Source organism: Tenrec ecaudatus, chromosome 17, assembly GCF_050624435.1.
Source record: "Tenrec ecaudatus isolate mTenEca1 chromosome 17, mTenEca1.hap1, whole genome shotgun sequence".
NCBI classification, from domain to species: Eukaryota; Metazoa; Chordata; class Mammalia; order Afrosoricida; family Tenrecidae; genus Tenrec; species Tenrec ecaudatus.
In genome coordinates, this window is record NC_134546.1 from 8,553,933 (window position 1) to 8,625,608 (window position 71,676).

The following is a 71,676-nucleotide window of genomic DNA, read 5'->3' on the forward strand; positions in this document are numbered from 1 at the left end:
GGATTTTCATTCTTGTAGGCATCATGCCCCATACTTCTGAAGACTTGGGTCCCCGCCAAACTCAGTCCACATAGCCACCCCAGCCTGTCCGATTCTTAAGACCAGAGTGGTAGAGGGCTCTTCTGATCCCTCTGCCTGAGGAAATGGGAAGATGAGACTGCAGGGCCCAAGGGATGGTTGTGGCAAAGGCTACCTTATACTATCATTTCTGGGTGTAAATGTGGACGCCAGGTTTCTCGGAACCAAGGGATTGCCTCTGCAAACTCCATCTCCTGATAGTAGATTATCTGCCACCCAGAGAGCCCCCCTCCGAGGCTGAAGCACTCGCACCCTACCTACTGAGTCCATCACAAAAATCTCAGCTGACTCCCTGAACCCTGAGACTTGTCCTCTCTGAAGAAAGCCATCTGGCCCAAGGCCACGCCCCTTTCCACATCTAATAACTGGTTGATTCAGCCCTCTCATCCCAATATGGGCCAACTCTGAGTCATCCCAGCACCAGAGCTCCCTCCTGCAGGACCAGCCAAGGCCTTTATTATGATTGAATTGCAGTTCATCTGGGCTCGTTATCCAGTCCCAGCTACTATTCCTCCACATGTGTTAAGGCTGAGCATGCTCCCTGGGAAACGCCTGCAGGTAAAACTCTATTAGAGCCAGGAAACTCTACCCGAACCATTGCCTTTATTCCGGCAGTGGAGTCCTGTTTGGGGATCTTCTTCCCATGACTCCAGAGGAAGTCCTAATTGGTTTGTGCTAGATGGAATGGATGGAGGGCACCATTTACTTTGTGAGTTGTTGGTTTACAAAGGGGCATGGGAGTCCATCCCTACTGAGCTAGGACGGGACACCTGGTCGGGAACTTTTAGGAAGGCTTTTCTGAGGTGAGGAGGAGTCCTTGTGTTGGGTGTGGACTCTGGATGAGATGCCTGGAACAGCTATGGAAAGGAGCTGACCTGGATAGGGATGGAGACAATGGAATAGCATCAAAGCCAATCTGAAGCAGAGCCATCAGGAACCCATTCTGTCCAGGGTCTTGTTATGGGAGACACTAAAGCCCCATGGACAGCACAGAGGGGGTTTATCACACAAGTCCCTAACAGCAGAGTTGGCTTTAGAATCTGCACATGTTTATTCAGTTCCAATGGCCTTTTCATTTCCCTATCCTCTTGTGATATGCTTTGTGAAATATTTGACTGTCAGGATTCTGTCTTCTTGAAAGTGTTTTGGTGACCCAGACCTTTTTTTTTAAACTTTTGATAGCAATTAATTTGTCTCCGTTGATCAAATTAAACTCTGCTTCTCTTTTCTAGGGTAGGGGCCTGCAGTGGTCCCTGATGTTCTACGACCATGTGCAAGGGCAGCTGGGGCCGGTGGGAGGGTGGCTGCTAAAGGATGCTGCTGCTGGGAAATCTTGTCCTGGGATGACCTAGACAGAAAAGAAGGTAACAAAGATGGAAAAGGTTTAAAATGTACAGATACAGGAGTTTTGACATAAATGCTTGGCCCAGACTTGGATATTCATTTTAGGGTGGGTGGAGGATGCTCTCCTTTCTGCAGTTTATTTTAAAATATCACTTCATAGATGCCCTAGAGTTTGGCACCAGGGAAAATGCCCAAGCTGGTGGTGGGACTAATGGGGTTGGGGTCCCCTGCTTCTCCTCATTTGCTCATACTCCCCTATGCCTAACGATCCCTCCTTCCTTTTCTATTAGTTGAGGTAGCATTTACATACAGTGAAATGCACCAGTCCCAAGTATACCAGCTGGCAAGTTTTGTATACTCTTAGGTAACCATTCCAATCAAAAGAGAGAACATTTCTCTTCGCCCAGGAAATTCTCTCATCTCTGTCTGGTTGCTTCTCTCCTTATTCCAGAGGCAACTAAGTTTTCTGATTTCCATTCCAATTTGTTTTGCCTGTTGGTTTGCATATGAATTCTTTCCCTGAACATAATAGTTTGAGATTCATCCATGTCATTGAGTATATTATGCTTCCCTATAAGACTATTCAGGGGATCCATTGAGCTCCGATTTTCCCCCAGCAGACTGTCGTGTTTGACAGGGAGGCCCTGTTCTCAACGCTGATGGTTTTGATAGGAGATGAGCATACCCAGTGAGCTTCACACATCCTTGGGGCTTAACAGCCAACACCACTCATTCTAGGCACAGCCATTGATGGCTCCACTTTGCGCAATGATGATGATAGTGACTGCAACCTTTGGGCTGGAATGGCTGTGGTAGTTACATAATTTCATGTCAACTTGGAGATATATAAAAGTGTAGGGGTGAAGTTTAGCCTGTCAATCAGGTCACAGCCTGATGGTGACGCCTTGTGGATGTGACTTTCTCATATGGAGGGTCCTGGGAACCTCCCCCACCCCAACCTTCCAGTTGGCTGATCCTGATGGCAGCCAGCACCCTGGAGATGTCCATCCACCATTGGATCCACAAGACTTTGCACCCACCAACCTGTGATATCCCTGGATTCGGCATCATTGCTTGTGACTGCTCGAGTCCGAAGAGAGACTTCAAGCCTTTAAGACCCCAGTCACTATCTCTTTTGATAGCCGGGCACCATCAGCTTTCTTCACCACATTTACTTGTTCACCCACTTTGGCTCCAGCCGTTGTGTCGGGAGAGTGAGCATCAAAGAGTTCCAATTTAATAAAAGAAGGTATTCATGCACTGAGGGAGTGTTTGAGTAGAGGCCCAAGGTTCGAAGAGAGACTTAAGACTAGTAAAGGACTTATGGGCTTGAGTTGGACTGGGCTGGGATGTTTTTCTGATATACAATTACTTCTTGATATAAAGCTTTCTTACACATATAGGAGTGTCACGATTTGTTTCTCTGGTCAACCCAGCCAGACACAATGGCATTTCCTCAAATAGACCCTCCCACATTTTATGTCAAGATACTTCTCCATCATGGTGAGGACTGGGTCCCTATGCCTTCGTTTCCCAAGAAGGGAACTGAATGCTAGCCAAGCACCAGGTGTCTGTCCAGCACTTAGTCATGACTGACCGCATTTCCCCTTCCTGGGTGCTCTTTGAGACAAACCCACTGCCACCGCCTCAGTGCTGATTCACTGCAGCCCTATTGGATGGAGCGGCGGTGATCCTCAGGGGTTCCAAGACTGTACATCTTCATGGGAGCAGACGGGCTCAGCTTTCTCCGGGGGCGGGGGGCAGCTCGTGGGTGTTTGAACTGCTGACCTTGTGTTTGCAGCCTAACCACGGCACCACCGACGCTTCTCGCTGAGTGACTACATCCACGTGGACCACTCACTCAATTTGTTTGCAGAATGGGAGTTGAGGGATGTTTGTAGATTTCTGCACCACGGTTTTTCACCAGTAGCAGCCAAGACCTGGGCCCTGTGTCCCTCTGGGAAGGTGTACTCACCTCCCCAGGTAACAGCCTTGGCGGCTGGCCCCAGGGCTGGAAAGCTGCAGCCCTGGGCAGGACTTGAGCCAGCTGCATTTCCGTTCTCAGTAAGACCCAACAGGGGTTGGCAGATCAGTCTTCATTTTCTAGAACTGCTCTCTGTTCTTTTTAGCTGGGCAGCTTTGACCTTTGATAAAGGTCAGCAGATCTTTGTTAGAGTTGTCCCTTGGAAAATCACTGTTTTGTAACTTGCGCTTACCATTGAGAGGGTTTCCTGGCTTGGCAGGGGTGGGGGTGGGGGTGGGGGTGGGGGTGGGGGGGTGCAGGGAAGCTTTACAAAGGATGATGCCTGCGAAAAGGTATTAAGTTCTCTAATAGGCTTCTGCCTGGATAATCATATTAATGGCTGTGTCTCAGGCTTGCTGCTGCAATTAGGAGCCTCTGCTCTTGAATGTAATTTTACAGTTTGCTGATAATTGGGAGTATGAATTTGCATTTCTCCTCAGTGAGAGTTCCCATTTCCAAAATAATACGATGACTCGAAAGGAGACGGCTGATCCTGCCTCCTCACGGGCCACGCACCCCAGTGTCTGATACAGGCTGGACTTCCCTAACTGGGGAATGGGGAGCTCGTGTCAGACGCCCTGGGATATGGAGCATGCCCTCTGGGAATCAGAACACCGGTTTGGTTTCTGGTTTCGACATCTGATAACAAGGCTCTGTGTTTTCCCACTCTTGCAAAGTCACTGTGACCTTCTGAGCAAAGGGACTGCTAGAGAAGCAGCCAGGTGCCTTTTCTTCCCCCGCTGATTGAATTGTCAGACGTTCAGTTTTATCACTAGCATGGGGCTTGAGCTCTGGGAAAACCATCGTTCAGAACCCCGCAGGACTGGGACTCCATGCAAAGGATTCTCACTTCAATAGTCCACGCCTTCCATTGATAACGAACGTGCCAGCCATTGGGAGAGGGGGCTGTTGTTTTCCTTACCCTGCCTGGGACCGATGAACAGAACAGCAGATCACCGCTCTCCTTTTGGAGCAACCTAGATCCACCGCATAGACCGGCTGTGATGGTAGCCACGTGGGCTCCGTGCTGAGGCACCCTGGCACCTTCCCCAGGTCTGTGGTGAAAGTAGAGAGAGACAGGGCTGAGGCACCAGCCAGACCATGGGGTTAACCACTGAAGCCTTTATTCTGAACCATGACCCAGGGGGCGATGGGAAGGAGTTGGGGGCAACCTGGGCCTGTTTGTGACTGGTGGGAGGTCCTGGAGGGTGGGGTGGAAGTAGCAGAGAGCAGAGGAGGTGGGACCTCTCAGAACAGACTCAGGGCTTTGGCTCTGTGGTCAGGGAGGTGGTTACGGTTGGCTAGCTGCAGTGAGTTGACCTGCAGACCTCAAAGGCCAGGAAGGCAGGGCCCCCAGGACTTCATGGTCAAGTGCCTGCATTGGGCCTGCGTGGAAGTATCAGTGGCTGCAAACACCAAAAAGTGCACCAGAAACTTGAAAATGGACAACTGACGTGGCAGACCAAACATAAGTTGCCCTGGGCCAAGCCTGAGCTGACTCCTGAATCGTGCGGCCCAGTCTGCCAGCCACTTGGGAGGGACACATGAGTCTCAGGAAGGGGGGCGGGGCTGGGGCGGGCAGGACTACAGGAGGCCCAGAAGGCAATCTCAGGATTGAGAAACTTCCTGTGGATCCAGGCTAGACTGTCAGCTGGACAATCACGTCAGCCAGACAAAAAAGGGGTACATTTGCAAATAATCTATCCTGGAATGAGAGAGAACAGCCTGGCTGCCTTCCACCCCACCTCCTCCAGGAAGTCACCCAGACTTTCCCAAGCTGATCTTGGGGCTCCTACTGTTTCTGATCTTGGGGCTCCTACTGACTGCACCTTACAATTTAGCACTTAATCAGACACAGCTGTGCATCTGTGGATTACTCCCTAATTGCTTTGGGGAGGGGGTGTTCTGCCTCCAGGCAGGGCAAGGTTAAGTTTTCCGCTGGAGCAGGCACTCCAGTCCTTTTGGGGGGCTCCTGGGAGAGGGGTGATGGGGCTTGGGTAGGAAGGAGGGTTCTGAACAAAGGAACTCATTAGCATTCAAACAGGCCTTTACAGTCTAGCAAGTTCTTTCACTTACTTGAGCTGCCACCACCAGAGTTCAGGAGTGTCCTGAGAAATAGGTAGGTTTTTTTGTTTTTATCATTTTAATGAGTGCTCTTACAGCTCTTATATCAATCCAGGCATCATTGTGTCAGGCACATTTATACATATGTTGCCATCATCCTTTTCAAAACATTTTCTTTCTACTTGAGCCCTTGGTATCAGCTCATTTCCGCCCCCCTACATTCCCCACCCTTCCACCCTCATGAACCCTTAATAAATTATAAATTATTATTATTTTCATATCTTACACCAGTGGTTCTCAACCTTCCTAATGCCCCTACCCAGTCACCTCATGTTGTGGTGACTCCAACCATAAAATTATTTTCGTTGCTACTTCATCACTGTAATTTTGCTACTGGTATGTATGTATGTATGTGAAAGGGTTGTTCGACCCCTAAAGGGGTCGCAACCTACAGGTTGAGAACTGCTGTCTTACACCGTCCACTGTTTGCCTTAGCCCTTGTTTCTGTTGTTCATCACCCTGGGTGGGGGGTGAAGTGATATGTCGATCATTGTAATCGGTTCCCCCTCATGGTATCGCTACTCCCTTTACTGTTTGTTCCTGGATGCCGTGTGTTCGAGAGCTCGTATCTGTACCAGGGTACATGCTCCAGTCTAGCAGGATTTGTAAGGTAGAACTGGGGTCATGATAGTGGGGGGGGCATTAAGAACTAGAGTGTTGTGTGCGTCATCGGCGCTCTACTGCACCCTGGCTGGCTTGTCCCTTCCTTGTGACCCTTCTACAGATGGGCTTTGGGTCCTCACTCCACCCACCTTGTTCACATGAATATGATTGGTTTGGGTCTTTGATTGCTAGGTAGGTTTTAACATTCCCATTTTACAGTCAGTGAAATAGACGCAGGAGATGTCACCAGCATCTCCTCAGTGTAGAAGAGAAAAGACAAAGACAAACCAAACCAAACTCACTGCCTTCCATCAGTTCTGACTCCTAGTGGTCCTGCAGGACTGAGTAGGATGGCCCCTTGGGTTTCTGAGACGGAATCTTTGGGGCTGCAGAAAGCCCCATCATTCTCGCAGCAGCAGCAGCATCTGCCGCCTCCAGGAATTCTTAATTCACAGCCCCCCTTCCACAGTGTGAGAGCCAAGTGGCGAGCGTTGGGGAAAGCTTCTAAATGCCTTTCCCTGGTGGAAATGTTGCGGAGGACAATGAACGGGGCGGCTGTGGCCCTCATGCACAGAGCCTCTGGACCAGAGATGACAGGCAAAATTCATCCCACCCTCTCTGGACGGGACCAGCCCCTCTCTGCTGTCACATACCTCTCTGGGACTGCAGATTACAGTAAGCTAACAAACACAGGACTATTCCTCAATGTAGCATGCATCCTTAATATGTGCGGAGCATGAAACTCTCCTCTTTGTTTCCCCCGAAGCACCGGGAGATGCGGCTATTGATTCTCTCCTCCTGGCTTCTCCCAGAGGTGGGGCAGACCTGCTTGCTCCCAGCAGGTCCTCTCTCCTGTACTTCGGAGCAATAAATAAAACTCAGGGCTATTGAGTTGATACCCACTCACAGGGACGCTATAGGAAGGGCAGAACTGCTCCTGTGGGTTCCCGTGATCGTGACTCTTTACGGGACTCAAGTCTTTCTATTTTCTTCCTTGCAGAAAGTCTCTCCTGGGAGCTGGCTGCTGGTTTCAAAGTGCTGACCTTGCAGTTAGCAGCCCAGGGCTCTGGCAGATACTCTGGGGCCTTTGAGCAGCCTGCTGCTCAGTTACATTCCCTTCTCTTCCAGGTGGTACCCATCTACTGGCCTCCTGGCCACTCGCTCCTCTTTACTCTCTTCAAACTGTGACCCTTGGGTCCATTGCCCTCTCATCATGACCCAAGCCATGCCATGTGATCGACGCCTTCACTTCCCACACCGATGGCCCTGTCAACGCTCTGCCTCCCACTCCCTTGACGTCATATTCTCCGATTACCTTCTCCTCTAAGCCCTCCTATCCTGTGGTCCCACTTTGTCATTGTCCCCTCCTCTGCGCCACGCACTTCATTCTGCACCATGTTCAAAGGGCGGGGACACGGAAATCTCTGACCCTGTCCACCTCCTCACTGTCCAGTGTAACTGCATCTTGACCCCTGTGATCCCCTGAGCCCATCGATTTCTGGCCCTTTTCTCTGGTCAGGAATCGTGTCAACCTTATTCTTGCTAAGACTCTCCATTCCTTTGCCCCAGCAATTCCCTCACGGATTAAACAATGGCCCTAGTGTCCATTGAGCCCGAGCAGACAACAGAGTTTTGCCAGAGGACACACAGGAGGGCCAAAGGGCACCTTCAAAAGTTCAGACCCACCAGCCTCGAGGGGGTTTCCTTGCCAGGTGGCTGAGTCAGCTTTCTGCAATGCTCTGCCCCTTTCCCATCTCTCCTTGGCCACCCCCTGTCTCCTAAATGTCACAGGGTAAGAAAAAGTCATCAGGTAGGATGATTCTACTTCCCGCACTAAACCTGCCTGACTCAGCCTTCCTTCAGCCACCAGTCTTCTACCCAGACTCGGATTTCCCTCCCGAGGACACAGGAACCTTTACTGTCCTTTCTCTCCTGTACCTTCATCTTCCTATTCCGTGTAGAACCCTCACCACCTGCATTCACACAAACTCATTCTTCTACCCCCAAACCAAGGCAGCAAAACAAGTCCCCCACTGACGCCAGGCTCCTCCCCAGCCACTTCTATCACGTGGCCCTTCAGCCAGAGCTCTCAGTGCCTCTCGTGATTTCTTCTCTCCCTCATCCACTTGTCCCGCTCTCGTCCCTCTCACTCCAACAGTGTGCCATCTGCCCTAAGACCACCAAGGTCGGGGGGCGGGAAAAAAAAAAAGACCACCAAGGTCACGGAATTCAGTGGCCTTTCCTCAGGTCTCATCTCACTTGGGTCTCTCAGCCCTTGGAGTGCTGTGGGGGACTCCCTCCTCCTTACCACACTTCCTACCGGGACACTCTGGGAGCCCACCTCTTTTCAGTCTCGGGCCATATTTTCTCTGACCCCTTTGCCCGATAATTTGCTTCTGTCTGGCCTTTCGGTAAAGACACTTCTAACTTCAGTCCAGGCCTCCTGCTAGTCTAACTCAACACTTTCTTCTCTAGGAAACCTCCTCACTCCCACGGATTCATCCCAACCTCAACTGCTCCCTAGCCTCTCCTTAGACCACAGGACCCTTACAACTCCCCCCACCACCCCCAAACAAACAAACAACAACCTTCTGCTTAAATCCTAACTGCTCAATACAATACCCCTTCTTGGGTATCTCACAGGCACCTCAACCCACTTTGGCCAAATGTAAATTTGGGCGGGTTTTCTCAACCCTTCTCCCCTCAAGGGTTCCCAGAAACAAAAAACAGCATCACCACTAGCTGGCGGAAGCAGCAGAATCTTGAGAGTTCGCCTCTCCTAAGCCACCTCCAACTCTTGCCAGTATCTACCTCTCTCCATTTGTTTGACCCCTTAGACAGGAGTCCAGATGGTACACTGGGTTGAGTGTCAGGTTGCTCACTGCGAGGTGGGCAGTTCAAACCCACCAGTTGCTCTGAGGGTGAAAGAAGAGGCTCTCTGCCCCATACAGCTTTCTGGTTTCAGAAAGCGCTGGGAGCAGTTCTCCTCTGTCCCATGGGGTTGGTATGAGCCCACATAAACTCAGACAAGCAGCTCCTCTCCTGTGCAGCCACAGCCTCCTGTCTTACATTCCTGCTCTCCCTCTTTCTTCACCTTAGAGTCAGTGGTCTCTTACAGGGAAATGTAAATTCGAGCAGGTGACTCTTGCTTAAGCCCTTTAGCACTTTTCCGGTGTTCTTCTCTTTAAAAGAAACTTTAAAAAGAAAAAAGAAAAGAAACTTAAAAAAACCTGTGAAGTGGGTGACAGTTTACAGAGCAGATTATTCATTTTTAACAGTTTCATTGGCACTTCATCCACATATGATACAATTCAGTAATTCAGTCATATCAAGAAGAGTTGTACAATCATCACCACAATCAATTCTAGAACATTTTCTTTTTGTAATCATTCTTATTCATGTAATCATTAATTTTGGCAAAAATACACACAACAAAACATTCTCCAAGTCAACAACATCGACATGTATAATTCCGAGATCATCGGTTTTACATTCGCCAACAGGATCCAGACCCATCCAAAAGCAAGCGAGTTTTCCCATGATGCCTCCTTGTATTGGAAGTAGGTCACACCCTCAAGGAGAGAGCTCTCCACTGCTCAGCCACCGAGAGTCCTGGCTCAGGCAAGCTGACCCAAGACCTGAACTATCACAGCTCTTCACAGCCTCTTAAGAGCCTTGTCCTTATTTACCGTAGTAGATGTGGAACATTGTCTCTGTGAACTATATCATGCCAACTTTCCTGGATGCTTCACGAGACTATGGTCTTAAGCCCCCAGGACCAGCGACTCTTTCCTTAAGGGTGTTTGATTATGTCTAAGATGTCTTCATAATTTTATCCCTTGTATGTGCTGCACATTCATGGTTATATTTCCACCAGAGGTAAATACGTGTACAAATGTATGTAGATACATGTACAGAGATATTGAACATATATATATATTCATGAGTATACTCACATTGTCTCCTCAACACCTGTGTAGCTGGTGTGTCTATCCATGCATGCTTCTGGTTGTAGATCACAGTGATTGCAGCATTGTGTACAGTATTTACTTCTGTTGTCCCTAATGCTTGCATCTCTCCCAGTGTCTCCCCTGCCTCCATCATTCTCTCCTAATCTACCCCTTATTGTGTCTTGTCTCCCCAAGTTCATGGTCATCTACCTTCTAGCCGGCACCTTTTCCTCCCACTCCTGGTGACCCATCGGAGAATACTTGTTTTAGTATGAGAATATTTACTTGACTTTTTACCACAATGGTCTCATACCATACTTATCCTTTTGTGATTGACCAACTTCACTCAGCATAGTATCCTCTCGGTTCATTGTGTTATGAGATGTTTTACAGATTAATCATTGTTCATTCACATCGTGTGCACGTACCAAAGCTTATCCATTCTTCCATTAATAGTCATTTGGGTTTTTTCTCCCCCATCTTTTTGCTGTTATGAGTAAGTTTGTTAGACAGGATTCTCTAGAGAAACAAAACCATGACACTAATAATTATATATAGAGATAGATAATGTAAGAAATAAACATTTAATTAATCTATAAAGCAGTACAAATGGCTCAGTGCAACTCACTTCCGTAAGACAGCTAATACCCCCTCCCCTGAGAAGAATTTGTTTCAAAGGATGACATTGATTCTGCAGCTCCGGGAGATGGACATATCTGATCAGAGCACACGGGAGCAGATGAAGGGGGAGGAGGAGAGAGTGGAGCACAGCCTGGCCCACCAGGCCGTGAGGATGATGTTCCTGACTAGAGCAGCCAGTCCACAGAGAGAACAACATGGCTGGCCCCACTGTGAGACATGATGCCCCTCAGTGACTAAGGGCGATACAGGGGACAGCACCAGAGACAGTGTGGGAATTGCACCTGACTGAGCCCACCACACCGAGGCAAAGCACTGGGGGAGTGCAGCGGAACAGCAAGGGAATGGAGTGGCAAGGTCCCCAGGGAATGCTGAAAGTGGACTTTGGGGCCAGGGCGTGGTGCCCCAACAGACTGGACTGGAAAACACTCCTAAGGGCCAACAAACGATCCTTGAACTAACTACAAGCTTTTCTTTCGTGGAAAAAAAAAAAAAGACAGCTAATACACTGGCAGTCCTTCAAGTCTTCAGGGACGCTGGGTAGTCCTCTATAGAGCAATTCAGGCTATCTGGCCACAGGCAGCAAACAGCAAGGCAGGTCACCACGTCAGCCAGATGACAGGGCCCAACAGTCCCCAGCTCAAGAGATGTATACTTCAGTAGCACCGCGAAGCAGGCCTTCAAGGAATCTCAAATTACAGTGACATAGTCCACGGGTTAGGTGTCCCACAGGTAGTGTAGCTTGCAAATTGCGGAGCCATTTCTCTCTCCGCCCTTCAATTACTTCCACGTGTCTTCATTGGCCATGTGGGCACAATAAACCTACCTATCACAGTAAGCTGCAGCGAACATGGGTGTGCACACATCTGTTCTTGCTATGGCTCTTTTTCTCTAGGATACATACCAAGTAGAAGGATTTGGGGATCATATGGTCTTTCTACTTCCAACTTTTTGAGGAAGTACTTTCCACAGTGGCTGCCCTGCTCCTAGTCCCACCCGCAGTGTGAGTTCCAGTCTCCACCCATATCAGCTCTTTTGTTTTGTTCTTTGGATCTTTTCATTGACTACTTGGGTGAAATTGTGTTTTGTTATTTTGATTTGTATCTCTCTAATGGCTAATGAGCATTTCATATATGTCAGCCACCTGAATGTCAGCTTTGGTGGTGTCTTTTCACGTCCTCTGACCTTTTCAAAATTGGATTGTCTTTGTTGTTGGGGTGTTGACATTTCTATACATTTTAGATATTCATCCCTCATCCATGTCACTGCCCAAAACATTTTCCATCAGTGGTCTCTTTTGGTGAAATATTTGGACGTGTACAAGTGTCTAATTTTAAGAAGTCCCAGTCATCTGGTTTGTCTTCTCCTAGCTAGGTGATTTTAGTTAGGTTTCATAGTATATCACATACTGTTCACCTCCAACATGAGAGTTGTCTTTAGCAGCAAGGTGGAAGGATGTTTTCCAGACTACTTCCAATATAGGTAGACATTGTAGAAAAGCTGGTTTGCTTTTCATTGGATCTGGGCCCGGCATCTTGTTCACCATCTGACCTCCAGTTACTTGAGCTAAAAGACGCCTCCAGCCTGACATCTGAGCCAGAATGTGGAGCTTGTCTGCCTCTAAAACTGTATGAAGCATTGCCTTGATATCAACCTCCCTCTATACATGCATGCTTCTCTAAAGAACTCAGGCGAAGACAGCCCAAGCAATCTAAGAGGCTCTCTGCTCTCACGCCTAGCACTTGGTTATGAGAACAATACATACTTGCTCAATAAATGAATAAGGCAACCACACCTACTGACGATGATAGATCCGGGTCCCACCCCTACCCAAGAGGAGGTACTAGAGCCAAATGGGTGTGCAATCTAATATGGAGTGATTTCCCCCAAGGATACAGTGTAACTGTTGCACTAGACTCCCAGCTGCCTTAATGGCATGGTGGAAGGAATGCCTTTATTTTTTAATATCAGGGCCTGGATAGCTTTTGGCAGCTGTGGCGGACGCACGCCTCCATTTCCTTTTTGTTGCCAGCTGACGCTGCAACAGTTCCTCTAAAGACTCCTTGGCTGGCAGTGCCACAAACGCAGGCCTCTGACTGATGGAGCGCTCTGAACGATAAACCCTAGCTGCACAGAGCTAATAGGGGATAAAAGTCTGCGCTCCAATTTGATGGTGCAGCACAACCTTCTCCAGGTTGTTTCGTCCGTCACATCATTGCAGTATCAAAAGAGAGATCTTTATTTTAATCAATGGACACAGACTCAGGATTCTTTTGACTTGAAAGAAATATGCTTCATTTACCCATCAATTTGTGGTTTCCATATAGTTCTCAGAAGGAGCCCTGGTGGTGTCGTGTTTACCCATTGGGCTGTGACCTGTAAGGTCAGCAGTCCTAAACCATCAGCCCCTCTGTGGCAGAGAGACAGGCCTTTCTACTCCTGTAAAGAGTTGCAGTTTCAGAAACTCACAGGGCGGTCTACCTTGTCCTATAGGGTCACCGGGAGTTGGCATCAACTCCCTGGCAATGAGGGCTTTTTTTTGGTTTTGTTTTTTGGTAGGGTTCTTACTGGATTTCTAATTTGTGTTTCTCTCAAAGGGTTCCTGGGTGGATGGTGGCTATGCTTGGTTGCTCACCAAGAAGTTGGTAATCTGAATCTACTAGCCGCCCTGGCATAGTGGCTTATGTGGTGGGCTGGTAACCAACCACAAGGCCAGCAGTTCAAAGCCACCAGTGGTTCCAAGGGGGAGAGAGGAGGTTTTCCACGGGCTAACGTGTTACAGTCTGGGGAGCCCACTGGGACAGTTCTGTTCGGCCCTAGTTGTCGTGATGGCAGTGAGAGAGCCGCTCTGGAAGAAAGCTGTGGCTCTCTGCTTCTTTGGAAACCTGACCAGTTCTGTTCCCTCCGTGCTGAGTCAGAATTCACTAGGCAAGGAGTTTGTTTCATTAAGGAGGTTTTGTTGGCTTTCTGAATTGTGAATATAAACACAAATGAAGAAATGGACACTCAAAGACAATGGGATATACAATGCATCTCTCCCTTCGTCCACCCGATCCGCATATGGGCTGAGCATGGTTGGTGTACATCCTGCGAGACGCTTTGCTAGGGTTAAAACAGAACAAAACAAACACAACAAATCTGATTTGTCTTACTTTATGTTGCAATTTTAAGAGAATTACGTGATCATTAACTCTGTCGCTCTCTCTCAAACCAACAACCAACTCTGCAGGCTGCAAACTTTCACCTTCCCAGATCCACTGACTCAGGGTTCCTGATTCCGGAAGCCCTCGCCCACGCGGCTCCGAGGATCCAGCAGCTACTTGCTCTCCGCTGCAGATCTAGGGGAGAGCCTGGCCGGGGAGGCCAGTGGGCTGAGCGCACAGGTGCTTTAAATTCTACATTAGGCATTCTTTCCCTTGGCTAATTGCAGCGCCTCCGGAAAATGCAAATAATTGAGCCGGTGGGGGGGGGGGATGGGATGAGGCGGGGCTTGTCCTTAATCTCTCAGTCTGAGAAGTAGCAGGGATGACTTTGGGGGAGCTAGTAATAATGAATACAAGAATAAAAAAATATTCTAAAGTGGATTGTGATGTTTGCGCAATTACCTTTAATACGTTTAAATCAGCGAATGGCATGATGTGAATGACATGTCAAATTTAAAATTAGAAAAAAACACCCCCAAAACCCCAAACCAACACCAAAAAACCCCCCGACAGGATCGCTTTCTTCCCCGGGAGATGAAGCTTAAGGGAGAGGGCATTTCCAGCTGCGACTGGGGCCGCCGGGCCTTGCTCCCCAGGAACTGCGGGTGGCCGGCTGGCTGAGCAGGGCCTCTGAGGCCCGGCAGCGGCTCTGGCCGGTGGTGCCAGGCTCACATGGGCTCACCTTTGCGGGTCTGGCTCGCACCGAGTCACGGGGCTGAAGTACACGGCTCTCGGAAGGCGCTGGGCCTCCACGGCCGGTACTGGGGGGGAGCCCTGGTCCTCCTCCCGCCCAAACTTGTGCAGTGGGATCATTTTCCCCGCTGCCAGGGTCTCCCTGGCACTAGCGGAGCAGCCAGGGTCCAGCCCAGGCCAGTCGCGAACTGGCGGGAGCCGAAAAGGTCGCTGAATTTGACCTGGCAACCTTGTTGGTTCCTCGGCATCCCACCGACTGACTGGTCGAGGGGCGAGGTGCAGTCGGGGGCCTTTAGACCAGAGTTAGATGCACCAGCTGAGTTTTCAAGCCGCCCGGGTGTTCCGCAGGGAGGGAGCCCCTTCGCCCAGCTTAACCCTTCGCTTCCAGGTGTGCGCCCCGGCGCGGGAGGGTCCTAGGGAAACTGGGAGGGGCGCGCACGCGGGCGAGTCCTGGGCTCCCATTGGCCGACCGGCGGGCGCAAGGCGGGGAAGCCAAACTTGGGGCTCTGGGTGGCCGGCGGGGCGGGGCGGTGACGCGAGGGGCGGGCCCGAGCCTGATTGGGTGGGGCGGGGCTGGCCCGGGCGCCGGGAGGCGGCGGCGGCACGGAACTGGAGCCGGGAGTGGGGCGCAGCAGCGGTGGTGGCGGCAACAAGTGCCGGAGGCGAGCTGAGCGGAGCCGCCGCCGACATCGCCGGGCGCCAGTCCCGGGCGCAGCGCATGGAGCGTGGGCGGCGGCGGTCGCCGGGCTGAGCCGCGCCGAGCGGCTGGGACGTGGATGCGGCCGCGCTCTCCCGCCCCCGCCCCGCCGAACAGGAGCTGCTCCCGGACAAGGTAGGGCCGGGGCGGAGGGGCACCCAGTTCTCCCCTTCCCGCCCGGGGCCTGCTCTCCCGGTGCCCTGACCTCTCGGCTAGCTGGCCCCTCGTTCGCTGCCCGCCGGTTCCCCCGCCCGGCTCCTCCCGGTTCAGGCTTCGCCCCCGCGTCCCCGCCGAGAAGCAGTCCCTGGGTGGCTCCAGCGCATCTTCGCGGCCCCTTCCTTCCGAGGAAGAGGAGAGCGAAACCGGCGGCCGCGCGTCTTCGGAGCCTCCTGTCCCGGGCCACACCACCGTGCCGGGGGGAAGGGGGGTCCGGGACCTCCTCCCCAGTTGCATCCTAACTTCCGGGGAGTCGGCCCCGAGATACTGTTGGCGTTGGGCAGGGTCGTCTGAGTCCAGGTGCTCTCATCTGGGGCCGGAGGACGTTTTGCGGAGGGGGCCGTGCGTGATTTCTCGGTTGCACCCCTGCACCCCCCCTCTCCCCCCCCCCGCCTTCGCACTGCGCTGGTCTCCGGTGCCGCATGGGGAGATCAGGTGTTTTATGAGCCAAAGAGCCTCAGGCAGATGCTCCCCCCTCCGCCGCTGCTGCCACCTCCGGTTCCCAAAGGCTGGTTTCTACGAAACTTACGGAGAGTCTTTCGCTTTGACCTCAAAGAACATTTCACAGCGTCCAAGTTGAATGATTAACCCAGCGACTTGCCCGAGATTTGGGGAGAGGGCTTGCTTGCTGCGAGGCCGTGCAGCGCCTTGTGGGAACGGTGTGCGTGGGGGGGGGCGCTCCGTGGGGGCTGCGGGCTCAGGTCTGGCGGCTGCGTGAGGCAGGCAGACCCTTCTTCGAACTAATAAAACCGAGCCGCCGTGTTGATTTTCAGGTCAAGGTATTTTAAACTCGGGGCTCGGGAACAGTAGACCCCCCACCCCCCAGCCTTAGCAAGTGGGAAGGATCTGTCTAGAGATTCCGAGGTCACGTGTATCAAAGCATGTGAACTCATTGAAAAAAAATACATAAACTGGATTGGCGAGGATTTTCTCTTTTTTGGGGTGGTTCGTTTACACTTCCCTATTACTCCTATGGCCGCCTCAATTTCCCAGGTTCGTAGAATGAGTGTAAGAACACTTTCTCTGCTGCTCCTCCTGTGAGACCATCCAACGCACTGGCATCGAGGCATTCTTGACTCATACCGACCCTGCAGGGCAGGGTAGAACCGCCCCTGTGGGTTTCCGGGACTGTAACTCTTTCAAGGGAGTAGAAAGCCTCCTCTTTATGATGCGGAGCAGCTGGTGATTTCGAACTTGCGGTAGATTTCAGTTGGCGAAGTCTGCGTAAATGTGGTAGGTTCTTGTTAGACCGATTCTAACAGTTACCTCGTGGTGGTGGTGGGACGTTTAACTAGGTGACCGACGGAGCTGGGTGGGCCCGAGAAAGCTGGCCCCCGGCCGGCCGGAGCCCACCCCGTGCTCTTCTGCCAGCTGGTGGGAACACTTCTGCGGCTCTGACAGTTTGTTGGGCGACGCGGCCGTGGAGCCAGGCTGTGACTCTCTGTAGGAGCGTGCAAAGCGTTGGGTTCTTTTAAATAGAGGTTACTAAGGCCACTGGAAATTGTGAACGTGGTAATGCAGAGCCCTTCTGCATTGACGCTTCCTAAAAGGCCTTACGTATTCCCCCTCCCCCACTAGCTTAAAAAAACAACTTCGTCTTCTTAGATCTTTTGTTTGAGATGACTTTTTAAATTTAGAATATTGCTTTTCCCTTTGGGGATTCTCCTTGCCTGTGGGCTCACTGCTCTGGGTTTAGCTCCCCCCCTCTCCCCCGCAAATGGCCTGTGTACGACGTAAGGCTTAATTCTCCATAAAAGCTCTTGAGTTTCCCTCCTCACTGTGGGGAAGAATCTTGGTTCTGTCACACGTCTGTTGAGTGATCTTCGAAAACCAAGCACCAAACTCAATGCCATCGAGTAGATGGCCGGCTCATAAAGACCCTATAGCACTGGGTAGAACTGCTTGCCCTGTGAGTTCCTGAGACTGTAACTCTACAGAAGTAGACAGTCCTTTCTTCCGCGGAGGCCGGTGGTTTCGAACTGCCGACGATTTTGCAGATCGCAGCCCAATGCATAATAACCGCTATGCCACCAGGGATTCTTGGTGACTTGAGTGACCTTGGGCAAGTTATTTTTCATCCGAGCCCGATTTTTCACATCTCATTGTGGGCATGGAAAAACAAGAATAACTTTGAGGACAAAATAAGATACTGTTTATAAAACTCCTAGCACTGAACCATGGGAGTCTGGGAGAGTAGTGAACAATAAATATTGGTCGTTGCTGTACTCGAACTATGTAGAAGTTCCTCTTGGCGTCAAAAGCAGTAACCTTACCAAAGCTTAAAATCTTGTAGGAACCATTTAGATAGTGTCCCTCTTAGACGGAAACTCTTAAAATTTGGCAGATGCAAATTTTTTAAAATTCAAAGAATGAGGCAATCTTTCAAATAAATAAAACATAATTTCCAAGCTTCTGAGGGAATGAATATATACAGAATATATTCCGTTTTGGAGATTTCTTTGATTAAAAAAGTGGTTTACATTTTAAAAATTCTTTAAAAAATATTTTTGTGACTTTTTTTGTTTTGTTTTGGGATTCCAATATACGTATGCTCAGGTTACACGGAAATAGAAAGTGTTAACTGGTCCTTCATAGTTACATTAAAAAAAATTTTTTTTAGTTCAATTAGGAAATGAATAGAAGTCCTAAAGATACTAAGCATTGTTGCATGATGCATTGTTGGTAAAAGCCAAGATGCCTGGGGCTTTTTCAACTAACCCAGGAATAGGGCTTAGTTACAGGCGTACTCCTCTCTCTCTCATTTGGATCATTTTCAGTAATGCTGATTTTTAAAAACCATAATGTAGGGATGATGACCTAACTCACTGCCATGGAGTCAATTCTGACTCATCACGACCTTATGGGACAGGGTACACCTGTATCTGTGGGTTTGTGAGACTGTAACTCTTTCCGGGAGTAGAAAACCTCATCTTCCTGAGGAACAGCTCGTGGTTTTGAACGGCTGAGCCCACCAGGGCCCCTGTGGAAAATGTCCGAAGTGCTGTGCTTGGGGGGGGGGGTGCGGGGGGGGGCTGGGCTTAGCAGGTTGAGCTTTGGGTGAAAGTTTACAGAGTAAATCGTTTCTTATCTAGCAACGTCCACACACGATGTGTAATGGCATTGGCTTGGTGGCAGTCCCCTCTGTGTAAGAGCTCCCTTCCCATTTCTTCCCTGGGTTCCCATTGCAATCACCCAGCTTCCCTGCCCCCACTTCCCCCTGGACTTTGTTTTTGGGCAAATGTTGCCGTGTTGGTCTCTTGGTTGGTTGGTTGGAGGAGCGAGTTCCGTGTGTTTTTATTCGCTGTGTAGGAGCTTGTTTTCTTGACCCATTGAATCTGTGATTTTAATCCTTAACTGGCTTCTGAAAGACTTGAGCACATTATTTGACTCTACCTCACTTTTTGACAGTTTCATTGGCCAGTTTGTTACAGCTTAAGCATCTTTTTGTTAATAGGAATGATTACTTTTTGTGTGTGGAATGATTACTTTTTAAACATGCAGATTCTTACCATGGGGATACTGTTTGGCTGGATCATCCATTACAATAGGGGCAATTACCATTGTGTAAAAAAAAAATCTCAGAGGCATTTGTGAAGGGACAAATTCCACTACTTTTCACTTGGATTTTTCCAAGAACTTTTTGTCCACTCAGTTCCCTGGTGTCAACAGGACATTGATGCATGCTTTGAAAAAGGCTCTGATCAGTTGAGAGTGGCGGCTCCTGGCTGCTTGATTGAAAGCACCTGGTAAAGTAGACCACATACCCAACCCGTGTGGTTCCAGCTGTCTTCTCCAAAGCCCATTCGACGTGGGATAACTGATGCTTGCCAAATGCATCTCCAAATTGTAGGAGGAATAAATTCCTCTCTCTGGAGAGGCAATTACTGTTTGAATCAGAGGCGTGTGTATGTGTGGGGCAAGGCTTTGAGAGGATTGATGTAAGAGTTTCATCATCACTCCACTCTTTTGCCAGTCTGAGCAAGCCACAGTAAGCATTTGCCTGTCGATGGAGTTTGCTTGGTGGCCCCGTGACTTTCCTACTGGGGGAGAGGGGCCCCTCCTGGTACTGAGCTTTGGTTTTGCTCAGCACTCCTGGGACCATTGCATCTGCCTTACTTGGGTTTGCCTTCTTGCTTTATTTTGACCTTTGTAAGAAAGTTCCAGCTTGTTTTGAGGGTAGGCTTTGCTGGTAAAGTGAACATTGGTCTTTAAATATGTTGTATCATTTTAGCTCTAGCTTTTCTTCCCAGATAACTCTTTCTCTAAAAACTTTGCTCCAATTTCTTCTCTGTGTGCCTAGAACTGCCCCTTTGGCTTTTCAAGGCTGCCTGTCTTTCTCCTGCACTAGAGTGCTGCTGGGTGTGAACTGTTGACCTTTCAGCTAGTGCCAGGTGCTTTTGCATATGCAATTAAGCACAGGTAAAGATATTCTTCTGATGGCACTAACAATAGCTTTTGTTTTTTTTAACCTCCTCTTTTGAATCTGGCATTTAATTTGTGGAAGTTTCTTGATTATGTATTTTGCAACCATTTTTAAAATTGTCTTCAGGAAAATTTGACTTGTACTTGCTACTAATAAAAAACAAAACCAAAAAATCAAACTCACTGTCATCAAATCCATACCGACTCATAGTGACCCCATAGGACAGGATAGAACTGCCCCAGGGGGGTTCCGAGAGTGGAAAGCCTCATCTTTCTCCCTCAAAGTGGCTGGTGGTTTTGAACTGCTGACCTTGACATTAGTGATACTGTTTGACAATTTCTGCATTTGATTGGATTGCTTTTTTTTTTTTGGAGTGGAGTAGGCCCAGCTATGGGTCTCTTTCCATTGGTTGGCCATGTAGCTGCCTTCCAAATTGTTTGGCGTGGGCCAGTGATTGTTCCAGCACCGTGCGCAGTGTGGCTAGAGCGGCAACAGCCAGGAGCCGATAGTGCTTACTTTTCATTTAGAGGCATTTTCAATGCAGGTTTTGTCCACATCTCTTCACTCCAACGTGGCAGGAGATGTATTGCATTCCAAATGCTCTTTCAAATGAATTATCTAGGGTAACCTATTCTAGAGTGTGGGTATCATTCTTCCTGAGCGACCCTCGGTTGGCTTAGCAGCTTAGAAACATGGACTTGAATTCAGTTGGAGCAGGAGTTTTTATTTTACCTTGAAGTGCCATACAGTGAATTTCCCGTTTATTGTACGGCCACGCAGGTGTGCCCACTTCCCTGTTTAAGACGGCATTCCCCACACTCAAAGGGTTCTTCTATCTTTCCCATCAGCACTCATCATCTAGTGAGCACTGCTAACTCTTTGTCATCCTATATTGGCTTTTGCATATCCTTGAACTTCATATAAGTAGTCATACTGAGTCATACAATGTATATGTAAGTTATTGTGAAACATCAGAAATTCCCCCTCCTCTCCCCTTCTCACTTCCTGTGTGACTCTGGACAAGTTATTAACTTTTGGGAATCTCAGTTTTTTTATTTGTGAATTGGGTACATACAGCGCACTCCCATTAATCTAGGATGATTAATGGGACCTACTTACCTTATTTGCCTGTTTCTTTTAAAATGTGCTAACGACAGCAACTGTAGTTATCTGTGTCCTCTGTGATTGTATAGGCTGTATTGATGACAGTGTCGTGTAGGTCTGTTACTGAAAGTTAGATGCCACAGCTTTGCCGAATCAGCACTTTGTTGGCATTAACATTTAGCTGAAGTAAGATGTGCTTTTAAGAAAATCATTTTATTGGGGGCTCGTACAACTCTTATCACCATCCATCCATACATCCATTGTGTCAAGAACATATGTACATTTGTTGCCATCATCATTCTCAAAACATTTGCCTTCTACTTGAGCCCTTAATATCGGCTGCAGATGTACTTTTTTTGAACCTCTAATTTTAAGTTTGTCATTTCGTTTCTTTCTGTTTTGACTTTTCGTTGTGAGTTAAAAGTGTGGGTTTGATCGCGTTGTTTTTAATGACATTTCCTCTCTAGGTCAGGAGGTGACCGCCGCTGAAATGCCCCGCTCAGGTTGGTCACCTGGGTGATGTGAGCTGGTGTGTGCTGGCCTCGGGGGGTGAGCTGATGGCAGGGTTGGCTAAGAGGTCCTAGGAATGAGCCCAAGATGCTCAGCAGAGCATTTGCCGGCGTTTTTGTTCTGTGAAGTGAAATGTATCTTTCAGAAGTGAAGCCACAGGGCCATCTGTTAACTGCATACTTTGTAGAAGAGCCATTGAACACATTTTCAGCTTTTCGATCTTGCTCTAACGGTGGTCTCGGGCCCAGTGTGGATGTCCTTAGAGCCCGTTTCTTTCATCGCAGGACTCTCTACCTTGAGTGGCTTCTTGGTAGTCTTTCTAAAAGAGCCCTTGCTGTTTATTTTGTAAAACATAAGCATATATGAAAATGCGAAAGAATTTCACCATCTCTTTAACACTGACTATTGTTAATTGGTCTGGCTCGTTATAGGTGCTTAGAGTTTTTATATTCTTTTATTGCCTCTATAATTCTAGGATGACGTCGGGGCATAGGTCTGCCAGCAATTGTGTAGGAAAACATACCAATCGTATGTGCCTGCTCAGGGGTGCCTACCAGATCATCAGGCGACTTTAAAAGCCTAGGTTCGAATCCATCATCCGCATTCTGGCCCTCACTCCTGGCCAGACTGGTATCAGAAATGTTGGGCAGACTCACCCCAGTGGCTCCATCAGAGCAACCCCCTGGCCTCTAGGTTATAACCATGGAGAGGGGGACCCTGCTCTTGTGGACCTCCTACCCCCCAATTCAACAATTTCTATATGCATAATGTAATCAGTGACACTGATTATAATCTTCACGGTGTACAAGTATTGTAATGATTCCACCACCATTCATGTAGACTCATTGCCCTCAAGCAAAAGACATGAGTCTCTGCTGCCCGGGCCCGGTGCGGGCATGCTGGGAAGCTCACTGCCTTTGGTGGAGTCTGACTCCTCTGGGTAGGGCTTCCTCTGTGCTGGGCCCTGCATGGCTGTCGAGGTGGCTCAGGTCCCTGTCCTGCCTGGCAGGAGGTGGCAGTCTGGTGGAGACTGACCAGGAAGAGGTGTAAAGGAAGCAGGGAAAAGTCTTCCAGGACAGAGAAAGGAGGGTAAGTTGCGCCCTGAGAGGGCCCAGGAAGGTGCGAGGAGGTGTGTCTGTGAAGAGAGATGTGCTGGGAAGCGCGCGGCTAAGTGTGGGTACCTGGAGGAGTGGTAGCAGGACACAGACCCGCACTTGAGGCTGCGGGAGGCCCCTGAGAGTTTCTGTGGTGGAAAGGATGTGGGGACACGTGTCAGACTTGGCTTTGAGAAGATGATTTGAGCCAGAAAGGTGGGCGTGGTTCTTGTCCAGTCACCGTTGTCCCTGCTCCCTCCACACTGTTTTCAGCAAAGCTGCTAGAGGGATCCCTTAGAAAGCGGTGGGTGGTGGAGGAGGTGAACTGCGGGCATAGATGCAGTGGGTCTTTTTTGCAGATGAGCTCTTGGAGTGGGAACAGTCTCTGAAAGAGGCCAGGAGACGGGAGATGGGAGGTAATGGGTCACCTCGCAATATAGGCAGACTCTGGGGAGTGCCCATTTGGGGGCATTGGCTGTAAGGAAAGACTGTCGAGCTACAAGAGGAGCCGGAGGGCAGTCAGCGGTTAGAGGTGGACTTGAACTTGGGGCAGGAGTGGAGCTGGTGGCCAGCAGTGTTGAGTGCCCTGGAAGGTCAGCCAGCAGAACTGTGCAGGTTCTAGAAGGAGAGAGGGACTGGAAAGGCCAAGCCCTGTCTGGGAAGGTGGCTGAGGAGGAAAAGAGAAATGTGTGCCCATAGCCACTGGGCAGGAAGGAGATGGAAGAGAGTGGAGCTGATCGGCACTAGACCCCAGTGGAGGATCAGGGTCTGCCACGGGGACCCAGGCTTGGGAGAGTGCCACCCTGGAAATGGGAGACTGGTCATTGGGGAGGCCTTGGAGAAAGGAAGTGTGGGTCCCAGAGCTGACAATCAAGTGTCACTGTAACCTTGGCAACCCACTGGATTTGTTTACGCCACTGCAAACTAGGAGGAAAGCTGCGCCACCAACCTGAGCGTTCATTACTGCAGTCAGTTGGGCATGGAAATGCCCATACCACTCCCAGATGGCACTGCCCCGTAGAAACTTCCTGTGACCTAGAGTTGGCGCTTTCTCTTCTGTTTATTTTCTTTGAACAAGCACTTACATCCACTGCTTCTCCGAAGTGCGTTTGCTTCCCTAAGTAGGTGGAAGAAAAGACCTCTTCCGGCTTGGCTGATGGTGCTTTCCGAATCAGATCCACCTGTTCAACAGTGAAGGGATCAAAATAGGTTAGAAATGCCACCCTTTGAAGCTCTTCGACTTGGGGAACTAGTGAGATGAGGTTCCCATTTATCATTCGACAGCATTTGTTTCCCTCTCTCCCTTTACCACATAAGGAATTATTTTCTTTGAAATTAATTAGGTCTCTCTTAAGGTTTCTCTCCCGAATGCCATATTTAAAAAACACAATGTTTCTCTCAGTTGTTTCCCCCCCTCAATGGGTCCTCGTTGAAGAACGGGGGGGCATTTTCAAGCAGGCGCAAATGTGGAGGCAGGTACAGTGAGCCACCTGGCTAGTTTCAGTGAGGATGTAGTCCCTCTTCCCCCTGTAGCTCCACTCGTTCTGCCGAATCTTGTGATTTTCCTGCAAGCATTAGGCACAGACTGGGATACTTTGTGCTCTTTGTTTTATCACTGGCAGTGACTGACAAGTTGATTTCCTAATTCATGCTGACCCCAAGCAAAACAAAACACAGCGCTGCCCAGTCCTGCACTGTGGCCACGACTGGTTGAGAGTCAGATGGTTGTGAGTCACAGTGTGTCAGTCAAGTTGTCTAGAGAAACAAATCCAGGGGTACTCATCTATGTTGTGGGACTTACCTAATCTGGTGTCAATTTGGGATCTGATGATGAGTGAAGGGTGGAGTCCAGTCTGTCATAGCCAATGAGGCCTCAGTGTGGGCCTCAGTCTGGGAACTCCTGTAATTTTCTCCTTGAAGAAGGTGGAAGACACACTCTCTGCTCACTCCCCGAGAGATGCTCTACTGTTGAGACACCTGGCACTATGCCCTGGGAGCTGGAGAAGCCACATGGACCTACCCTGATGCCACCAGACCTCTAGAGCCAGACAAGCTACATAGAGCCCTCTGCCAGTGCTCAGATGCTTACAATGCCACTGGATCCAAAAGACTTCCAACCCACTGGCCTGTGATCCTCCTGCATTCGGCATCATTGCATGTATTTCGTGAGTCTGAAGAGGACTTTATAGATTGGTATCGGACATATGGGCTAATTCTGGTCTTAAGGACTTGATCTGGGCTGGGATGTTTTTGCAATATTCAATTGCTCTTGTTTATAAACCTCTTATGTATATATGAGTGTGAATTTGTTTCTCTAGTCTACCCAGACTCACACATATATACAAGAAAGAGCTTTATATCAAGAAGTAATTATATCAAGTAATTTACCAAGAAGACATCCCAGTCCAACCCAGGTCCATGGGCCTCATACTAATCCATATAATCCCCTCTTCAGGCTCACAACGCCACATGCCGATGATGCAGAGTAGTGACCAGGGCAGCCGGACTGTCATAGGCCAGTGGACGCAGTCCCGTGGATCCAAATTCTCTGGAAACGTGGCAGGGTAATGTCAGCTCCTAGAGGGTTGGCAGTAGAGTCCCAGCAAGCAGGAAGGCAAAGGGGCCGAGAAAGATGACTTCCCAGGTTCCCAGCTTATAAGATGACCTCCAAGCATCATCCGACTGTGACTCGATTGACAAGTTGGATTCTATCCCCACATTTTCATACAGCTTCAAGTTGACATACAATTGTCTACCACACAGACATTTTTCATGGACTGTTTTTCAAAGATCCCGAAGCCTGCTTTCTCTGGTCCATTTTAATGTGGAAGCTCTTGAAAACAGCTCAACATCTAGGCAACAGCCCAGGTCCCACTGACAAGTGGGTGGTAGCTGTGCCTGAGACACATTGGCCAAGAATTGAACGCCCCATACCTTGCACGTGGAATTCCACCACGGAGCCATTACTGCCTCCAGCCAAGACTTGTATGTTCGTTCTCGTTGGGAAGATCTGTCACCAGAACCCTTGCCAAACAACCAAGATATTGAGAATTCCCAAGCAGTTTTTAAAACAACTTTGAATAAATAGTGTCAATGGAATGGATTTAACGTTTTAGAAGGCTCTTCTTCCTATCCCCACCTGCTCTGTCACTTTGTCATGCTGTGTGTCACGGCAGATTTGAAACACTAGCTTGTGCTCATTGAGGTGGTTTGTGTGTGGCTGGCATGCTGGAAGCGATGCCACTGGTTGTTTCTAATACCAGCAGGGCCACCCATGGTGGACTGGTTTCATTGGAACTTCCGCTCTGGGACAAGGCAGATGTGGAGATCTACTTTTAGAAAAATTGGGTCTGAACACTTGATGAATGGTAACAGAATATTGTCTGATAATGGTATTGGGAGATGATTGATAGTTGGAAAATAGGCCTTGCTGATAAAAACACCACTTGAAATTTCATGGTAGAATTTTGGAAGACTAATTACTTGCTCATTGCAATACCACAAGCAGTCCCTATCCATGTCGACCTATGTGACCACCTGGAAGATAGAAATCAAGTGGAAGGTATCTGTGGAAAGAGATGAAGTATTATCCAGGATGGCCCGACTGCCTGCAAACCATCAATTGCTTATGTGCAAGCTCAGAGCTGGAGCCCAAGAAAATGAAGGTGACTTTGAGTATATCCTACCTGGACGAGAGGCCATCTTAAGAATACATTTGACGCATTGACCTATAATGACCACAGAGAGGCCAGTCATGAACCCAGGGATCCTAGGTGAAGAAAGGAAGAGGTCATTTAAGACAGGGAAGAAAAAAGAAACCAAGATGGATGTCGTCCCGAGGCTGAAGCTGCCCTTGAACAGAGTAGCTGAAAGCAAGTGGAAGAAAGGATGAGGTGAAGGAGCGAAACAAGAGATTTCCAAGTATTGCATGGGATTCATAGAAAACCCACAGGGAAGAACATTCTTGGCATGCCTCACGCACAAAGACCCCGAGGAAAGAAAGCAAGCTTCAGGGTGCAATGTTGAAGGAAAGAATCTACGGACACAATATTGCCCAAAGCAGGAGGCATCAAAAGAAAGGAAGGAATCATCAGTCATTGTCCCAGAAAGAATTTGTTGACATTTAAGCGTTTCAGAAATTAGCAGCTGACCAAGAACCAATGGTATTGAAGGGAAAAGTCCAGGCTTTACCCAAGACACGAAGCAGCTTCAGGAATGGGAGCAATTCCAGTTGAGCTGCCTGACGCAATGCTGCCAGGCAGCCGCCTGCTCAGGCCCGGGGGGTGGGGGGTGGGGGGGTGTCTGCATTTGTGCTCATTCCCAGAAAGGCGGACCAACAGAGTTCAGAGGTTGTCAGGCGCCCTTGGTGTCATACGCCAGTGAAAGGTTGCCGAAGAGGATTTACAATGGTTGCAAGGAACAGAGTCGGTGTTGTCAAACTGGGCATTTCTTGGAGAGGAGAGTTGCGAAATCTAATTTAATAGGAAGGGCAGTGGCAGTTTGTACTGGTGGCACAAAGGATTTTCTCTGCCAAGAACAAGGGCAATTGAATTTGTTGTCCGAGTATTGATGGTAAAATTATTCCAAAAGGGAGCTTAAAAGTTTAACTTTATATTCCTGGTTGCCCCAGGGTCTTCAACCCTCGGGACGAAGTGGTTGGAACGATGCACTTTTACAATCAAACACTTAATTTTGTTAAGTTGGTCTTTAATTTTTGATGTGCTCTTGTTGTGAACAGTGACCACTATTTCAATATTCCTATGGAAACACATTCTTTCTTAATTGATTGCACTTGTTTTTCTGTGCATGTGTCTGTGGCGTGGGTGGCTATAGACACATATACCAGAAACCACGGAACAGATACCAGATGATCTTCTGTACCAAGAGTGCCAGGGCCGTGATGGATGGCCTACTTAATTCAGTTAGCATTCCTACATGTTTAGTGTGATAATTTAGTTTATATAATGAGATTCTGAGTCTAGTTCAGTATTGCAGTTTATACGTGTATGTTTTTATCAATTTCTAATTGCCTCCTGCCCTCATCCTCGGGGCCCGTGTTTGTTTATAGATTTATTTAATTGTATGTTACCATTTCTTGAGATGGCATTGAGGTCAGCAAATGATGCACTGCTGGAGTGAGACTTTTGTCTCTGGACCTGGAAAGGGCTTGTGTTTGAAGAGAAGTAGCCAGGCCCCACAGATAGACGGCCAGGGAGGAGCCCCATGCAAAGGTTAATTCGGGAGTGGTTGGTTTGGAGCATTGGCAACAACGTTTGAGTTGGCCCTCAGCTGCTGGGATCTGCTAACAAGGTTGGCACCAGAGGCACCTTGGAAGCAAAGCCTGGCAAACCATTGTGTTTGTGTGATGGAATCTGTTCTTACCAGCTCCAAAGTCCAAATGCTGACCCCACCAAGAGAAGCTCTGGGCTCTCAGGTTAATTGCTTCACTTCTTTGTGCTTGTTGTAAAAGATCAAGTGAGTTGAGAACACCTGGCCCCCAAAACAACAACAATAAACGGGCAAAGGACATAAGAATAGGAAAGTGTCCAGGAAGCACTGGGCGGGTTGGGGCCGGGTCTGCACCAAGGCAGCCACTTGTTCCAGCTTCTCAAGAAGACAAATGACTTGGCTGAATTTCAAAGCACCTGAACTCCAAAGCACCTCCCTGTTTGCAGCATTTCACAGAGATTACCTTCGGACAGAACACAGCCCCCCTCTCCCTAGCATTGTTTCCTAGGAACAACATGATTTACTAACAAAACGTCACCTGGCCCGAAACTTGCAACCCCAGCACAAAGAACCTCCTTCCCCTTTAAGCTCATGCCCTCTATGTCCTGCCGCCCAGTACCAGGTGCCACTTCCCTGTTCCTTGAGGAGTTCTTCCCCTGCCTCACTAAAGTCTTCCTCAACTTCACATTCCTGGCTAAATGCGCTCTCTGTTGTGTGCCTCCGTCTCTAAGCTTTGAGGGAGATTGCTCCATTTTGAAAAATCAGCCACTGAAAACCCGTGAGGCACAGTGCTACTGTGACCTGTGTCTCCTTGAGTCTCCTTGACTCAAAGGCAACTTGTTTGTTTTGACCAGTGCTGAAGGGTGTTGATTAAGGAACGAGCAAAGTATGAAGATTTTCGTTCCTGAGGTCTCAGCTCCTCCACTGCCCAGCCCTGGCTCCCTCCGGTCAGACACGCTGTGATAAAGCTCATAGATGGGTGGCTAATGGCCAGGAAGAAGGAGTGAACAAAACCCCAGTTGGAAAGTGCTGGAGCCATTGGCATATTTTGATTTTTTTTTTAATGTCAATGGCAGTCCAGACTTACAGGCGCAGCCTGAGAAAAAAGGCTTTTTTACCCATAATACTTTTCACTGCCCTAGTCGCCTGTGTGTGGGGGTGGGGTGGGGGGGGGGTGCGGGGGACCTGGAGGACAGGCCGCCGCAGTCCTTCACCTCTGTGCTGACGTTTCCTCTTGGGTCAAACATTTTGGTGATGACCCGAGGCCTTTGGCAAAGAAGCTCTGGCAGCCGCGTGTTGGTGAATCAATTGAGATACATTCTGTGTGTTTGAAGCTGGGGGACAGGGTGATGGTGCAGTTTGTGGGTATCCCTGGGTCTCTGACCGAGTTTACTGACCCCTTTAGCAAAGGTGCTCCTTGGGCTGGGAGAGGCCATGGAATGGCTCGGTTCCCTCTGGGAGCACTGCTCATCCACAGAAAGAGGCGTGGTGGGGACCCACAGCTTGCTCTGCAGGAGACAGGTGTGGCAGTGCCAACACAAGGTGGCCTTCTTGAAAACCCCACGGCAGTTCTCTGCCCTGCAAGTTTGCTATTGTGACTTGGAATCAACTCTGCGGGCAGCATTTTGGGATCCGGGGTTGTGCGTTGGCCGGGTTCTCGAGAGGAAGTATGTGTAGAGGAAGAGGTTTGCATCCAGGCTGACACACGTCCAGTCTGGTTCGGCCAGACTGAAGGCTTCTCTTGGTTTTTGTGTAGCTCGCTAGCTGCAGGTGCTTAGGAAGCAGGAAGATCCAGCCGGAAGACCACAGACTGAATCAATTGGATCAATTTAAGGGTGGGAGTCTGTTGCTGGCTCCTGGAGTCAGCAGACGATGTAACAGGAAGTCTGAGAACCAGGCGGCAGGTTGACAGACTCAGCAGTGGAAGTGAGTTCTCGTCCATACTGTTTATCCGAAGAGGAGGCCATGTCGGAAATGAAGCACTTCTCAGTTGTATCAAGACTCTGACCAGATTAACTGCTGGGCTCCTTCATAGGAGATCCCGCCATAGAGTTGCCCACACTGTGTTAGAGCATGTCATGAGAGAAGCCTGACTTACTTAAGTTGACAGGAAACCACTGTCACAGGTCCTCTTCAGCCACAGGTGCGGGTGAGGAGGGGCATGACAAGGCAGCATTGTCACGGTAAACAGCTCTACTGTGTAGGCTATTTTAAAGTCCCTACCCACCTTTCAACTGGGCCAGTTGGTAACTTCATGGTAAATGGAGAAAAGGTGGGCGCTGTCAGGGCTTTTGTTGTGCTTCATCCACACTTAGTGCTCGTGGAAGCAGCAGTCAGGCGATCCACAGATGAGTTGCAGTAGGTGTATCTGTTGCACGAGACCTCTTTGCTTGTTTTTTAAACCAACCAAGGATGTTACTTGGAGGACTAAGGTGTATGTGTGTTAGGTCAGGTTGACTAGAGAAACAGATCAGTGACACTCATCTGTGTAAGAGAGAGCTTCATTTCAAGGAGTAATTATATATCAAGCAAACATCCCAGTCCAGATATAGTCCATAAGTCTGATACTAGTCCCTAAGTCCCTCTTCAGACTCATGCAGCCACTTGCAAGGTTGCAAAATACAGGAAGATCACAGGCCGGTGGGTGCAAGGTCTTGTGGATCCATTGGCGGTGGAAGTATCACAGGGCCTTGGCAGTTCTCAGAGTGGCCCACCAGCAGGAAAGTGAAGGCAGAGAGGGGGGGGGAGGTTCCCAGGCTCCTCGTTATGAGAGGGCCACCCCCACAAGGAGGAACCACCAGGCTATGACCTGATTGACAGGCTAGACTCACCCGTACATTTTTACATATCTTCAAGTTGACATGAAATTACGTAGCTGGCAAGCCGCGGTATTCTCCATTGCATCCTCTGCGTCTGAAAGTTGGACATAGAATAAGGAAGCCTGAAGAAGAATCGATGCTTTGAGATTGTGGTGCCGGAGAGGATGTTGAAAGTACCATGGACTGCTAAAAGGACCAACACATCTGTGCTGGAAGAAGTACGGCCAGAGCGCTCCTTTCGAGGGAGGGATGGCAAGACTTGAACTTAACGTACTTTGGACATGCTGTCAGGAGAGCGCAGTCCCTGGAGAAGACATCCTGCCTGGCAAAGTGGAGGGACTGCGACACAGAGGACCGCCCTCCAGGAGATGGACGGGCACAGCGGCTGCATCAGTGGGCTCAGCCGGGGGAACAATTCTGAAGGCGACGCTGGACTGTGTTGTGTTTTTTTCCATTGTGCAAGGGGTTGCTGTGGGTGGGAGCCGACTAGATGGCACCTAACAACAACCACCCACTTTTCATTCTTTGATAGGATAACTAATCAAAAAGTAACCCCAGGACCATAAACAAGATCTGCAGGGCTTCCACCTTAGCAGTCAGGGAGGTGCCGAGTGACCAAAATATTTGAAAAATTACATAATATTCTTTGATACCCTCTTTTTAAATAATTTTAATGGGATTATTTGAGTACACCAAGATCCAGTGCTATCAACTCCTTCGTTATTTAAAAAAGAACAACTTTTTGGGAGTCTTCTGTGTGACCATGTAAAGACTTGTGTCTGCTTTGTTGTTCTCTGGTGATTTTCCCAAAGGAAACGGCACAGGCATGCACACAGGCAGTTGGGCGTCACCTTTCTGTCATGGGGAAGAGCCCAAGCAGCTCCATGTGCCTGTTGGTTAAATTAAACCAAGAGCCGGCTGCCTTTGCGTCAGCTCGGACTCCTGATGGCCCTGTGTGGGTCTGAGTTAAACAGGATACTTGGAGAGTAACAGAGTGTGGCCCTTAAAAGAATACTGTCCTAAGGGGAAGGGAACAGACCCCATAGCCTCGGATTCCATTCATAGGAAATGCCCAGAAGAGGCAAATCTGTTTAGAAAGAATGGGAGCGAAGTAGGTGGGTGGGTGGTTGCCTGAGGCCATGGCGTGTTAGAAACCTTGATCCTGGTGTCCTGATCACAGGCTTGCCCGTTGATTGACAGGTATCCTAAGTGAAAGTTTAGTAGATGTGAATCATAGCTCAATGAGAGCACTGTAGAAGAATAGATGGCGACTACATAGATGCCTACAGTGTATTAACGAATCATAAACCTGTCGGTGTGGCCCGGTTTATGTAATGGCATCAGGCCTGTCCGTGGTTGTTGTTGGCTGGGTTGGGTCTGTTCTGGCTCATGGGGGGCAAAGCTCATGTCTGCAGAATCCCAGCCGCTCCGTAGGGTTGTCCAGACTGTGCCGAAGCAGGTTTCCAGGCGAGAGAGAAGAGAAATGGAAACAATGGAGTCAGACACATTTCATGGTAGCATGCTCACCTCAGCCCAGCTTGGTGGTCCACGTCAGGATGTGGAAAGTGGGAATTGCAGGAGAGAGAGATTTATATGTTTATATTTATATGTTTATATATTTATAGGTTTATATGTCTTTGCCGGGGGGTGGGGGGGAGGGTGTGCATGCCTCCTAATTACAGGTAAAGACACGTCACAGGAAGGGGTTGTACAACAGGCAATAGGAGGGGGATATACAATGGGCATAAGCGTAACAGGAAGGGGATGAGCTAGGGGGGTACACATGATAGGAAGGGGAGGGATTATAGGGGTGTACATATGACAAGATGGGTGGACCCTAGACTCATGATGGCGGCCTAACCTTGGTCACCCTTGAGTGGGCTTGACCTCCCTGGACTCTCCTTCAGGGAAACACTCTACTATCCTTATCAGAAGGGAGTGGGTCCTACTTAGGGTGGGATAGACTGTACAGTCTGATTGCTCTAGATGGCTGATACCCCTTAGGGAGAATAACCCCTGACCTACTTCTGTTGACCTCTGAGTGTAGTCATTTGCCATAGGTAGCAAGCAGCTAAGTTTGGAATATATTTGGGGAGGACAAATCTGTTTCCCACACTTAGAGCGAGGGGTTGAATGCTTAACTGTTGGTGCCGCCCGGACGACTCTGAAAGTTCCCGGAGGCGATATTTGTCAGCACTTGCTACGGCAATGGAATTATTGGTGGTTGGTTTTCCATTTTTGTTTTTCCAAAAGAGGCAGTGACCTCTTCCTGCGCCACCTGCTCTGCCCAGACCCACCACCCCACGGCTTGCCCATCTCGCTTCTCCCCACGTTTGCAAAAGGCGTCTGTTCCAAGTCTGCTCTTAACTACGGGGGTCCCCGGTATATGTTGCCTGACTCTGCCAGTGTGAGGGACCAGGGACCATGGGAAAACCTGTTTCTGCTGTCGCACCAGACGAACCGGACAGATGTCTGTGGCTGCAGACGACTTGGGAAGGATGGCACACGGACAGCTCTGCCGCCACTGTGCCGTGTGCCTGCTGTTGACCATGGCCTCTCGGCTCCAGAGTGGCCCTTTACCATCTCAGCAGGGGAAGTGGATATGGGGCCATGTGTCGCTTTCCTCTGCCAGCAGCCCATTGAATACGCGCAGACCTGGCCGAGGAAGGCGCTTTCTTCCCTGGTTCTGGCGTCTGTGCCGGTGTCGGATATCTCTCCAGCTACAGCAGCAGCAATGGAGCCAGAGCTGAGACTGTGCAGGTCTGTGCCCAGCGTGGGCCACGGTGCTCTCTTTGGGTCTCCACATGTGCAGTGAGAGGGCACCCACTGGGCACTGGTTAGCCCATACAATCGCCATCCAGTGCGGCAGCCTGGAGCCAGCCGTAAGCACACACAGGCGAGCCCAGATCCTGCAGGGAGAGGCCCCTCCAGTCCCTGGTCCCAGCAGCACCCCCAAGCCCTGTGCATTTTACGTCCTCTGCACCCAAATCCCTGCAGGTCCACGTGCCAGCCTTGGCTTGTCCGTGTCCTGCAGGTTTATTTTCTTGCTGCCCTCTTGAGGACACTGCTGCCGGAGTGTCTGTGCCCACCCGCCAGCCTCCACTCGGTTTCCCTTGGCCCAGCCATGTGTGCGTCAGGCCTCCTGCCAGACTCCCTCTGGGGCGGTCACACTGTTCTGCTTCCGGGACAACTGTGGACTTTGCACGGCCTGGCCACCAGGGACTTCCCTGCCACCCGTGGCTTCATCTACAAGTTCTGAACTCCTCGTCCATCTTGGTTTCTTGGGGGTTTTCATCAGACCTAGGGCACCCTTTAGAAGTCTTGTCCCGTTTTATAAATTACTCCTTTATCAAAGCTGCTCGGAGGCCCAGGGTGTGCTTGGCTCCTTACCAGACGGTTGAAGGTGCATCTCCTCAGAGGCACTGAGGAAGTAAGACCTGACACTCCTTGAGTTAGCCTGGGTTGACTAGAGAAACAAATCCAGAGACACCCGTGTGTATTAGACTTTATAGGAAGACTAATTGTATATTAAGAAAACAGCCCAGGCCAGATCAAGTCCATAAGTCCGATATTAGCCCCTATGTCCGATACCAGTATGTAAATTCCTCTTCCGACTCAAACATCAGACTCACGCAACACATGCAATGACAGAAAGCATCACAGGCCAGTGGGTGGAAAGTCTCGCGGCTCCAGTGGCGGTGGAAGCATCTCATCTCAGCGCTGGTGTGGGTCTCCATGTAGCTCCTCCAGCTCTAGGACTCTGGCTCCATCAGCTCTTTATCTCTGTCGTGCCTCCAAATGAGGTCATCAAGGTGCGCCTTGATTGGCTGGCTAGACTGCACCCCTTCACTCTTAATAGTCTCAAGTTTATACCAGATTATGTAACTGCCATACTACTTCAGCGTGTATGAACACCCACACTCACAGCTGCTGAAATCCCATTGGAGCACAGTTGTACTGACACAGAGTCACAGTGAGTCCCTGTTGGTGCAGTGACAGGTAATGCATTATTGTTTGCTACTTAACTACGTATCTACAACCCTGCACAATTAAATTCTATAGAAAATTTACAGATAGACTCCTGTTTCAGACACACCCTTTCTGTTTAAGTTACGGTGTAGTTTTCTACCTTCTTATAGGCATTTCTCTGAGGGCCCCGGGCGAGCTGGCCGGACTGTGCTTGTTCGCACGTAGTTCCTGCAGATGAAAAGGAAACATTTACTAAGCCATGTAAAGACTCCTAAAAATGCAGGCCGCGCACATGAAGCTCCCCGGCAGGATTCCTGCCTGTGCGGCAGTGCCGCTTCTCTGACGTGGCTGTCCTGCTTTCGGTGAGCGGATGCCTCCGGGCTGCACCTGTGTCCAGGACCAACCTTCCTTTCAGTTGCTGCTCCCTGCCCCTCCGCTGTTTGCCCTTGGTGTGATAACAGCTAGGAGTCCTCCTGGGGTGGTTGTGTGGTTACACACGGGGCAGTGAACCACAAGGTCAGGACTTCAAAACCACTAGCCACTCCACAGAACAAAAATGGGACGTTCTATTCCCGTAAAGAGGTACCGCCTTGGAATCTCCCCGTTCTCCCCTGTCTTACGGGATGGATCACTTTGAGTTGACGTCAACCTGATGGCAGTGAGCTTGTTTCCTTTGTTTGTTTTTAGGGTAACACCTGTTCCTACCTACCATCCCCTTAAGTCTCTGCCTCCCAGGAGTTAGGGCATCCACTTGGGGCACCTTGGCCCATACCTGGCCAGCACCTGGGAGAGGTGGGAGGAAGGGCGTGTCAGGGCTGCTGCAGGAGGTGGGATGGAGCACCATCTGGAAGCACCGCTGAAGCCCACACAGCTGAACCCCTGCTTCCCACCTGGCATAATGTTCCGGGAAGCACCTTCAGGTGGTGCGCGCCCTGGATGAGCCTAGGGCTGACCGGAGAAGCAAGCCTGGACTATCCATCCACCAGAGCTCACCTCCTCCCTCCCCAAGTCTGGGAAACTTTAAGTCTGTCTTTTGTGCATCTGTGCTGCAGTAGGACACTGACTACAATGAGACAGGTTTATGTGACTATGTGCGTATCAGGAGCCCTGGTGGCATAGTCGTTACGTGTTGGGCTGATAGCTACAAGGTCTTCAGCTGGAAGCCACCTGTGGCTCCTCGGGAGAAAGAGGGGGCTTTGTGCCCCCGCAAAGAGTAAAGGCCGGGGTGCTCAACCTTCCTGATGCCGCGACCCTGTCATACGGTTCCTCATGTGGTGGTGACCCGCAACCATAAAATGATTTTTGTTGCTACTTCATCTCTGTCCTTTTGCTACTGTTATGAATCGGGCGACCTCTGTGAAAGGGTCATTTAACCCCTCACCCCCAAAAGGGGTCACGACCCACAGGTTGAGAATCATTAAGTTCTAGGTAAACCGAAAGGTCACAGTGTCAGAACCTCATCGAGGCAGTTCTACCCTGTCCTATAGGGTCTCGCCGAGTCGGCATCCACCGTGGCAGTGAGCGGTGTACTTTACCAACAGACGTGCCCTTTCTCGTGTGTCATCTCTTTGGAGAAAAAGGTGTGCGCGTGTAATCTGGCGTCTGCTGAACATCACATTGTGATCAAGAAACTGGACCAGGCGACCAGAATATAAACGCTGGGAGGGAGCACTGAGTAGCTCTGGTGCCAGGCACTGGGGGAGCTGTTCAGGGTGTTTGGGGCGCATGCCTGGGTGTGGTTCAACAGGCCCTAACCGCTGAGAGGCCACACTTCACTGTGAAGTGTGACCCTGGAGCTAACCTGCAAGGAATACCAGCTCCCCAGGAGGGCAGAGCAGAGAGGCTGAGATGATCTGGCAGAGAAGCATATTTGTTGTCCCTGGCAGCTGAAGTGTGTTGAGTGTGGCGATGGAGGAAGGCTGGCAGCGGGTGGTGAAAGGACGCACAGACCTTAAAGGGCCCTGGCTAGGACAGGAAGGGCGCAGGAGGGGCTGTGAGCTGGTGAGCGAGACAGTTGGAGGACTGGGCATGGAGGAGGAAGGAGGAGTCCTACCTGCTGCGGAAGCTGGGCACTGCTTGGGGCTGGTGGAGGAGGGGGGGAGGGTGCTTACGATCGGATCGGCCTGAAGAAGGGAGCATGTTGGTGGCCTGCCCTGACAGGAAAAGTGGCAGCACTGATTGTCTTGGGGAGCAGAGTCCATTGGGAGAATTGTGGGAAATGGGGTGATGGGCGACTGCAGTAGTCTGTGGCCGAGTCCAGAGCCAATGGAGAAGCACGAGGAGGAGGGAGGAAGCTCGGCCCTTAGTTGGATGTGCAGGGCAGGGAAGAGCAATTCCTTGATCTATGCTGGCTGGTTGTGCATGGGGCCTGGGAAGTGAGTGTCGATGGCCCATGAGAGACCCAGAAAGAGAGACGTCTGCACAAGGCATTTCAGTGCAGTCATAGCTGGAGTTAGCGGGGTTGACGTTAAGAATATTTGATTCTCTAAACCAGCGGGCGTGGCTGATTGTAGTACCCCCACTTCTCAAATAAGCCAACAGACTCAGGTTTAGTAATTTGCCTAAGTTCATGCAGCCTAACTGGAACTTGCCTTTGGTCTGTCAGCCTGGTTTTCCAGACGTGCGTATGGGACAGCTCTGTTCTCAAGCGCCTGCCAGGTGGGGTTGATAAGCACGCCATCTTTCACATTTAGGCGAATAATCATTAATAATTGCGAGTCTCTAAAACTCCTTGTAGTTTCACTGAAGGCAGGGGATGTGAAGATGACGAGATTTGTCTCATGTAATCTGGGGAGACTGGTCCTTGGCGAAGGTCGTCATGGTAAAGAAGGGGGGTCCGTGAAAAGAGGGAGACCCTCGCATGGAGGCAGAATGGCTGCGACAGTGGATTTGCACATAGTGAGGACTCTGAGGATGCCGAGGATGCCACAGACCCAGGTTTTGTCATGCTTTGTACCCAAGGTTGCTCTGAATGGAACTTACTTGACAACACCTAACAACATAACAATAAACACAGGGACAACATGACTTGGAAAGTTTTCATTCCTTGTTGGCATTTGTTTACATTTTCGACCAGCCCCCCCCTCTCACTCTCCCTTTTTTAGAATTCTGCATGTGTCTCTTTGGAAAAGTAGTTCAGTGATTTAAAAATTTTTAAATTATAAATCTCATGTGAGAAAATCGGCCTCCCTGGGTCTTGGAGGAAACGTGATCAAGGGGACTGCAGCCTGCCCTGCCGGACAAAGAGACCTGTTTTGTGTGCTCCTCAGCACTTTAATTTGGAACATAGAGGGCCGTATGAATGAACTAGGAGCCATGTTCCTTGCATTTAGCAGGGAGCTGTTTTGTGACGTACGCTCAGCTAAGTGCCAGCCTGGAGATGAGTGAGAGGTTGGTGGGAGCCCCAGTGCCTCTGGCCCGACCCTGGCAAGAATCCAGCCAGGCTTCTTGCTCTGATTAAGGACCCAGCTTAGGGCCCCACTGAGCTGCAGCCTGCACTCCCGTTACCCTTCCATCTGCCCTGAGGGCTCCGAGCTGTTCTCGCCCCCAGAACCACTTAGCTGCAAACTGTCCCTGTCTGGGTTGATCTGAGCCAAACCCTGAAAAGGGCTGGCAGGGACCAGGCTGCAGATGGGAGCTGCATGGGAAGGAAGGATTTCAGCAAGCTTCTCACCGGGCTCCTGGAGCTGGGTGGGGGTGGGTGTGTGAGGTGGGGGAAGCAGCAGGGGCCGGCAGAGCCATGGACTGGCTCCCCAGAGGATGCCCCTGCCTCCACTGTATGGCAGTGGGATGTGGCTCCAGCTCCGAGGGTGTGGGTGCACTGATGACACAAGGCATCGGAGCAGAATGCAGGACCACCTCTCCCACCCCAGACAGAGAGACTGCTGGCTTCTCGGGCCGGTTTTCCAGGAGTCTGCATGTCCAGCTCTTCGTGTCCCTGCCAGCATGGGTGATGGGTGGTCCTTTTAGCTCATGATATGCACTGAGGTCCCGGTCCCATTTAGTTTTGACCTTGGCCCTTGGTGGGGAGAGCTCACGGCAGCCCCAGGCACAGATGGAGGTTGAACCTGGGGGTGGTTAGTGCCCTGCCTCTCCACCCATTGACTGGCGTCTGCTTGCCGGATCCCCTTGGGGTGGCACGTTGCTAGACCCTGTCCGTTAGAGCTAGAGCGAGAGCCCTTGTTTGGCCGTCTGGTCATAGCAGCAGGTCTCTGAGAACTGGAGGGCTGGGGAGGACTTTGCGAGTCATCCAGCTCTAGTCAATAATGCCTTAAGTCTTGCCGCCAAAGTCAAGGAATTCGACTGCTGGTTCGTGCATGTTCCCCTTCATGGGCTTGTTTGATATTTCCAGTGTTTCATAATCCCGAAGGAAACTGGAGGGTCCCCTGGGTGCTGGTTTGGCGGAAGAATTCTCATTGTTCATGGAAACAAGGCTCGGTTCCCAGCTCTTTTACCTTCTGTGCGGCAACTCCGTCAGTCAGGGAGGATTGTGTGCTGTTAGAGTGCTAGACAGCGTCCAGAGGAAGGTAGACTAGGAAGAAAGGCCTGGAGAGCGCATTCCCAAAATCAGCCTGTGAACACACACAACTGAGCACAGGGATGGCTTGCTGGGCCGGCCAGCGTGTCATCCCTGTGTGCGTGGGTTGTCACGAGTCAACGGCCAGCTGGGTCACAACGAACCAGCCGGTCACAACAGTGAAAAGGCGGCCTTTGTGGGCCGAGTAGCTATTTGAAGCCTTTGCTTTGGGTTGGAGTTAAGCCAACTGAATGATCGCATCTATCATCTCATGCAAAGGGGTGGGATGGGCATGTAGGGGTTGTTGTTAATAGAAAAGTGGGGGGTGTAATTGAAAAAGTAATAATAACGCTCAAGGGTGAGATTTTCAACAAACAAAACGCCCAGCCTATAAGTCAATAAACTAAAGTCTTAAGAAATCGATTTCTTCACTGTCCTAGAGCGGGTCTGTGAGTGTCATCATCTGGCTTCACCGCTTGGTGATCCTTGGGTCCCAGTGGAGGGTGCCGGAGCGTCTGGAACCAGGCTGTCTGGGTCCAAATCCTGTTCCACCCCAAGGAGCTTGGGCCCGGTTATGTCTGCCCTCTTGAAGCCTCCCTCTCTTCATTGTAGGAAACTGTAGCGTGGCTCACATATTGAGAAAGAAAGACCTATAAGGTCCATGCTGGTATTTTGCCCAGAGCTTGCTTGCTCTATAGAGCAGCTGTTCAGTGTTTGTGGTACTTAAGATAGCGCCCTGCCTCTCCTACATCTGATGTAAACTTTTTTTGTGGGTTACAATGTAGAAATATGTAAGGTGGGTTACAATGTAGAAATGTGTAAGGTGATGGATTTTAAAAGATTAACCAAGACTAGCCCCTGCTCCATTCCTTTCGTCAGAGCCCGGTGCTTGCATCTGGACCCTCCCTCTGCTGTTGTCCCTCAGCTGTTTCCAGTGTGAGGTGTTGGCCACGCTCCCTCGCAGATCTCTCTGCCTCAAGGTCACACATCTGTGGAATGGTGGGGATGGGGGTGGTGGTTAGAGTCTCTGGTGGATAGGCCGCCAGAACGTAAATAAGCAGTGCCTAAGTGCTTATTCAGACAAAGCTGGGGTATTTCCTTCAGGCTCACAGAAATATGGGTTTAATAGGATTTCCCCACGAGTGTGTTGCCCTCTCATATTTTACTATTTTAGGAATCTGTAGGAGCCCCGGAAGGATCCCTGGTGACATAGTAGATTCCGAGTTACACACTATCAGCGCAGCGGTTCATAACCACCATCCGCTCTGAGGAAGAAAGATTCACAGTCTCAGAAACCCACAAGGCAGTGGTTCTCAACCGGTGGGTCGCGACCCTTGGGGGGGGGGGGCGTGTCGAATGTCCCTTTCACAAGGGTCGCCCAATTCATCACAGTAACAAAATGACAGTTATGAAGTAGCAACGAAAATAGTGTTATGGTTGGGGGTCACCACTACCTGAGGAACTGTATGAAAGGGTCGTGGCACCAGGGAGGTTGAGACCCACTGCCGGAAGGGCAGTTCATTGAGCATAGGTTTGCTGTGAGTTGGAGCAGTGGGTTTTCTGATGATGGGGACAGGGACTTCAGGAAGGTTGTAGGAATGGCCTAGGGGATGGCTCTTGTAACAGCTTCTGTGTGATGGTTAGGTTTTCTGCACCAACATGGTTCCTATAGGAACATGTGGGTGGAGTTTAGACTATCAATCAGGTTGCATCTTGATTGGAGGGCCACCAAGATAAAAGGCTTTCTGAGGCCAGCCTCCCTCACTTTCTCCCTGGTAATCGGACCACAGTGTGTTTAAATAGAAGAAACACTACAGCTAATTAGTCTACACAGCAGCATAGCTGGCTCAGTTCAACTCACTCTGGCTGCTGGTCCACGGCCAAGGAAGCCTATGGGGGAATCTGCCCTCAGGCAAGACAAGCAGAGTCTGCCCACAGGCAGCAGACACCAGGGTGGGGCGGAGCAGAGGCCCTAGCAACACACTGATCCTCTGGTAGGCTTGGCCCACAGGTAACGCAGCACATGGTTGAGGCAGAGGACTAGCTCAGGCAGCAGTGTGCTTGCCCCATCACCAGGGAGAGAGAGGTCCCCTCCAATCAAGATGTGCCCTGATTGACAGCCTTAACTCCGCCACGTGTTCTTAGGGGAGCCGTGTTGGCACAGGAAACCTAGCTATCACCTTCTGCTTTACCACTGCAGGGGTTCAGCACAGCGATGGAGCTGTGAAGCTATAGAAATGCATGGGGGGGGGGGTTGTAGGCATTCCCCTGACGCCCGCCCCCGGCAGTGTCGGCAGTGCCTACTCCAAATGAAAGGTGGAATGGCAGCCCTGCAGTGGATTTAATTGTTGGGAATTAAACCATTGTGCTGTTTAAACTCAGAATTCACCCCCCATCTAATAGTTGATTCTATTAGTGACCTGATAGCAGGTAGAACTGCTTCTGTGAGTTCCAGACCGTAACTCTTTACAGAAGTAGAAAGCGGCTGGTTGCAAACTGTTGGCCTTGCAGTTAGCAGCCCAATGCCTAACCACTAGGGCTCCTTAATGTTAGAAAAGCAGCCACCTTGATGGCAGCAGGTTGGTTTTGTGTGGTATCTTACCTAGATTTTCACCTGGCTTAAAGACAGCGTTTGTTCTCTTTCTGTAGTCCATTTTCACCTAATACCCAACTAGTTATTTTGGGGTTTCTACATTGTCTTTCTGAATAACATCATTGCAAAATAAAGAAAGAAGTTGCTTTATTTATTTATTTTGGAGGTTGCTTTCTTTAAACAAACCGTTTGTAGAGGTTTCCCAACTGTCGTGTTCCTGAGCACAAGGCAGAAACGCTAAGGCCATTATTTTCTGTTGGCATGTGAGATTTCCCCTTACGTTTGTTGCTCGCTCTAAAGCACCCCTGTTTCACAGTGAGCATTTTCTAACATCTCCCCGGCGTTGAACTAACTTTTCTTCCTCAAATTCTTTTTCAGCAATGTCACTTCCTGCTCAGAAAAAGACACAATCATTTTTGCGCGTGCGATGGGAAAAGTCGCTCAGCCCGAGGGTTTTCCCACGGGTGTTTTTTATGGGGCCATTGCCTCCTTCTTGAACCTTGGCTGTGTCACTGCGTGACAAAAACATGGTCGTCGTGGGAGGATCGGAGCCCAAGTCATGAGAAGGGTGACATTAAAATTGAATGCGATGTTTAAAAAAAAAGTTGATGCAGTGTAGACTTGGGCTTCGTGGATTCTTCGTCCGAGTATAAATAAAGGAAGTACCTTTTGGCAAATGGTGGTCTGAGTCCCTGAGCACCAAGCGCTTGGACTTTGGGCTCATTATCAAGAAGGGCTGGTCTGGGCTCCCAAGTAGGACGTGAAGGTCTCCACACTTCCGTTTCCTCTTTCGGTCTGGAGACAACACGGGAAATGTCCCGGTCATCAGCACCAGGTTATGAGAAGCTTGCAGGCAGAGCCCTGGCGTGGCATCCAGAAATGCTGACTTAAATTGCTCCCACTGGGACATCGGCACCCCCCCTCAGCTCCGTTAGGGCACAGGCGTGATGAGTAACAGGAGGTACTTTGCCGAGGACAGCTTTTGAGAATGTGAGCGTGGAGTTCCTTGGAGAACCACTGGGCTCTTTGGCTGAGGGAGGCCCAGCTGTGTCTTGGCTGGATCGTGACCCAGGAAGTAACAGTCCGAAGTGGGTGGTTGTAGTTGGACGTCTCGGTCAGCAAGTCTAGTGCATTTCCCTCCAGAAGGAGGACTGGTGTTTTCCTTGATGGAGCACCAAACTGTTAAGGCTGCCCTCCAGAGGTCCCTGGCACCCTCTGATCGATCACCTGCCTGTGTTAGCTGGAGTAGCTTTGGGAAGAGTTGACCTTGTGTCATTCCCTGGGAGAATTAACTCTAGAAGTTCACCACCTGTGCCGTCAAATACTGTGTCCCTCTCCCCTTTTTTCATTCTTAAGCTGCCCCCTGTATCCTAGAAGTTTCAGAAATAGCTTATTGGTATCTAAATTCCGTTTCTGGCTTGAAAATCTTTGCCAAGTAAGCTAATTGTAGTGTGTCCTGTTTGTTTGTTAGCCTTTTGCCTGGCTAATTTCCATTTAACTTTAAAAAATCATTTTATTGGTGGCTCGTATAATTCTTATCACAATCCATGCATCTATCCATGTGTCAAGCATATTTGTACATTTGTTGCCATCATCAATCTCAAAGCATTAGCTTTCTACTTGAGCCCTTTTAAGAATAATTGTAGACATCATTCCCCGGTAGCAGCAATTCTCAACTTGTGGGTCTCCACCCCTTTGGGGGTTGAACGACCCTTTCACAAGGGTCACCTAAGACCATGGGAAAACACATTTCCGATGGTCTTAGGAACTGAGACACCTCTCCTCTATCCGTCTCCAGGCGGGTCTGCCCTCATGCAGATAAGCTGATCTGGTGAGAAGAAACTATCTCAACTTTCCCACTGATTGTAACATGTAGCAATGTAGTTTACTGTTGCTATGTTAAGGCTGTTACCCATTGTTACACCATGCTTCAAGACAGAATTTCATTTACTTGTAACTAGAAATATTTCACAATATAGAATGACATTGTTTTTGTGATTAATCACTAGGCTTTAATTATTTTCAATTTGTAACAATGAAAAAGAAAAATGTAAATATCTGCATATCAGATATTTATATGACGATTCATAATGGTAGCAAAATTACAGTTTGAAGTAGTGACAAAAATAATTTTATGGTTGGGGTAACCACACATGAGGAACTGGATTAAAGGGTCGAGGCTTTAGGAAGGTTTAGGACCACCGCCCTGTAGTTTTCTCTGTTATTTAATTGTCTGCTTATTTTTATTGAATCATTTTATTTGCATATATTTCACATATCATATAATCCAGTAGTTCAATCATGATCATAAGAATTGTACATTCATCTCCACAATCAATTTTAAGACATTCACTTCTTATTACTCATCAGCTCCCCCCACCCCCACCCCCCCATGAAACCATCAATGTAGCCCCTATCACGCCACCCATTCTGGGTTTCTTTTACAGAAAAAGATAGAAAACAAAATACAGAAAAGCAAAACAACCAGAGCACTCTGCATGATAGCAAGGTTGTTCATGTCCCTGGTCTGTGGTCGGGAGGCGGGGGGGAATGATCCACTGGAGCCTTCATCCGTGTCAGGACCCTGAACATGGATTTGGGGCTTCCACTGTCATCCATCGCCTTCAGCGAACTGATACCATTCCCTCCTTCAGATTTGGACTTTGTTGTTTACAATCCTTGGATCACACAGGCTGGTGTGCTTCTTCTGGTAGACTTTGGCTGACATCTCACTCAAATGTCTGCATGTCTGAAGACTAGCCTTCAAGACCCTAGATGCTGGGCCCATCTGGTGTCTTTATCACAATCTATACATCCATCCCTTGTATGTCAAGCACATTTATACATTTGTTGCCCTCATCATTCTCAAAACATTCGCTTTCTACTTAAGCCCTTGGTATCAGCTCCTCATCTCCTTCCTCCCTCATGAACCCTTGATAATTTATAAATTATTATTATGTCATATCTTACACTGTCCAACGTCTCCCTTCTTCACCTACTTTTCTGTTGTCTGTCTCCCAGGGAGGAAGTTATATGTAGATCCTTGTAATCAGTTCTCCCTTTCTACCCCACCTTCCTTCCACCTTCCGGCATCACCACTCTCACCACTGGTCCTGAAGGGTTCATCTGTCCTGGATTCCTGGTTCCTATGTACCAGTGTACATGCTCTGGTCTAGCTGGATTTGTAAGGTAAATTGGGATCATGATAGTGGGGGGAGGAAGCATTTAAGAAGTAGAGGACAGTTGTATGTTTCATCGTTGCTAGCCACTCCTTGTTCTTTAGGCTTACCGTTGCTTGTAGTCTGGACTGTTCACTAGGAAAGCCCCAGAACTAGAGATCAGCGGTACTGGGTCAAGTGTGCCTTTAAGAAAATTGTCCTAATCTAGAGAAAATCATATACTTAAAAAAAGTGTTTTAAATCTTGAAGCCATTCCTCCACATCCCCCAAGGGCTTAAATGTATCTTGATATATTTTCTATAAAAGTAATTGTTATAGCCTATCCAAATGGTATCAGATAACCCACATAAATATATTTTTAGTACCCTCTTGTCCCCCATGCAGGTTAGGCCCAATAGCAAAGAGCTTTAAGTTGCCATAGGTGACTTCGAACTTGAGCCCAGAAAGAAGGTTGGCAAAGATGTATGGGGCCCAGAGTTCTAGTGAACTCTTCAGACTTGCTCAGCTGACTTAGATGGAGAGGGTGGACTTTAGGCTTAAAGTATGGCCTGGGTGTGACTTGGGACCCTTTAAGACTGTAACTGGGGAGTAAGGGGTGAAAATAGTCTGTGGGTTCTAGTCATTCCTTCTTTGGAAGGAAACTTAAGAAGTTTCCACTTTCTTAGTAATTCATTCTGTGGTGAGAGGAGGAGTGGAATTGGGAAAGAGAGGTGAGAAGGTCATGGGAGAACTGCTTCTTTGGGGTCAGCTAAGGGAATGTTGCAGAACTTCTCGTTTGTCGGATTTGTCTCTTGTGGAGGGAGGGCATGGGGTGGGCGGGTTGGGTTTGGGCTTCTGAAGCCTGTCTGTGTTTTTGTCTTCGGTTGGAGCTGTTCGGCCGTGGGAGGACTCCCGCTGTCCCTGCAGTGCCCCCCAGAGGGACACTGAAAATGTTCAGAGGAGTTTCCAACTAAGATGGACATCTTGTTCCATATGTCCGCTAGCGAGAGCCTCATAGATCCTAGCTCCTGGTCCACAGTCAGTCGAGGGGGTGGCCCAGGACCTGGCAGCATTTGGTTCCAGTGTGCGTTGTGGGTGGAGTTCCCGTGAGGTCGGACTGGTTCACAGCAGCCAACAACAACAACCATAAGTACAAGCAGGTCAACTAGATGGATTTGATCTCATCCAGCCTATCCAAATGGTTCAGTCTACACAGTGCATCCAGTGTGGCAGGCGCTCCTTACGGTGGGGCCATTTCCTAGAACACAGTGATGCTGCCTACAACCTCTTTTACTTCAAAAAATTTTTTTAAAACTCAAATCTTGGTTTAAATGGTCACACAGCTTTGTTTTAGAGGCCAGAGCGGAGCGGCCACCATTGAACCTGGTGGCTTTGGGACTCCATCTCAGTCCTTAAACAGTTACTGAACATTCAGTCTGTTCCCTCCAGTCCAAAATGGAATCCAAAGTAACAGAGCCCAGGCTTGCTGTGGACGCAGGGTATTGGGGTTCTTTTCTGAGGGCTCATTCCCAGCTGGGGAAGGAACTTGAGAGGAGAGCCCTTGTGGCTCTTACAGAGCATCGCTTTCACGCATTGGGAAAGACAAGCCCCTTGAGGTGACCGTTCTGGGGTCAGATCGTTGGGAACCCAAGATTACTCCCTAGCGAAGCATTCCATCAAGCACTTGGCTCTTCTGTTACGGTCTGAAATCTGTCCTTGACTTTTGATTTCTCACTGAAAGGTCCTTTGCCTTTCTCTCTCTCCATTTGCACGCCCCTCCCCCCCCACCACCCGGCCAGCTTTGGGAAATGATTGGCCTACAGTGCCATGAGGTTTTAAGCCTAGTTTTCGTTCTGACCTGCTGTGTAGGAGGGGAGCTTGCAGGTAACACACGTCTGTTCTGTGCCCCTGGAAGGATATGTGCGCCCCCCCAGCCCCCCGCAGTCAGACCCCTCCCGAGTCCCTGCCTGGCTGTCCTGGCCTCGCTCAGCTTTGTGCCTTCAGGGAATGTCACAGAAGTGGAGGCACACAGTTGATGGTTCCGAACCAGCTGGGGCATGTGCCTTCGCTCAAAGCCAGGTGTTCTTTCTGGCAGCAATTAGTGGTTCGTCTTGCCGCCCCGTGAGTGTGCAGTCGATTGACTTTACCACGGCTGGTTCGTCTGGGTGTCAGGTGCTTCTCGTTGTGGGGTGATCCTGGGTAATGCGCTCGCGTCGCTTTCATTTGCCCCTTTTGACCGCCCCCCCCCTGTCGGCAGTGCCTCTTCCACTTCCCAGTCCCCCTACTCCCAGTCCCCCTACACGGGCCAGTGCCTGCATCTCTCCACCTCGCCTCCCTCACTTGCAAATCTGGTGACGCCTGAGATTATTGCCGGTTGGGAGCAGCATTGTTTTTTAAAAAGGTGTAGACTGAAGTGCTACATCAGGGGAATTAGGGGGCCCTCCAGCCACCACAGTGGACACTGGGTTGGCAGGTGTGCCTGTGTGCACTGGATGACACCATGAAGCGCAGTTGGTGATACGAATTGCGATCAGAGACTTGGCAAAGTGCTGATTCGTGTGTGCCCAAGGAGGCCTGGTGGAGTAGTGGTTATGTGTCAGGCTGCTACCCAGGTTAGAGGTTCAAACCCCCAGCCCAGAGGCTTTCTCCTCCTGTAGAGATACAGCCTTGGAAACCGCCAGGGGCAGTTCGACTCGGTTCTGCAGGGTCATTGAGTCAGAATCGACTGGATGGCAGGGGAGTTTTGATTTTACAGGTAAGGCATGACTGTGAGACTCGTCATTTACTCCTGTGCCTTCAGGGGTCTAAAACAGCCACAAGGCCCCGCTAACGGTCACGGGTTTCTCTGTGAACCGTGCTTCAGAATCACATACTCCTTGAACCCATCCTCCGTAGTGCGTCCACAGATGGAGAGGCTGAGACACCAGCTGTGCAATTTGCCTGTGGCCCCAACGCTAGGGGAGGTTCGGGGCCACCATTTGAACCTGTCCAAATCTCTGCTCTAAACCCTTCCAGGAGAGACGGGCAAAGAGGCAAACGAAATGAATTCCAGTGCAAACGCGTACCACACGACTAACGTGATGCTTTCCCTCTTGTGTCCTAGATATGAGACATGAGTGTTGGACGTCGAAGAATAAAGTTGCTGGGTATCCTGATGATGGTAAATGTCTTCATTTATTTGATTGTGGAAGTCTCCAAAAGCAGTAGCCAAGAGAAGAATGGAAAGGGCGAAGTCATAATACCCAAAGAAAAGTTCTGGAAGACTTCCAGCCCGCCCTCGGCATACTGGAACCGAGAACAGGAGAAGCTCAACAGGCAATACAACCCCATCCTGAGCATGTTGCCCAACCAGACGGGGGAAGCGCACGGGTCTTCCAACACGAGCCACCTGCACTATTGCGAGCCTGACCTGAGGGTCGCTTCGGTGGTCCCAGGTTTCAGCAATTTGCCAGACAGATTTAAGGACTTCCTGCTCTATCTGAGATGTCGGAATTACTCGCTGCTTATCGATCAGCCCACTAAGTGTGCAAAGAAACCCTTCTTGCTGCTGGCAATTAAATCCCTCACCCCGCACTTCGCTAGAAGGCAAGCCATTCGGGAGTCTTGGGGCCGCGAAACCAGTGTTGGGAACCAAACAGTGGTGCGCGTCTTCTTGCTGGGCCAGACGCCCCCCGAGGACAACCACCCCGACCTTTCAGACATGCTGAAGTTTGAGAGCGAGAGGCACCAAGACATTCTTCTGTGGAACTACAGGGACACGTTCTTCAACTTGTCTCTCAAGGAAGTCCTGTTCCTCCGGTGGGTGAGCACCTCCTGCCCCAACGCCGAGTTTGTCTTTAAGGGTGACGACGACGTCTTCGTGAACACCCATCACATCCTGAATTACTTGAATAGCTTATCCAAGAACAAAGCCAAAGACTTGTTTATAGGCGATGTGATCCACAATGCTGGTCCCCATCGGGATAAGAAACTAAAGTACTACATCCCAGAAGTGGTTTACTCTGGCGTCTACCCACCCTATGCGGGGGGCGGGGGGTTCCTCTACTCGGGCCACCTGGCCCTGAGGCTGTACACGATCACCGACCAGGTCCACCTCTACCCGATCGATGACGTTTATACCGGGATGTGCCTGCAGAAACTGGGCCTCGTTCCGGAGAAGCACAAAGGCTTCAGGACATTCGACATAGAGGAGAAAAATAAGAATAATATCTGTTCCTATGTAGACCTGATGTTAGTACACAGTAGAAAACCCCAGGAGATGATCGATATCTGGTCTCAGTTACAAAATGCTCATTTGAAATGCTAAAATAGAGAGTAACTCAGTTTTGCATAGGAAGACCTATCTCAACTAGTAGTTCCCATGTGGTGGTCTCACTGTAGAGTGATTTCTAAGCTAAGCCATCAGAATTGCCTTTAGGTCTCCATCTGAAGGCCTGGAACATGGCCTGCCACTCGGTACTGTTCCGGAGAGGGGAAGCAGAAGAGACGGTCTCACGGAGGTTCCGGTCCTTCCTCCTGCTTGATGGCCATTCTTTATTCGTTTGTCCCCCCCCCCCCCCCAGCCCTCCTTTCTCATCTGAAAGCATGTGTTTCTGGGAGTCAGCCATTTAAAGTTAATTTTGGTTTGTCCTTGTTGGATAGGCCTGCTTTCCTTTTTAAATGCTGGATGTATCTGCGATTCGGGTGTTTGTCAATGGATTGGGCCACAAAGGCTCTGTTCTGCATCATCCAGTAGCTTCTGAGAAACAGAGTCAAATCGATCTTCACAAAATTTGGTTGAATTTTAAAATCGTCTAGAAAAATTGACTTCTGTCAAGTCTAAAATGTCTTGCCACCCCAACAGTATTTTCTTGTGTTGCTCTAATCATGTCTGTTTTGCGAAATGATCACTCGCCGTGTGACACTGGGGAATTTTTCTCTTGTTACGGTCTTAACGTGCAGAGAGAGAATTTGATTTTGAGTTCGGTTTGCTGGGTGGTATCATGGTAATTCTCTACTTTTAGTATTTGCCGATAACAAGCATGATTCCGTAATGGCCAACTGAAGAGTGAATTAGTTGCCCCTGACAACCAGATGGAGTTTGTAACAGGAGAAAGTAGACCAGGAAAGCCAATGTCACCTTTGAGCTACACATAGAAAGAGTGAAGTTGGACCCCATTTTCGTAAGCGGTGTGTCATTTAAAAACTCCAGGATTCTATTCTTGCCATATTTCCACTTGTTGCTTGTACAAAATTACCATTCTGAATAGCAACTGCTTCCCTGTGTCGGTGTAGAAGTGCCTGTGTTTTTATTTATTGTTCAAATCCAAGACCAAAACATTTTCTTAAATATATTTTGTGTAATATTTTATTTGTATACAGTGTTGTTGAAGAAATATTTAACTAGAGCATGTTGTTTTAAATGTTTCAGAAGGTGTAACATATGTTTGAATAAAGCTAACTGTTATTTTTGAAATTTGTGTTTTTGGAGTATGACTGACTAGAGTTGTAAAAATTCTGCCAAAGTGTTGCTTATACATCTTATCTGGTAACATGCTGTCTTGAAATATTTTTATGTTTATAGAGATGAGGATTCTTATCAGATGCAATATACTTGGAATGTAAGAAGGTGGAAATAAAATCACTGTGTATTTTTAATTGTCCAGTATAATGTGTGATTATCTCTGATCTTTTAACACAAATATTGTTCCAGAATTTCCCCAGAGCCCCCCACCCCTGTACCATTGGATTTGCAGTTTCTTAAAACAGGCCAGTTCTCCCCCAGCCCTTAACCATGAAACTAACATTGAACTATAGCTGTTCTTGATCTCAGTGGGTCAGTCTGTCTTTGCATTTAAAATTCGAAAAAGTGCTTCCCAGTTTAGAGTCTTTGAAGAGAAATGTGAAGATTGCTATACACACACACACACACACACACACACACACACACACACTCACTCACTCACCCCTCCCTCCCTCTTTCTGAAGACGTGTTCTGAGCCACGCGCACCTTGGGGCTTGAAGCCACAGTAATGAAGACGTAGTCTCTCCTATTGAAGTTTTCCTTCATTGACAAATGTTGAGAAAGAGACAGCAAATGTCAAATTCAAAACAAGCAGATAAACCTTTAAAAGTGGGATTACTGTTGTGGGAAATACACCTGCTGAAAATGTCCAGGGTGGGTCCTATTCAAAGAGACTTCGAAAAGTTCATAGGAGAATGGACTTCAGAGATGATGGGATTTCCCCCATCCTTCCCCTCTGAGCAGGTTAAAGTGAGCACAGTGGTACCCGCTCAGCTGGTACGGTTTTTATGACCGTCTCATAGCGACATCTGACCTCTCCACTGGAATGGTTGCTAAAGATCGCTCAGAGGGCCTTGTTGGGTTGGAAGAAAAGTGAAGTCATATGAAGCTCTGGGACACTTCTTCCCCAGGCCTGTGACCCAGCCCATATCCAGTCTTTCTGGTTTCACTGCCAATGGAGAACTTCACTCTCCACCCCTGACATAAACAGAACCAGAATCTACATTTGAATAACACCAGCCCCGCCCCCCAGGTCATTCTACTTAAGAGCTTGTTAGAATTCAGATGCTGATTCAGTGTACCTGGGGTGGATATTCCAATTCTCTAAATGGGGGTCAAGCCACAATGAACCCCTTGAAGGCATGGCAGTGACTTTGGTTTTCAGTGGGGAGGCGGGAGTCCTGCAGACATGCGTTTCCTGCTTCCCTTGCACTGGGGTCTCTTCAGGAATTGTCACCCCAAGCAGCCAGGCTGTGTTTTGAGTGTTGACCGTTGCTTTTGCCCTGACTGTTGCTGCTTGTGAAATGGGGTGTGTTGGAGTTTTTAATTTGATTGTGTTCCAAGGGCTTATTTATTTTGTCAAAAAATCATTTTATTGGGGGCTTGTACAATTCTTATCACAATCCATACATACATTCATTGTGTCAAGCATATTTGTTGCCATCATCATTCTCAAAACATTTGCTTTCTACTTGATCCCTTAATATCAGCTCATTATCCCCCTCCCTTCCTTCTCCCCCTCCCTCATGAACCCTTGATAATTTATAAATTATTTTGTCATATCTTGTACTGTCCGACATCTCCCTTCGCCCACCTTTCTGTTGTCCATCCCCCAGGGAGGAGGTTATATGTAGATCCTTGTAATCGGTTCCCCCTTTCCACCCCACTTTCCCTCCACCCTCCAGGTATCGCCACTCTCACCACTGGCCCTGAAGGGATCACCTGTCCTGGATTCCTTGTGTTTCGAGTTCCTATCTGTACCAATGTACATCCTCCAGTCTAGTCAGATTTGTAAGGTAGAATTGGGATCATGATAGTGGGTGAGGAGGAAGCATTAAAGAACTAGAGGAAGGTTGTATGTTTCATTGTTGCTACCCTGCAACCTGACTGGCTCATCATCTCCCCATGACTCTTCAGTAAGGGGGTGTCCAGTTGCCTACAGATGGGCTTTGGGTCTCCACTCTGCACTCGCCCCCATTAACAATGATATGATTTTTTTTTGTTCTTTGATGCCTGATAGCTGATCCCTGAGACACCTCGGGGTCACACATGCTGGTGTGCTGCTTCCATGTTCAAGGGGTTACTTCATAGTGTTAAGTTCGGGTCCTAGTAGTTGAGCAGAAATACTCATTTACAGGTTCACGGCAGCCACCTTCCACCGAGGGAGGCCTTTTCATCCTATGCAGGCAGTAAGCTACAGGAAGAACTTCTGGCCAAAGGGTTCAACCGCTGTCCTGAAAGCCTGCCTTCTTGTGACTCGCTGTTAACCATCCAGCCCCCAACTAATGCTCTGTCTCCACCCAACCCCCTCCTGAACCCCGGCTTCCCCTTCACTGATTTGTCATCAACAACCCTGACTTCTGCCACCAGCTTTAACCACTTAAAAAAAAATAACATACATAAATCATTGCAGGTGGTTAGGGATTGAACCCCCTGCCCACAAAATTGATATACCGTATATACTCGAGTATAAGCCAACCAGAATATCAGCCAAGGCACCTAATTTTACCACAAAAACTGCATTTAAAATGTGCTGAGGAGTGCAAGGTACGTAGAGAAAAAAAATTTTAAAAATGTGCTGAAAAACTTAGCTTATGCAGGAGTATGTACGGTATGTTCTTCTGCCTTTGGATATGATCCTGTTTGGAAACAGAGTTTCTCTTCTTGCGCTATTATGGACATACTATTGTAGGGTGGATCCTAGAGCTAATCACTTCTGTCAGGACACACACACACACACACACACAAACGGTGTATCCTCGGGCCTAGAAAGTACCAGGCTCACCAGCAGCTACCTAGAGGATGAACTGGACAAAGACGTACCTCCCCCTAGGGCGAGACCCTGAATCTCCGTTCTGATTTGCCGCTTGTTCCGAAGCATTCCTGTTTAATCACGGCATGGGGTTGTGACACTGGTAATGAGTCACCATAATTGTCATTGTCGAGTGCCAGGTCATCCCTGCTGAGTTGCTTTTGTGAATGAAGGACTAAATGGGCAAGTGTCTGTGAAGAGCTTCTTGTTCAGGGCCGCTGAGCCCAAGTCCACATGCTTGAGTTGGAAGGCTGAGAGAGCTGTGTGTGCTTATCCTGGGGCAGGCGGGGTTCCCTTTTAGGGATACTTGGTAGACTGCTCCTCCTTCCCTTTTGCTCTGGGTGTGTTCTGAAGGTACACGGCTCAGCTTCTCTCAAACTGAATGCCTCTGCTTAGTTTGGGGGCTAGTTTCTGAAAAAAGACTCCTGGACTCAGCCAACCACCTTGTGTGCTGTGGATGTGTATGGAGCTGAGTGGCTTAGCTGTTGTGTACCCAGCCCCCCAGACAGCCATCTCTACTATGTCCTCCAAGCTGGGAGCCAGGACTGAGCTTGCATGCCACCCCCACGCCCCGCCACCCCCCTGCTGTGTGAAATAGAAAGATTTCTCCCAAGTCGACTCCCCCAAATATATCTTAGACTTGGGAAACTGCTTGCAGCTAATGGTAAATGATTGTCAGGTTAACTACTGTAGGTCCCACCCCAGAGAGGGCCCACTTCCTGCTGTTAAGGACAATCGGTTACTTCTCCCTAAAGGCTTGCAACCATTAATCCTGTCCCTGTAGGTGGGGTTTACATGCTACTGATAATGGTTTCTATGGAGATACAGAGAGCAGGTCAAACCTGCTCAGTGACATCCAAAGTTAGGCTGCCATACTGAATCTAGGATCCGCCCTTGTCATATGTCTACCCCAATCCCTCCTCTTCCTATTGCGTGTACATCCCTGGATTGTCCTCCTCTCATTGCTGTATCACCTATAGTGCAACCCCTTCCTGTGACCTATGTCTTTACCTGTAATTAGTGGGCTTGCACTCCCCCCAAAGGTATATAGGCCTGGGTTAGCAATAAAGACCCCCCTTGGCCTCTCTTCAGTTCTCCCTCTCCTCTCCGGTCCTCGCTCCCCTGTTCCCTTTCCCCTTGTCTTCCTGCCCCTCCCCCCTCTCCTGCCCTCCATCTCCACATGGACCACCAAGTGAGGCTGAGGTGAGCATGCTACTATGAAATGTGCCTGACCATTATTTCACTCTCTTCTGTCTCTCATGCTCTCTATGACTTTACTATGATCCTGATATATCCCAACCATACATTGCGCCTATTGAACCCGAGATTAGCTGTGGGGGGCTGCGTTTCCCCCACACCCCGCCCAGCCTTCTTCAGTTTCAACTTTCAGAAATGTCTTCCGCTAAAGGTGTCCTTTTCCTTCCCAGTGCTGTGCTGTCCTGTACGTCCTCATTTTTAAAATACCCACTGGCACCTGGTGGCATAGTGGTTATGTCTTGGGCTGTTCACTGCAAGGTCAGCAGTTCAAAACCAACAGCCATACGTTGGGCAAAAGACAAGATTTCTACTCCTGTTAAAAGCGTTACAGTCTCTGAAACTCACAGGGACAGTTCGTCCTGCCCTGTTGGCAGCACTGGATGGCAGCCAGCTGGGCTTTGAAGTTCTTTTCATAAAGGAGTCCCAGTGGGGAAATTGGAAGCCCTGTAGCTAATCTCATGCTTGGTGTAAACCTACCAGCTGTCCTGCAGAAGAGAGACGTGGCCCTCTGCTTACATCAAGAGTTAAAGGTCTAGAGCAGTGCTCCTCAACCAACCTGTGGGTCAGGACCCCTTCGAGATCACAGCCATCGCCCGGTTCATAACAGTAGCAACATTACAGTGATGAAGTAGCAATGAAAGTCATTTTATGGCTGGGGGTCACCACCACATGAGGAACTGTCTGAAAGGAAGGTTGAGAACCACCGCTCTATAGGAGCGGAAGCCCTTTCCACAGCAGTGCGTTTGGATGGGGAAACGTACTTCTGCCTGCGTTTAAAAGGATTGGCCCGTGGCTCCTGGTCTCCGAATGCTCTTCCCTGTGGGCTACAGGGGGTGAGTGCCTCGAGATCAAGGATCCATTGCCCCTTAGAAAAAGGCACCAACATTTGGGTGGTGAGGGTCAGAGCACTTTCTGCTCTGCCTCTTCCTGGTAGTCTTCTGCCTTCTTGCTGCTCAGGGTCCGCCCTGGGCACGCCTTCAGGGGTACGCCTCATCTGCCTTGGGGTGAGGTCTCATTCCTCTTAGGTGACTTGCTGTGCTGGAACCAGGGGACCAACCGCACAGGGACCTGGGCCAGAGCTCCACCCCTACCCCCCAGCCCCCGGCTGTCTGCAATACCTCCTTGGGAAGGCCTCTCCAGGGCACATCCACAGGAGGACCCTGCCCTGGCAGTACCCCTGCAGCAGCCGAAAAGCTCCCGGAGTGACTGGAAGGTGGCTAGGTCCTCTCAGCATCGCTCTCTACCCAGAATGCCCCTGAACTGAGGAGAACCTTGGCTTCCCTGCATTCCTCTGCTTGTTCAAGGGTTCAAGGCGACTGAGGTTCTAGTAGATGCCTTTCTCCACTTGGCCTGCAAAACGTGGCTGAGTCAAGAGGTGCCAACGCATCACTGAGTACTTTTTCTCCAGTGTGCAGGTGCACGGGGAAATGAAACGTGGACCATGGCTGGCTCAGCCCCAGCCCAGCAGGAAGCAGAAGTGAGCGCAAGAGGGGAGCCAGGAGTCAGAGCGGAGGCACTGGGGTCTGGCATAGAGACAAAGCTCCAATCTCGCCCTGTTTTGCCTTTTGGAACCATTGTGAACCAACCAACTCGCTCCCGGAGCTGCAGGCAGGGCAACCAAGGTCCAGAGCTGCAGTTTCCTCTGTATCAGCTTCACCTCTTGTCCTCCTGGCTGGTGAGATGCAATATCAGAGAAGGAAAGAAAACAACGCACAACAAAAAACCCACATAGGCAGATGTGGGCAAACCCAGTCCCCCTAAATAGTAGTCATTTCACATTTTCCTCGGTGAGACGTGAAAGGAGTGGTGGGCATTGAGGGGTGAAATTGCTGGGTTTAACGTTGGTAGGCAATTCCTTTATTTGTTTGATTACAAAGTCTCCCAGCAGTGAGTCACTCTCTTGGTTATTTCATGATCCTGTAACAAAAATATACGTGGGTGAGTGACTTGAACACACAAATGTAGTTTCCCACCGTTTCGGCGACTAGAAGTCTGAACTCAGAGTGCCTACACTTTTTTTTATCTGAGCTGCTTGCTCCTGGTGTGGCTCCCAGAGGCTTGGCATCTCCCTCCCTCTAGCTCTGCTCCTGTGTGCTGCTGAGCCCTTTTTATGACCTCGCAAGACAGTGACTCAAAACAAAGCCACCTTAAGAAAACCCAGCCCAAAACAAACACCCACCCTACACTCATCCCGCCTGCTCATTATCATAACGAATAGCCATTCTTCAATGAGACTCATTAACATAACAAATAAGCCATTCTTAAATGAGACTATAAGGAGGTTTAGGGTAAGGATTTACCTCGCATTTGGGGGCACACAGTTCAAACAGCGTGGACGGGAGGAATGGGGGGGGCGGTGTGAGGGTGCAGCGTCAATAAATCCAGAGAACATCCCACTCACAGCGCCCTGTGGGATTAAAGGGCAAGACCCACCGCAGATGCAAAACTCCTTACCGGGAGCCCGCCGGCTGCAGGTCCAGGCAAGAGCTTTTCAAGGTCAATGGTAGCCTTTTACCTGGTCATTCCTCCAGAGATTGGAGAGGTGCTTATTTAAATGAGAATTTCACACCGCCCCTGGATCCCGTCCAGCACCGGCTAACAGAAGCGCCCGCGGGCTTCCCACTCCTGTGACTGCCTGTGTGCAGGGCCCGCCTGCTTCCCGCGGGCCCCCCAGGCTGGGACAGTTGGAAGCACATCTCCACGCCCGCATCCCAAGCGCCTCTGGGTCCAACAGTCGACCAGTTCACCACCCAGATGCCACGTCGCAACCAACACGGGCGCTCATAGCAATAAATAAAAAAAGAAATGTGAGGTTTCTGGAGTGGGCCGTACCCCGGTTCATGAAAGAATACACCGAAGCAGAAGCCCGCTTTGTAAGTTCCAAGTGTTACATCTCAAAGGGCACCCGCTACCCTTGGGAAGCGTGCCACGCCGCGTGGAAGCCGCACGTAATTCACAGTTGGGCACGGACAACCACGTGGGAAAGAGCACCCGCACTTGCGGAACGGGGGCAGAGAGCAAGCGGCTGTGGGCCTGCGTGGGCCCGGAGGTGGGCGGCACGTGTGCGCCCACACCCGCCGCCGCCCTGCCTCTGGGAGCAGGGTAGAAGAGGAAGTCAGAGAGGGGGACTGCACCCTCCCGTGCCATTGGGAGCGGGGTCAGAGGGAGCGACGATTTCAAGCCTCTGCTGGGGAGGCGTGGTTGACCCCTTTGGCTGGGTTGAGCGCACCTGGGTGGTGTCGTGAGCCTGGGCCTGTGTAGGCCGCCCAGGTGTACCTGCCAACTTTCTCATACTTATGAGGTAAGTGAAAATACGATGACTTGGTCAAGTTCACCTTAGTCCTCAAAGTGACATCCCCGCTCTTTAACACTGTAAAGAGGGTCTAGGTAGTAGATTTACCCAACGCATGAGCATTGATTGATTGTGGGTGCAAGCAAGACAAAAATCCTAGACAAGTTCACTTTTCTCCATGTATATTATGCTATTTATTGGTCTAGTTGTGAGGATATGTTTGTTTGTTTTCGGTACATTGAGGTGCACCTCTGCCTTGAGGACTGTCATCCTTGACCTCTATCAGCAAGTGCTTCAAGTCCTCCTTGCTTTCAGCAAGCAAGGTATGTCCTCTGCTGTAGGAAACTGCGTGTCTCTCTACCCTGGATTTAAGCCATGAACTTACTCTGTTTCCTGCCATACAAACTGCCCTGAGGTTTTACTGCCCTTTGTCTCAATTCCCACCAGAGGGTGGCTGCCTTGACCCTTGCCAGGATTGGTGCTCTTTCACTAGCAGCTGCTAAGTTCATCTGTCAATTCATGACTGGTGGCATCTTCCCCCAGGCTCTCCAGAAATGCTTCATTAGCATACTTACCTGTTTGATCAGTTGCCTGCCATTTCTTCCTTATTTAGAGATGCACGGCTATTGGCTACCTCAGCTGTACCTTATTTTACATGTGACCTAATGGTGCCAGCCCTTCGCTGGCTATTTAAACCTCTGCTCTCAGCTCAATAAGAGAGGCTTGATCAGATTCCTGTGTTGTCTCCATTTCTCGCGCCCTTGCCCATCTTCATTCCCAGTCTCTCTTTCAGGTATCGTTGTTGATGTCCCGCGGGACGGGACACTCTGCATAGGTAGGTGGTTGAATACCACCCCTACCCTTTGATATATTTTCAAGTTGATATGAAATTATGTAACTACCACACTCACCACGTTAGCAAGCATCATCTTTTTTTCTAGGGATTGGTATCTCCTGATAACATGTCCAAAGTAATGAGCCTGCCTTCCTTTCTGATGCTGCATTCTCCTTCCTAACGTCTGGCTTCTCACATTATTTTCTCAGCACAGAGAGTGAGTGACTCAGTACGGTGAAAAGATACAACCCCGACACACACCTTTCCTGATTTTAAAGCACTCATTAGTCCCTGTTCTGCTCAAAAGACTGCTGTTTGGTCTCGATACAAGTTTGTCATGAGCACAATGAAGGGTTCTGGAATACCTATTTTTTGGTAATATTACCCATAGTTTGTTATGATCCACACAGTCCAATGCCTTAGCACAGTCCATGAAATGCAAGTAAATATCTTCCTGGTATTCTCTGCTCTCTGATAAGATCCATCTGAGGTCAGCAAGGATAAACCGCATTCTATACTCATGCCCATTTCTGGCACCTCTCTATGGATGTATAACTTCAACTACTGAATGATTTTCAGCAAAATTTTACGTGCACGTGATATATGATATGATATTAGTGATATTGTTCGATGGCATCCACATTCAATTGGGTTGCCTTTCTTTGGAATAGGTACAGATCCGAATCTCTTCCAGTCAGTTGGCCAGGTAGCTGTCTTCCAGATTGCTCGGCATAGACCAGTGCGGGATGGCGGCGCTTCACCAGTGTGTTGACACATTTCCGTTGGTGTTTTGTCAATTCCTGGAGCCTGGGTTAGCATGCCTCCCGTGCAGTTTGCTCTTCTTCCCGAGTCCCATCTGTTGTTGAGCATGAAGCGCGTGGCTGTTGACTAGTTCCCTCTGTACAGTGACCCTGCGTGTTCTTTCCATTGTCTTTTCTCATGTTGCACATCATCCTTGCATACCTGGAATGAATCCCACTTGATTGCAGTGCATTATTATATTATTTTTTTTTCTATCTTGGATCCTGTTGGCTAACATTTAGTTGAGACTCTTAACATCTATGTTCATAAGGGTATTGTTCTGCAGTTCTATGTTCTGGGAAATGCCTTTGTCGGGTTTTAGTACCAGTGTTAGTCTGGCTTCGTAAAATGTCCTTGGGAATTTGCTGTCCTTTTCTATGTTTTGGAACAGTGTGAGGAGAAGTAATATCATCTTTTCTCTGAATGTTTGATAGACGACCCCATGAAGCCGTCTGGTCCTGGACATTTTTTGTTGGGAGTTTTTAACTCATGTGATCCTTTCCTTTTTTGGTTATGGATGTGATCCGTTTTTCAGCTTCTGTCCGTGCTAGCTTAGGTAGGCGGCGTGTGTCTAGGAACTTGTCCATTTTCCCTAGGTGCTCAAATTTGAGTACCGACCTTCATATTGTGTTCTTCTCTATCTTATTTCACTTGGCTATGTTGTGATGTTGGCGTGTCATTTATTTGTGATATTTGCATCTTTCCCATTTCCTTTGTTAGATTTATCAAGGGTTGTCAGTTTGGTTAATTCGTTCAAAGAATCAATTTCTTGTCCATTATTTCTATTATCTTTCTATTTTCTGACTTGTTTATTTCTATTTTATTTTTTTTAATTAATTTATTTTTAAACATTTTATTAGGGGCTCATACAACTCTTATCACAATCCATACATATACATACACAATTGTATAAAGCACATCTGCACATTCTTTGCCCTAATCATTTTCTTTGTTTACATTTTATTAGGGGCTAATACAACTCTCATCACTATCCACATATATACATACATCAATTGTATAAAGCACATCCGCACATTCCCTGCCCTAATCACTCTCAAAGCATTTGCTTGCCACCCAAGCCCTCTGCATCAGGTCCTCTTTTTTTGTTTCCCCTCCCTCTCTGGTCCCCCCTCCCTCATAATCCACAGATTGTTATTTTGTCATATCTTTCCCTACCCGGAGTCTCCCCTCCCCCCATTTATTTCTATTTTAATCGTTATTTTACTGTTCTTGTTCTAGTTGTTGGAGATGGTGGATTATGTTATTGATTTCGGTTTTTCTTTTCTTGGGGGGCGGTGGTCTTTTGATGTGTGTCTTATTGAAATTAATTGCCCTTTGAGTACAGTGTTTGCTGTGTCACGTAAGTTTTGGTGTGCTGTATTTCATTCTCATTTGTTTCAAGAAATTTTTTAAATTGTATTATTTCAATTACCCAGTGGTTTTTAGCTAGGATATTGTTCAGTTCCCAAATGTTTGATTTAAAAAAAATCATTTTATTGAGAGCTCTTACAATGCTTATTACAGTCCATCCATCAATTGTATCGGGCATATTTGTACATATGTTACCATCATTCTTTTCTTGACAGTTACTTTCTATTGAGCCCTTGGGATCTGCTCTTTTTGCCCCTTCTCCATCCCCCCACAACCCTTTCTTAGATGATAACTTATTATTTTCATGTCTCACATGGACCATTGTCTCCCTGCCTGCATGGTGTCTGTTGTTCTTTCCCCTGGGAGGGTGTGTGTGATTGTGTGCCCGTCATTGTGATCAGTGCCCCCTTCTTCCGTTCCTCCCGCACCTTCACCTTTCCCCTCTGGTATCTCTCTTCCCATTCCTGCTCCTGGGCTGCCTGTGTTGTGAACTTTTATCTCTCTACGGCTGTGCACATGCTCTGGTCTAGTCCAAAGTGAGAGCCATTACTGGGGCCATAGTGGTGGGTGAGGAAGTCCCAGGGAACCAGAGAAATATTGTGTGTTTCATCGGTGTTTTACTGCACCCTGGTTGACTCATCCCTTCCCTGTGACTCCTCTGTGGGGGATGTTCCATTGTCCACAGCTAGGCCTTGGGTCTCTGCTCCATTCCCCTAGTTCTTAACCATATGGTTTTATTTGTTTGATTGTTAAGGGTCTTCTGATGCCTGTTACCTGGTCCCGATGACATCTTATGCTTGCAGAGGCTGGTATGCTTCTCCAGTTGGGCTTGTTGTTTCTCTGCTGAGTGGCCGCTTGTTTCACTTAAGGCTTTATGACCCCAGATGCTATAGCTGGGCATCATCTGCCTCCTTCACTACATTTGCTTATGCACCCATTTTGTCTTCAGTTCTTGTGTCGGGAGGGTGAACATTTCAGATTGCCAGTTTCTTAGAACAATGTGTTCTTGTATTGAAGGAGGGCGTAAGCAGAGGCCCAAAGTCCGTCCGCTACCTCAGGGTATTGCCTATAAATTATATGTACATAGGCCACTCCTCTATTCTTATGGATTAATGTATTTACAGATGCTTATGCCGCTGTCCATACCTTTGCTCCCTAGATCATTCCTGTTTCCTTTTACCTTCCCTCTGCTCCACCATCTTGCTCTCCCTACTTCTGCCTCATAGTACTTCCTCTCAGGGACCAACGGTCCCTGGGGGACTTGGGGGGAGAAATGGGTGGGGGAAAGGTGCAGTGGGCAAACTGCCATAGACAGGAGAACAACAAGGAATCAAAACCAACAAGGAGGTGGATATAGAGATCCTGGGAGCGCTGGTGCAACAGCAATATAGCTGAGAGGAAGGACTATGATTATTTTTGGCTTTATCTACTTCTTTATTTCTATATTTGTATTGTTTATTTCTATTTATTCTGATCTATTTATATTGTTTATTTCTGGGTTACATCATTGTGTTCTGTGAAAATTGTTTTGATGTTTTAAATTGTATTTAGGCCTCTTTTGTGACTTAACATGGTCTGTTCTAGAGAATGTTCCATGTATGCTGGAAAATAATGTATATTGTGTTGTTGACTAGAGCATTCTGTATATGTGTAAGAGGTCATATTGATTAATTGTGCTGTTGACTTTTTCTGTATCTCTGAGTTTCTGGTTCTACCCTTCCCCAAGAGTGGTGTATTGAAGTCCCCTACTATTATTGTAGTGTTGTCTCTTTCTCTCTTTGAATCCATAAGAATTTGATTTAAAATTTTGAGTTGGGGAGGGAGGGGGAGGGAAAAAAGGAAAATGAACTGATTCCAGGAACCCAAGTGGAAGGCGAATTTTGAGAATGATGAGGGCAACGAATGTTAAAGGATGCTTTACTCAATTGATGTATGTATGGATTGTGATGAGTTGTATGAGCCCCAATAAAAAGATTAATTAAATTTTAAGAAATAGCCTTAAAATATATATTTGAGTCTTTTCATTGGGTGCTCAGTTATTTATTATGGTTCTATTTTATTCAGTTTTCTTTGCTCATTATGTAATGTCCTTCCTTCTTTGTATCTGAAGGTGAATTTTACCTGGAAGTTTATTTTATCAGAGATTAATATTTCCACTCCTGGTTTTTGCCCAGACCATTAACTTGATATATTTTTCCCTCCCTTTGATGTTGTCTATTTTTATCTTTATATCTAAGGTATGTTTCTAATAAGCTGTGTATTGAAGGACCCCATTTTCTTATCCATTCTGCTACTCTCTGTCCCTTGACTGGTTCATTTAATCCAATTACAATCAATATCATTATTGCTATGTATGAATTCATTGATGCTATTCTGTTGTGTGTTTTTTGTATTGTTGAAGTTTTCTATGTCTCATAATTTTCTGTGTTGAATTCATTTTGTTTGTGGTTTTTCTTGTCACTTCTGTATAGATTTGTGGGCATGGAGTCAGTGTTTCCAATGTATTACCTTTAGACGATATATAATTTTATACAGGGCATTAGAATAATCATTCGTCTCTGTGCTAGGGCAAAAGGCACATTCAATAAAAGCAAAAGCAGAACTCACTGCCCCATGGAATCAATTCTGACTCATAGTGGCCTCTATAGGACAGAGTCGAACTGCTCCTTATCGTTTATGAAATTATAAATCTTTACTGCAGCTGGCAGCCTCATCTCTCTTCCACAGAGTGGCTGATAGGTTCAAACTGTTGACCTCGTGGTTAGCATTACCATGTGTATCCCTGTGCCACCCGAGCTCCTAGCATGTGTTTGATAGAGACCCTTTTAGTAAGTCTTAAACAGGACAAAGACAAGAAAGAAAGACTCTTTGGAATGAGGGACGCCATGGCCATGCTCAGAGCGCAGAGGCCAATCGAGTGTGCTGCTTCATTAGCACTCCTCGGTCATGATAAAGAACAGAGAACATCAACATGAGCAAAGATCATGGCTGGTGGCAGGTCAATCCATCATAGTCACAGGTAGGACCACAGAAGCAGTGAAAGAGCCACGATTGTAATAAGCACACGATTACAGGTCATAAAGGTTACAGGATTGCTTCTGAGGTCTTGATGGCCTGGCTATGTGGTCAGGGCATGGCTCGTGACCGTGTGAGCTTGAGTCACAGTCACCAGGACCCAAACCTTTTATTTCAATTAGAAAACAAGCATCTCAGTGGCTAGTAAATGCCCAGGTCAGCCCCCTGTTCTTTGAGTACTTTGTGCATACCAGTTAATCTATTTCCAGTCACACTAGTCCTGAAAGCCAACTGCCCCTCCCGGACTTGCTCCAAGTAATCTAAGCTTAGCACACTGCTAGTTTAATGGTTAGCAAGCATTGGAGAAGATAAAGAACTCAAATGAGCACAGTACAGTGTGCTACTTCCATTCTTCCTTCCTGATGACTGGACAGAGCTTCTCTGGAGCTAGAATGGCCATCCCAGATAGGCCACGGAGCCATGTGCTGGACGGGCAAAAGGGGAAGCCTGTTGGACCCTGTGGGGTTCCTGCACGGCCTTGGACTCTCTCCTGGCCTTCTTCCTTCTTGCTTCTATAGGTCACTCGTGAGTCATGGCCAAACTGAATTCTCGCTAAAATACGGGGAGAGTGAGGAGGTCATTTCTGTAATTGATGGAGATAAAAAGTTAGCCTTTATTAAATTCTAAAGTCGTTTCCATGCTTAATAAGTGCATTAATTTCATGATGAACGCATGCTGAGTCGCCACTGAGACAGACAACTCTGCAAACTTGCTCTTCCCGTGAGTCCCTTCGTAATGAACGCCCCAGCCGATACTGGGGCGGACATCTGGGGGTTGTTCCTGAGCACTCCCTACTCTCTTATCACCCCTCCAGTCTATACTCCATTCGATAGGATGCTGTTCATTCTATATAATTATCTTGATTCTATTCTGGTGCCATCTTCCAAACCAACATGCCATCCACGATTTCTGAGCATGCTCTAACTTCTCTCCTTCCCAGGCTGTTTTCCACACTAGCCAGAGTCATCCTGTAAAAAGAAAAACCAACAGTTCCCCATTGTTTTCATACTGGTTATAGGTGTGCATATTACTATGAAAGACCGAATGAAGTAGACCTCACTGCTATGGCCTTGTTAGAAATAAGTAAGCAGAGATCTCGGGATACTAAGTCGATCTGCAGAGAAAATAGCAGACTGCGGGCAGATTCTGAAAAATATAAATTGTTCACAAAGCATATATCTGATTAAAACAAAAACAACCCAAGCCCACTGTCACTGAGTCGATGCTGACTTAATGCAATGCTACAGCACAGGGGGGAGCTGCCCTTGTGGGTCTCAGGAACTGTAAGTCTTTTTTAAAAAAACATTTTATTAGGGGTTCATACAACTCTTACCACAATCCATACCTATACATACATCAATTGTATAAAGCACATCTGCACATTTCCTGCCCCAATCATTCTCAAAGCATTTGCTCTCCACTTAAGGAACTGTTATTCTTTATGGGAATAGAAAGCACCATCTTTCTCTTGTGCAGTGGCTGGTGGTTTCAAACTTCTGACCTTTCAGATTGAAGCCCAACATGTCATCACTACACCACCAGGGCTCCTATCTATCTGGTAAGAAGATCACATTTATAATTTATTGAGAAATCTTACAAATCAATAATAAAAAGGTAACCCAAATAAAAATGGGGAAAGGGTGAACACTGTGCTATTTAAAAAATAATCATTTTATTGGGGGCTGGTACAACTCTTATCACAATCCATACATCTATTCATTGTGTCAAGCACATTTGTGCATTTGCTGCCATCGTTTTTAAAACATTTCCTTTCTACTTGAGCCCTTGGTATCAGCTCATTTACACACACACCCCCACCCCCACCCACCGAACTATCTGTATGGGATGAAATGGACAACAGCAACTTGAAAGGTAAGAGTTCATGTTAATGGTGGAGGGATACTTAGTAAAAGGAAGGTGAGATACTTGAATATAATCAGATCACAGACTTGTAATGCAGAAACTACTGAATTGGTGTATGCTTTGTTGCGTACATTTTTAACAACAAAAATAAATGTTTTTTGAATAGGCAAAGAAAAAAACTGGACAAGGGATTTAAAAGGCATCTCTCCAAAAAAGATATCTAGATAGCCAGTAAGCACATAAAAAGATGCTTCACACCATTAGCCCATCATGGAAAGACAAGTCAAAACTAGAATAGGATGGGACAGCATACCCACGAGGGTGGCTACAATCAAAACAAGAGACAATGACAAGTGTCGACAAGGACGTGGAGACATGGAAGTCTCTTATGTTGGTGGGACTATAAAATCATGCAGATGCTATGGACCACAGCCTGGCAGTTCTCCAGAAAGATAAACAGATTTACCAGATGCAATCGCAATTCGGCTCCTAGGTCTTTACCTAAAAGAAATGGAAACATAGGTCGGCACTAAAACTTGCACGTGGATGTTCACAGCCGCGTTATCCAGAATAGCTCAAAAGCAGAAGCCAGGGCTCGTCAGCCGGTGACTGGATAAGCAAAATGTGGCATGTCCACAATGAATGTTGTTCAGCAACAAAGAGGAGCGAAGTACGCATACGTGCTGCTGTTCGGAGACGCTCCGTGCTCCGTGCAAGAGAGAAGCATAAAAGACCACTTTGGGTTTTTTTTCCTCAATGCTATGTATTTATTGTTTTTTACAAAACAACCTTATTATCTTCAAAGTCCTCTCCACTGCACTTAATGCATTGTCATTTCTTTTTTTTAAAAAAAAACATTTTATTAGGGGCTCATACAACTCATCACAATCCATACATATACATACATCAATTGTATAAAGCGCATCTGTACATTCTTTGCCCTAATCATTTTCAAAGCATTTGCTCTCCACTTAAGCCCTTTGCATCAGGTCCTCTTTTTCCCCCCTCCCTCCCCGCTCCCCTCTCCCTCATGAGCCCTTGATAATTTATAGATTATTATTTGGTCATATCTTGCCCTATCCAGCCGGCGTCTCCCTTCACCCCCTTCTCTGTTGTCCGCCCCCCAAAAGACCACTTTCAATGACTTCATCATTTAGAAAGCTCCAGTAGGCAAGCCTCTGGAGTCAGAAAGTCAGTGTGTGGTTACCTCAATCTTGGGGTACTGAGCGGCAGCTGTTAGCGGAGGTGGGGTTTCTTTGGGGGTGATGAAAATACAATGGATGCTAAAAAAAAAAAGGAAAAAAAGAAAATACAATGGCTGCATGATTCTGAATAGGCTCAAGAGTTGAAAGTTTTAGATAGGTGAGTTGTATGTGAAATTTATTTCAGTAAAGCGGTTTAAAGACTTCTGATACATGATCAAACAAAACAGGGAACTCTTCCGTTGCTAAGAAGGAAGAGAGAGCGCACAGCCAGTGTTGGGCGGGTGGTGGTTGAAGGTGCATGGTCTGGGGGAGTCGGAGACAAGAGCTCTACCTTGGCGGCTGGAGCTAGGAGCTGAGGTCGCCTGGCCTGGCCACTGTTAGGAGCTGTGCTCAAGTTTCCTCCGTTCTGTCACGAGCCAGAGCTAAGCCCCAGACAAGGCACCTGCCACACAGTGTAGGTCAGAACAGAGTCACTATAGAGAAACAAACTCCGAGCCTGTCCACCAGCAGGTGTGGGACAGGACCGTGAATTTCCCTCGGATGTGGGAACTCTGAGCGAAGGAAAACGACTTGGCAGCCAGTAAACACTTTCGAGTTCAAGCAGCTATGAAACGTTCCCTCCCAGCCATGTCATCAGCCCAAGCCCATCTGGACTGCTTCGACTGCAAAGGGTCTCCTGCCTCACATCATGAGAAGTGACTGGTTCAAAAGCCAAACTCTGTCCCCCAGTCCATTCCAACTCGTGGAGACCCTACAGGACATAGGCGAACTGCCTCTGGGCTTCCAAGGCTGCAGATCTATAGGGGGACCGAAGAAAGTCTCATCTTTCTCCCCTGCAGAGCGGCTGGTTGTTATAAATGGCCGACGTTGTGGTGAGCAGCCCGCTTCAGCAGCAGGCCCTGTGCTTAAATTCCCAGAACGACAGCAATGTTATCAAGGCTGCAGTTGCTTTCCACCTGCCTGTCCTGCCAAGTTGGGCGATAACAGGCAGCTCCCTTTTCCTTGAAAGATTGGTTGTAGCATCTTGATGTGTGGGGCTGGGTCTTATGCGACAGGGAAGCCAATCACAGGCCACAATTACTTAGCTCAGTCTGTCATTGTTCTTGCACATAAGTTTCAGTAGAACGTGTCCCCACCTCCCACTTCCCCCCCAAAATCAAACCAAACAAATGAACTTACCCCTCACCGTCATGTGAGCAGTTCCGGTTCACAGTGCAGTGGGTACAGCTTAGGCTGCGAACTGCAAGGCCAGCAGTTTGAAAGCACAGCAGGCTCTGTAGGAGCAACCCAAGACTGTGTAATCCTGCAAAGAGTTACAGACGTGGAAATCCACGGGGCCAGTTCTACGCTGCCCTACAGGGTCGCTGGGAGTATGGAGAGCCACTCAGCCATCTCAGCTTGTCCACAATGGCTTTCACATTGCATAGCAGAAGTGAGTGGTTGTGAAACAGGCCATGTTCGACCTGTTAAACCAAACATATTTCCTCTCCGAGCCCTGCCTTAGACTAATCACAAGTTGAATCCCAGAGCTGGGAAAAGTGCTGGGCGGCCCGAGCGCCTGTGGAGGTGGAGGTCCTGAACCCTGTGGAGAGGAGGTGGGAAAATGGACTCTAAGTTAGCAGCCCATGTTCCCACACGCTCCTTGGTGGGGGCCCTTTGGGGAGGCTTTTTAACTATTACATTAGACTTGTGGAAGAGAAAACCAGACCAAACCCATTGTCTTGGTCGAGGTGATTCTGAGTCATGGAGACTCCATGTGTTAAATACAGAGTAGGACCGTTTCATATGGTTTTGCTGGCCATCACCTTTATAGAAGTGGATCACCAGGCCTTTCTTCCGTGGCACAGCCAGATAGGTTCAAACTCTCTCTCTCTTTTTCCCCCAAACCATTTTAAGGGGAGCCAATACAGATAGCATATTGTTCCATAGCTCAATCCCAGCAAGCAGTATTTATACAATTATTACCACAGTCAGTTTCAGAACATGATCTTCCTTCTTGAACTTCTTGACATCAGCTCCCTTTTACTTCCCTCCATTGCCCCACCCCACCCCCGAAAACCTTATTCTACTTGCTGACTCTATAGGTTCATCAGGCTTAGGTTTCATAAACTGAAAAGCATATAAAAAATTTCAATAGAGTTACCCCCAATGACATCTGAGATAAATCCCAATATAAACAAATGCAGCAAATTTTGGAAATCAGATCAGGCCTAACGTGCATTGAGGGGATCACCTGACAAGGTTTAAACTGTTCAAGTCAGGTTTATCTGTTTGATGTAGAGCTCTCTTTACAATGCTTCTGGTAACCAGTTTCTTCCAATCCCTCTACTATGGCTAGAGGGAAGTCACCAAAAACTTATATCCTATGTGGATCCCACAAATGTATCTTGGGCTCCCACTGTCATCCATAGGCTTCTGCAAGCCAGAATCTCACCGTTTAAGCTCTGATACTATTCCTGCCTTTGCCTTCAGACTGTATGATTTACAATCCTCCAGTCACTGACGTTGGTGTGATTCTTCCATATGGACTTAGTTGACATCTCACTTAGATCGCTGCCTGTTTGGAGACAAGCCCCTAAGACCTTAGACAGTAATGTGTCTGATAGCCAGACACCATCTAATTTCTTCACCACACTTTGCGATGGCGCACCTATCTAGGTCTGAACTTTCAACTTTCAGGTGAGTAGCTGAGAGTAAACCATTTCTGTCAACCACACAAGACAGCTGAAGAGAGGCTTAATCTATTAGCAGGAAATGACTCCAAATGCTATCCAGAGAGACAGAAATGGAAAGCTGGGAAAGGAAGCGAAGAGACGGAGTAGATACTGAGCAGTTCTCAAATCCGTCTAACAGACATTCCAGGAAAAAGACAACAGAGGAATTGGCAGAGTGCTACTGGGAAAAACCACCACGCTTGCTATTTTCCCAGAATTAGCAAAAGCTAAGAGCCCTTGGGCTGGAAAGACATCTTTAACTCCAGTTTGAGAATTTTTCAAAGATTTTTCTTTTAAGAAGATTTGTAAGAGCCCCCAACAAAATGATTAATTAAAAAAAATTAAATTTATTAAAGTGTATACTTAAAAGAAAAAAACACACGTGACTTTCTAGAGCAGCCGTTCTCAACCTGAGGGTCACGACCCCTTTGGAGGTTGACCGACCATTTCACATGGGTCGCCTAAGACCATCAGAAAACACATATTTCCAGTGGTCTTAGGAACCGAGGCACCGCTCCTCTATCTGTCGCCAGGCGGGTCCACCTACATGCGTGAGGACTGTTGCCCATGCTCCACCATGCTTCAAGACAGAATTTCATTTCTTTGTCATTAGAAATAAATATTTCACAATATAGAATTATATATTGTTTCCGTGATGAATCACTATGCTTTAATTAAGTTCAATTTGTAACAGTGAAACTACATCCTGCCTATCAGATAGTTACATGATGACTCTTAACAGTAGCAACATGACAGTGATGAAGTAGCCATGAAAATCATGTTATGGTTGGGGAACTGTTCCCAAGGGGCGCGACATGAGGAAGGTTGAGAGCTGCTGGTCTAGAGAGATCTCGGTGAGGTTGCCGTGTACAAGGATAAAGGACAACTGTCTGAAAAGGCAGCAAAGAAACATAGGCGATTTCATCCCAGAGGCCCGCCAACTAGATGGACGGCGGACAGCCCAGAACGGAGACTGCCAGAGCTCGCTGCCATTGAGTGAATCATAGGCACCTGATAGCAAATAGGGTAAAAATACTCCATTTTCCGCTTAGAAGTTCATTGCACCTAAGACAGAACCAGCCAGCCAGTTGCTATCACCTTGGTTCCGGCTCGAGGCAGCCGTACGCGGGCCGCAGTAGAACTGTGCTCCATCTGATAAAACACAATGATAACACGCATGGTTCACCTTTGGGAAGTAGATCACCAGGCCTTTCTTCCAAGGTGCCCGGAGACGCATTTGAGCCTCCGACCTTTGTTTTAGCAGCCCAGCGCGGGGGCTCTATTGGACACATACCCAAGTTAACTGCTGAAAACTGTCCGTGTTAGTTACTGTGGTTCACATTGCGTTCTTGGTCCAGGTACTGCATACTCCGCAGCATGCAGTTTGCTGGTGGTGATCCCGGAGGCTCACCCATGGATGCTCAAGGATCAGCCTTAGAAAGATATTGATAATGGGGGAAACAGTTACTTGGCAAAGAGCAGACCTGAATCATGGGCATCAACTGGCCAGAACCCTGCTGTCAGCTGAGGACTGCCTGTAACCACACAGGTAATGCACGTTAGTGCTTAGAGACAGGTGTGCAGTGCAAGCTCAGGGAGTGTTCAGCGCCTGCTTTCTGATCCCTGCCTCTGTCCTGCTCCGGTGCCTGGTTTTCTTCCCCGGTGTTGGACACTTTCATTGTCTGCTTGTTTTTTCTGCCTCCCTGGCTGATTCACCTCAGACAGGTCACTTCCTCTCATTTGAGTTGGCCCTTTCATTAGGAGCCCTGGTGGTGGAGCATTTACATCTTGGGGCCACTAACTGCAAGGTCAGCAGTTTGATACCACCAGCTGCTGTGTGCGAGAAAGATGAGGCTTTCTACTTCTATAAAGAGATGCGGTTTCGAAAACCCACGGGGCAGTTTGACTCTGTCCTATATGGTCACTACGTGTTGGAATCAGACTTGAGGGCCGTGAGTTTAAG

At 48.4% G+C, this 71,676-nt stretch overlaps 1 protein-coding gene across 1 annotated transcript; it reads left to right on the forward strand.

Annotated features, from left to right (window-relative positions):
* The first annotated feature begins 15,257 nt into the window (after nucleotides 1–15,257).
* Nucleotides 15,258–50,611, forward strand: B3GNT2 (UDP-GlcNAc:betaGal beta-1,3-N-acetylglucosaminyltransferase 2). Its single transcript, XM_075535515.1, has 2 exons — nucleotides 15,258–15,489; nucleotides 48,089–50,611. Exon 2 carries the CDS (start codon nucleotides 48,098–48,100, stop codon nucleotides 49,289–49,291), a length of 1,194 nt encoding a protein of 397 aa, XP_075391630.1. The 5' UTR covers nucleotides 15,258–15,489; nucleotides 48,089–48,097; the 3' UTR covers nucleotides 49,292–50,611.
* Nucleotides 50,612–71,676: the final 21,065 nt, after the last annotated feature.

Excerpts from the sequence above, each read along its gene's own strand:
- B3GNT2 (XM_075535515.1), top strand. The coding sequence starts at position 48,098 with ATGAGTGTTGGACGTCGAAGAATAAAGTTGCTGGGTATCCTGATGATG.